At 41.6% G+C, this 64,057-nt stretch overlaps 2 protein-coding genes across 4 annotated transcripts; one reads left to right on the top strand and one right to left on the bottom strand.

The window, feature by feature from the left end:
* Window positions 1-15,115: 15,115 nt before the first annotated feature.
* On the top strand, window positions 15,116-55,141 carry coro2ba (coronin, actin binding protein, 2Ba). Of its 2 annotated transcripts, none has more exons than XM_068571169.1 (12): window positions 15,116-15,348; window positions 39,944-40,144; window positions 46,223-46,339; window positions 47,014-47,163; window positions 47,851-48,015; window positions 49,764-49,880; window positions 49,984-50,088; window positions 50,872-50,968; window positions 51,085-51,197; window positions 51,975-52,065; window positions 52,924-53,063; window positions 53,702-55,141. In XM_068571169.1, the coding sequence occupies exons 1-12, from the start codon at window positions 15,334-15,336 to the stop codon at window positions 53,834-53,836; spliced, it is 1,446 nt and encodes a 481-aa protein (XP_068427270.1). In that variant the 5' UTR covers window positions 15,116-15,333; the 3' UTR covers window positions 53,837-55,141. The 2 variants fall into 2 exon arrangements, with proteins under 2 accessions (XP_068427270.1, XP_068427277.1); XM_068571176.1 differs by lacking the exon at window positions 15,116-15,348 and adding an exon at window positions 36,360-36,539.
* A 788-nt stretch (window positions 55,142-55,929) lies between these two features.
* On the bottom strand, window positions 55,930-62,119 carry anp32a (acidic (leucine-rich) nuclear phosphoprotein 32 family, member A). Of its 2 annotated transcripts, none has more exons than XM_068571188.1 (7): window positions 61,948-62,119; window positions 58,893-59,042; window positions 58,672-58,794; window positions 58,384-58,582; window positions 58,166-58,257; window positions 58,008-58,080; window positions 55,930-57,207 (listed from the first exon to the last, which is right to left on the bottom strand). In XM_068571188.1, exons 1-7 carry the CDS (start codon window positions 61,999-62,001, stop codon window positions 57,140-57,142), a joined length of 759 nt encoding a protein of 252 aa, XP_068427289.1. In that variant the 5' UTR covers window positions 62,002-62,119; the 3' UTR covers window positions 55,930-57,139. The 2 variants fall into 2 exon arrangements, with proteins under 2 accessions (XP_068427289.1, XP_068427298.1); XM_068571197.1 differs by having other exon boundaries at window positions 55,930-56,395.
* Between the last annotated feature and the right edge of the window lie 1,938 nt (window positions 62,120-64,057).

Here is a 64,057-nt window from a genome sequence, read left to right as displayed (position 1 = left end):
AGTACAGTCCCTGATCCTAAACCTGCTTATAATTAATGCTTTACAGTAGACCTTTGATTTAAAAGCCAAGCATACACAAAGGCTTTTCAGTTTGGTTGGGAACAGAGAAAAACATGTATCTCTTTACTGCTCTCAGATCTGACTCGTCTCTGAGGATGGACTTGTCCAAAAGTACATCTGAAGCACCAAAACAAGACTGTTCACCTTTTGACTCAAAACGATGAACCACCTGGGATTCAGAATCTCAGACATGGGTGTGAAGGCTCCATCATCTACTGACACTGAGAGCTCCACATGCAGTCTTTATGCTCACAGTCCCATATCCTGTCAGTTCTCTGACCTAATGTATTTCTTGGAAGTCGTTCTTTAAACATTCAACTGTACATGCTGAAGCTTATTGCCCATGGAGATGTTACTTTCCACAAATCACAGCCAAGTAATGCAGGGGCAGGATGAAACAATGAATGGTTTTTAAAGCAACAGAGCACACACTCAAAGTCCTCCAAGGCGCTTTTTGAAACGTGCCGCTGTTCCAGCAGCTCGTTTTTGGCCGAGTGTCGTCGGCTGTGAGGACGGCATGGGAGAGATCACTGCACGGTTCCAGCCAGTAGCTCTGCAGAAAGCATTAACCTGGAGAAAGTGATGGGAGGTCATCTGCAGGAAGCTCTCTGTCAAGCATTATATGCTGCGGGATACGTGAACCAAACAAGACTCCATCCATTATCCAAATAGGAAATGGTTTGACAGATTCAGCATTTCTGTATTCTGATGTATTTTCACCACTGTCAACATGAAAATAGGCGAAATAGGCAAGCTTAGCGTATTTACTGCCCCTCAACGGCTCTCCACATTCTGATTAAATTAAGTATTTGAGTAAATCTAATTCATTTCCATTCATGCAAATGCTGTTTAAAAACAGCCAAACAAGCCGTCTTAAAAATGTAAGAGCATGCAACGTCAAATTGTATCCTTGACTATTATGGTTACAGATTTAAACCCGGATCTTTCGTTCCACCAAATGTATTAAATCATCTTTTAGGAATGAGAGGCGATGGTCTACCAATGTTGAAGCAATGCAAATCAAAGCAAAGCGAGCGGATTTGAAAGAGGAGAACTGGAGTGACAGAGTGCAGGCCAAGAGGAATTCAGTGGTCTTTCAGGCTGTCATGCAGAAATAATTTTACATTACAGAGTATCTTGGAAACCTTCTCGCTGTTACTGGATCCACCCATAAGCAAAGTTATACTTTGATGAGTAAATAAACAAAACCAAGATATCTTTCTGTGTGTGTTAGTTAAACTGAAACCATCTTTTATGTGCTTGTTCTGGATTTGTTCTGTGGATGTTTCCTCAAGATGGCATTTAGAATAAACAGTCTATCAGACACGTAAACTCAACCTGAGATCTACTGTTTGGTTTTAAGCTTCAAAGACTGTCCAACTGGAAATATGTAAAACATCCCACACATCATTATGTAAAAGTCACTGAGGTATCTTTGGGCACTGCGTATTTTATGCGGCGCTTCTGTTAATTTGGGGGGTAAATAAGCAAAAGCTGGCAAGAAAATAGACAACCAACTCCCATCATTTATTTTCTTTTCCCATTTATTCCTTTCATGGTCATGAAGAGCTGAAGCCTGTCTCGCGTGACAGACAAAGCGGAAAGTTACCACAAACATGTCAAACAGGCCTGGCACAGAGAGGCGGGCACAATTCATGGCTTCACGGCAATGTCTCCAGCATCCAGAGCTCAGATAAATATTATCTCCCGTTCCAACTTTGTAATTTTAACTTTATATAGAATTTGAGAATTTCCTCCGTCATTATCTTTCTGTGGTTAATTGTGTGAGGCTGCATTTAGGGAACATTAACCTTTTAACCAACATCAATAAATGTTGCTGTGAATCACAATACAGTAATTTTGAGCGGGAATACACCATTATCCGTTTTAACATTATTTTCAACACAGATGTTAGGTTCAACTCTCACGCAGACAGAGGGGAAACAACATTGTTATACCCTCCGTTGTGTTACACAAAAGACGACAGTAGACAGTAACGTTGTGTGCCGATGGACACTTGCTTCTCTCGACACAATTTTGGAGCTACAACATTTCTGACCAGAATCCACTTCGACTTCAGCAACAGCAAGGTAACGAAGCTCATTATTATTCCTTCATATTTCCTTTTTGCCAGGCATTTTGCAAATGTACATGAAATACAGACAGCATATCTTCTCAAGGAAAGTTATCGTGTAATGCTACACGACTTTAAGAGGAAAGTAGGGACACACTTTACAAAATATAGTATTTGCTCATTAAATTGTGATATAAAACATTTGGATTCATGACATTTGGAACCAGGATGTCACAACAGGTCAGACTTTTACACAGCACAACATGTATTTTTCTGAGCTAACGCTAAATGGTGAAGCAGACTGCAACAGCTGGTATAAAGTTGGACACATTGTTACTATCTTAACCCGTGTCCAAGTCTAATCTGACCCATTTACAACTTTAATCAATCATGAATTTTGTGTTTTACAACGGATTGCCTCAAGACCTTATGACACACACACACATGTTCGCAGCCCCATACATAAAGTTGTACACATTTCAAACGTCAAACAAAAAAGCAAGTGTTTGTTACGGGAACCATCTCTTTCCTGCTTCATGTGCCCATCCCTCCACGTGAACCACACCTTCCAGACTGAACAATGCTTATCTTTTCACTTTCCCCCTAAATACACCTGTATTTGACCGGGAACATCAAAGTATGGGTTTCTCTCATCTCTCTACTCATAAATATGGTACTATTGTCTGTTTATTTAGTGTCCAAGGCTCGTCATGCTTTTTGTAAGATCCCAGACAAAACACAACATTGGCTGACAATGTCAGTAGTAGAAACATATTGTGGTATTTCTAATCGGTAACCAGTGTCTCTCTGTCCTTCCTCTGCAGGAAAGAGGACTCCTGCTCAGGGAAAAAGAAGACTCCGGTTCAGGAAGAGACTCCAGTTCAGGGAGAAGACGACCGCCCAGGGAGAGGTTTCCAGTTCAATACAGAAACAATAAAGTCAGTCATGAACATTTTATCGTTTAAAATTGTACTTTTTTCAGTAAAAATTGTTTTTATACATTTCCCCCTTGACCTGAATATTTTATTGCTTCCAGTACTTGAATTTTACTGTCAAATTACTTTAAAACATGTTTTAATTGTCATAGTACATTTAAAATGTTGTATGTTCAAGAATACCATAAAAACAAATATAAAGAAAACAAAATGTTAAATTTTTATTTAAAATGATAAAACATTAAAATAAATGCCTTTTGTTGAAGAAAAACTGCATTTTAAAAGCTGTAAAATTCTATACCAACATTATTAATTATCAATGTCCTTTAAAAAAGAAAGAAAAAAAGACTGAATCAAATTGTCCTGTGAAATTGAAACAGACTGCGGTTAGGCTTTTCAAAGTGCTTTGCAATTTGCCTCTTATTCACTCACACACCAATGACAGCAAGTTACCACGCGAGGCACTGGCCTGACCGTCGGAACAATTTGGGGTTCAACGGCCAAAGAAAACTTGAATATCTGGACAGGAGTAAGAAGGAATCAGACCAGCAACCCTGTTATTAGTGGCTCTACCTACTGAGCCATAGCCGCTTTGTGTGAAAGTCTTTTTTTTAAAATTATATTTAAGATAATAAGACAATAAGATTTAACTATATCTTAGTAATTGGAAATTTGCCAGGTGGAAGAAAACTCCAAATGTATGTCAATGTTCATTCTGCTCGATGAATATGTTTTCCAAAACTTAATCCATTAAAACTTTATCAGCTGGTAATGACATACATATATTAATGCATCCGTAAGCACCACTGATCAATATTTTGTAAAATACATTAGCTAAAATAGCAAATATGTTTTTGTCACCTTTAACTTTCCTGCCGTCACGGTTCTCGTCAGGAACTTAATGTAATGAATCTCAACTTATTGGAAAGAACTTTTTTTTCTTCTCTCGATTTAACATTAAAAGTCTCGTGGTGTCCAAAACACAAACGTCGCCACAATACTTATGCTGTTGACAGTTTAGCTGAAGAAGAAAAACTTTGGCTGAAGGATCTACAGCACTGTCTTATTAGCCACTTCAGAGTTTGTTCAGGGATTTTAAATTCATCAGTCTCAGAGGACCTCTACTCAGTGTTTCTGAGATTTGGCTTGCTACTGGACTGCAGACTTCTGGTGCTGCTGGATCCACCGTGGAGGTCCAAATCAATTTAGAAGTTTTAAAGGGGAACGATCATCCCGGGAACCATGACTAAAAGTGGCTCACAGAAATGCGTTTTAGCCAATAGTCAGCCATCCTCCGTAGCACACTATTTAGCTCTGTTTTGTTTGTTACCACGCATCCACAAAGGATAAAACAAGCACTCACAATCACATCATTACTTTAATGCCTCTGAAAGGTATCAATAGACGGTATAATTAAAAAGAATGTACAAAGAGCCACATACAGAGAATGAGAGGACTTAATGTTTCTGTCTGAGCTCGAGTGAGTCATTCTAACTTTTCCAGATCTCTGGCAGCACGTTGTGCAGGTTGAGTTGTGCCAGTAGCAATAGTGGGAAATAAACTAATGTGGAAACTAAAGCCACACGCCATAAGATGGATGACATCGGAACGCCGCAAAGCTCACACATCCAGAATCGGAGCGAGGCCTTGTCTCTCGACACCCGGCTTAAACACAAAGCCTTGCTGGCCATGTGAATTGGCTTCCATGGACATATACTGATGTGCGATATGTCAGGAGGGATTACGTCCTTATAATTGATAGGATATAGTACCGAGTGTGAGACAGACATGTACATATAATATGCAATCAGCACTTATACAAACTGCATTCTTGAAGTTGTGTTACTCTCCGGGGCAAACATACATTTTGAAAATGAATTACGGTTATACTCACCACATTATATCCACTAAAGCAACGCACAACTCTAAAGTCATCATACGGAGGCAGATGTCATAACGTCTTGCGGTCTCACATACGCGTCTGCCTCCGTCATGTCTTTATCATGTCTTTATCAAGGTAGAGAACACACACTCCTGTTTCATTTAGTTTGCGTTCACATTCATTGCGAGACAGATGGAAAAATTGTACCAGGCTTTTTTTTCCTCTTGGATCTCAAAAGGAAAACCAAACTGTCTATAATTTTCTGCTTGTAATTATTAGGTTTCACGAAGCTTATACCCAATTGTCTGTTGCAGGTCGACCACTCAAACACCAAGTTAAGTCCCTCTCACAGACTTTTTAAATGCAATCCTTATGACAACACATCAACGCTTAACGCGACACATCTTGTGGTGTGGTGTTTCCAAAGGGAAAGTCTACGTGCGATGGTATTTTATGTTGTTTTACACCCGGGCAGCTACTGTTCCAGCGAGAGTTTAAACCATCCGTTTATTTTCGTACCAGGCTTGGCAGTTTGTTTGCTCAGTAGAAGACAGATTCAGTTTCTCTAACTATGATTGTATTTTTCAAAGAGCTATTTAATTTGGCGAGCAGAAGGTGTCTACCCTAAATGGTTTCTAATCCAGCCTGCGCTGCACATTGCATTCAAAAGCATCTGCCAAGTACGGAGTAAAGGCCTCTCGGGGAGCACCACCTGCATTCATTGCTTAGGTTGAGATAAAAAACAATTATGTAAATATTAAAATATGATGACCTCAGCATAAATAAAACCGTTCTCCTGCATTGATAGAAACTGAGGTAAAACATATTTTTCATACTAGATAAAAATGGGACAATCATCAGATTAAAACACCAAATTACTGTTTAAAGCAGTGTATCTTCTGGACAAAAGTGTATTTCCAAGATAGCAGTTATCATTTAATTAGGGTTCAGCAACACTTTGAAAGGGACCGGCGTGAACGTTGGGTGAAATATTTTGGACAAACCATGCCACCTTCAGGGACATTTGAACAGGCTAAGATTGCACTCAATGATTTGACGTCACGTCATGGGCTATAAACGTCTGAAAATGAGCCATGGGAAATGGAAAAAGAAAATGGCACAGCAACCTTAACGAAACCCACCAATATATATAGCCGGTCGGTGCCCCATTATTCTGCCAAACAGCTGGTGTCCAGGAATGAGATATTTAGCTGGAAATACCAACTCAGACTTTTTCCAACAACCCCTACTGCTCTGTGATTTACAGTAAGAGCATGGCCCGGTTCCAGGAGCCGGGTCCAGAGCTGCATAGGGTGCCTGCATGCTGAGGGTCTTTCCTCGGCCACGCTCAGGTAAATATAGATGGCAGCTGGAACACCCCGCTGTTCAATTACGCCATTTATGAGCACTGAGTCCGTTTTGCACCTGAAGACTGCTGGCTACAAAAGTTCCCAAAGGGTTTCGGCTGCTTTTACATCACTGGTCAGGAGCCTTTAGATGTCTTGAGAACATCACTTTTCTCATCATTTACAGTTCATCAGCCTCTCCATGCCTGTCTAGTCAGAGAAACTAAACATGGATGGCAAAGGAGTTTGCTTTAAGAAACTTTTAGACCAATTCAATTTGTAGTTTTGGTCTTCAACCCAGAAATAAATGACGGCCTTTCACCAAATGAATGTGGTTGTATTGTCTCTCAGAGCATCAAATACTCGTTCCTAACGCCAGCTGTTTCCACACAGACGTGACTGCGCACATGAGCTAGTAGCTGCGACTTGATGGAGCATTAGAAAGGGATTCCTACACAACCTCATTAGGCAAAGCAGATTGCAGATGGACTGTTTCCTTTTTTCTCCCTCGTGGTTATTGAACAACAGATTCTTCAAACCACTGTGTGTGTTCATTTCTTGCTTGTCAAGCTGAAGCAAGCGTAAACCCTCGTCTAAACTGTTTTAAATGTTTGTTTTAGTCAGATACTAAAAGAATCTTACATTTTGAAAAAGAGTCTCAGGAAAATATGAAATCAGAATGAATACATCACAAAATGCATATACAAAGTAAAGTATTTCAGAATGACATCATTATCTTTGAGTTTTTTAACTATAATCTTGATACTTATGTCCTGCAGAAATTGCATCTAAATTGCTTCATGTCATAATAAATTGAGGCAAAGGCCCAGACCGAACCACACTGTGTCACTTGTTCCATGTGCCACCGGTTTGAGGCGGCTGGCACTCATCAGACCTTGTGAGTCTGATTACCTGCTCAATCAAAAACAATCAGGATGGAAGTTGAAATGCGATTAGTCCCTCGCAGTTAGGATCAAAGCTACAGACCAGGAAACAGAAGGCGTCAAAGAGCAGACTGACAATTACAAACTTATGACAAATCCCTGTGTTTTTTAAAGATCAGAGAGAACCACCCCGGAGGTAGTTCAGATTCTGTCAGAAATTTTGCGCTTCCATGCAACTGACCTGCCTTTTTGACCCGCAAATGTAGACTAACATCATTCAAGAGTCATTGTTTTTACTTTTGGCAGCACACTGGAAGGGACGCAGACTTCTACTGAGAGGTTCAAGAGCATTCCACTGCTTTTATGATAAGCCGTGGCCTGTTAGTGCTGAGCCTGGGTGTTAAAAACTTCAGTCTGGCCAACAAGCTGTGTAAGCAACGACGGGGGCTGCACTAATTGAAGAAAGAGTGTCGGACTTAGCGCTGGACTAGGAGCTATCCTCGCCGTTCTGGTTGCTTTTGAGACAGGAAGACCACACAACCACATCCAGTCTGATCGAAGAAGAAAGAAAGACAAATATTTCCTTAATTGTTGTGTGTTTGTACTGATGAAGGACAGAGAGAGTGGACGCAAATGGGACTGACGACTTTTAGTCCAAGTAATGGTTGCAATATCAAACAAAAAATCTTCCTGTAAAGGTATTTCACTAAAGGAATGATTTCAAATCATGGGTGATTATTTTAAAAATGCACATTTGTCTTTGTTTCATGCCTTTTTACTAAAATTTGTTGAATGTCTGAATTATCTGAGGAATCAATACCTGCCTTCAGCACCTTTATAGCACAGAAAAGTCATACAATATTAGTCAGAAATGTGTATGGTGCCAGTTTGGTAACCTAAATAGAAACCAAATGTACATAAAGGAACTTCATATTTATTAGTGTGGACAGAGCTGACCAAAGTAATATTTAAATGTACAGTGTCTGCCAAACTGACTCATTCAGTTCAGTGAGGGATCATCTGAGAATAACACATTTTGAAGGTGTTTTCCCCTTGCTTACTGACTTTCATGAGAGACAAATATGTGGTATTTATGAAGAGAAAAAGTGAGCTAGAATAAGGTAGCAGTTTTTGCTTCTTTGTCTCTCATGTCACACAATGAAATAACATTTGTATCAGACCTGAACGAAGCACAAGTGGTGAAAATTATGTTTTCCTGCTGCTATGATTCCAGTATTTTCCCCCCAGTATTTTAGTACTATTTGATTGCAACGGTCTGCTTAACTGCTTCCACATGTTCAGCCTTTGTACTGCTGTCATTGACTTTATGCGAGTGTGTTGTTTTCCAGACTCTGTGTGTGGTGAATGTGTATAAGAGAGAGAGAGAGGGGAAAAGAGACAAATGCGTTGTGACAAAGAGAGAGAGAGGAATAAAGAAAGAATGTATATGTGTGTCCGGTTAATCAGTCTGGATCTTTTTTTCCAGAAAGGAGAGACATAAATCATCCTACATCACTGATGTATCTCCCTCCTTAAAACTTCTTATTTACATTGCCTGGTGCCTTCATAAAACAAGGTTACCGAAGTAATTTTAAACAACCAACAAACTATTTTTCATCAATTATACCAGCATTAAGTTCAAAAGCATCCCTCCTTGACACTGACATGAATCATGGTCTGAGGGCTTGGGAGGGATGGGGACCTTTTCCCATCAGAGGACTCCATAAAACTGCTCCGAATGATCGGCAGGTGAATAAATAGAGCAAATAAGAGGCTCCGTGAAGGGACACGTAGCTGGAGAGGAGACTTGGTAGAAGCCGACAAGACAAGGCGATACCTTGTGCGCTGACTGCATAAACTGTGGAATTGTCTAGTCGCGGGTGAGCTACGCATCACCTCCACAAAGAGGCGCACGCTGATGAGGACTCCGCAGTGTGATTAAAACCTCAATCATTCCCACTTGCTCCCTATTTCTGTCGACCTCTCTCAGCTGCTTTGCTCGCCTCTTTCCATTTCTTAACGTTAACTTCTTCTTCTTCTTCTTCACTTTGCTTCAGATAGAGGAAGTGGTTTGTGTGCAGATTGCGGCTGGCTGGAACACAGCGCTGTGCGCTGGGGAAGCCGAAATTTGAGCCCACGTGCATTAAATGTTCCACTAGAGCAACAATTTTTTGCGAGGGGAAATCATGCGGTGGGCCAGTGTTAAAGGCTCCGAGGGGGGCAAGGGGAGGCTCAGTCAGGGTAGGAAGGAACGAGAGAGCTGGGGGTCGTAATGGGGGGAACCAGGACTCTGAAAAAGAACTGGGCAATTCTGGTGGTTGAGTTGGTTTGAGTGCATGTCATAAAAATCTGGATTTAAAATACGACCACATACCTTTGGCATATTGTTTCTTCTTCTTCTTCTTCTTCTTCTTCTTCTTCTTCTTCTTCGAAACAGAAATACAGAAATTTGTTAGAGAGCAGAAGAGTATGTGCAGTAACGGTTGGAGTGTTTCAGGACACAGAAACACAGCACCTCCTGTGGATCGGCCTTAACCCCAGCACACATTTTTCCGTGTTAAATTTGAATTCAAGGCCCAGAAGAGGGCTGGTTGTGAAAGTTTGTGTGCTGTGGAGTTGTTGCGAGGCACATTACTAGTTTACAGATTTGTAGTTGCAGCTCATAAAAAGCAGCTCTAAGAACAGCCGAGGAGGGTAGTCGCTGACTCTGGATTGAATCTCAATAAACTTTTATCGTCACACTTGTCATATACATATCGTAGCACGCAATTAAATGTAGCCTCTGCAATTAACTCATCCTAGTATTAGGAACAGTGGGCAGCTCTTGGACGACATCTGTTCTGGTGCCTTGCTCAAAGAGGCCTCAGCAGGGCCCAGGGGGCGAACCTCCACACTCCAGACTTGGCCGGTGGGCTTTCTGAGATGCTGCATGGGATGTTTGAGCCCCGTGTGTCAGCTTCACCTCAAGCATAAAATTGTTTCTACGTTGACATTTTTTAAATTGCCGATGCACGCAGCCTTTCGTCTGCAAGATTAGTCATCGCGTGACTGATCGTATAATCTGGGTTTTAAATGGTGAGTCAGCTGAAGGGCCAAAGGGGTCCCGACAGCAGCCTTCTGATATCTGGTGGTCTATTAGTCATATTGAGTCTGTTGAACAATGGATTAATACATCCGATTAATCTGTTTAGTCTTTTGGTAAATAATCTTCTGAGCAAACAGATTAAATAATGATTCACAGAATAATGCTGCATACTTCACTGAGTGAAAATTAATCATGAGGGATTCTACTAAGCACTGATATGCATAAACAGGATAAATACAACAATGAAGGGAATCCATATATATATATATATATATATATATATATATATATATATATATATATGCTAATATATATATGCTAATATTTTTATGAAACCATTAAAGGGTTTATCACCTGAGGAAAGCTCACAAACTGCATTCTAGTTCATGTAGAATTAATAGGATAAGTTCTCAAGCAGGTTAAGAGCACATTAATCCCTTTGACAAGCTTAAAAAATGTACGACCAGAAGCATGAATCTATATTAGCACCTGTATTAATTTTCGCAACGTGTGTCCACACTATACAAGGGGATGGATATAAAGGGGCTTCAATTGGCTGTTAGGTGCTTAACATTTGTAGTAAATGATGAAGGTAAGTAAATGTCTCCATTTCACGCAATGAAGGTCTCTGTTGAAAATGTCTTGAAAGCAATACATCATTACATCGCCAAGTCAGCAGTGTTTTGACAGCTTTCATACACAGACGATAAGCAGCTCTGCGTTGTAGCCCCGTGGACTCTTGTTTGTTTGGGAAAGTTTGTCAAAGCTGCTTGAGAAGTGAGAGATAACGACACGTAATCTTAATTAATCTTGTAGGGATTTGGCAAGATGACAAATCCATATTTCAAAGCCTGGCTCAGCGTATTGAGCCTCATTTTGCAGAAGCAAAATCTCTTAAAACTAATTCAGAGTCTGGTGGCCAAATACTTTTAACTAAAACCGGCTAAATTCGCAATTCAGAGCATTAATATGGCAGCAAACAATGATTTGCTATGTAAACTGGAGTAGCTAATGGCTACCTACCTGAGCAGAGCATTAAGTCTCTTCGTGTGTGTGTGTGTGTGTGTGTGTGTGTGTGACTTCCTGGCTAGCCAGCAGCTGCTGCTCTGCTCTCATATGGAGGTTACCCTCACTACACCGTCATCACACAGGTGTTCTCCCCAGGTAAACGCTGTTAGCGCTGTCGACACTATTCATGCCTGTGAGCCGCTATCGTTGCTACATGTGGGGGGAGGGCCGCCATCTCTGTGTGGGACACTTGAAGGGGAGGATTCCCGCCTACCTGATGATGACTAATTACTCTCACCTGTGTCGTTGGCGCGGAAGATCTCACCGGAACAAAAAAGAGAGACTGAGCAGTTTTTATTCCATTGCTGTGGCTCTTTGATTGGAGGATGTTTCTCTCGACTATTAGTGCTGCCGACAGTGAGATGGGTCCGTTTTTGTGTAAGTAAAGGTGGCTGGATTCCTCCTTTTAGGTAGAGAAAAAACAGAGACTGAGTGACCTCGTCTGTGAACCCCATTCAGTAAGTGGTAATGCCCTACTGACTGGGCTTGTCAGGGGCTCATTAATGAGTTTTTAATTCCTCAAATCATGTTTTTTTTTTTTCAAATTAAAAATGCATTTAGGTAATAAGTAGTGTTGATGGATTCAGATTCTAATCTCGACATTTGAGAGTATCTCAGTGTAATTTAGTTATAAAAATATGGATCGCGACTGCCCTCTACTGGTTGAAACATGGCTGTTTAATTTAGCCGTTGAACTGATCTGGAGCCAAGTGACGTAATTCAGCTAATTTACATGTTAAAGCCCAGCAGTTATGGTCTGTAATGGCTATGAAATTAGAAAGCTTTCTGGCGAACTACCCACCCCTTAAATGAGTATAATTGATGGACTTAAATGCTTGCACCCTGGTCGCATCTTCGGAAAACACATTGCCATCCCTAGTTTGAGATAATTAGTCATTAACATTGATTGACCAGATGTTATAAGGTTCTGGTGCTGCATGATGCTATGCTGGTGATGGAAAATGGGGTTTGGTTGTGAAGGCAGTGAGGGTATCAGTATTTATTTATTCATTTTTAAATGATCATCCATTTAAAATAGCTATTTAATAAATATACAATTCAAGTCTACGTTCATAAACTGAATTTTATTTATATATATATATATATATATATATATATATATATATATATATATATTCCATATTAATTCGGACACTAATGGTCACAGCGCTGTGTATTACATCTTTTTTTTTCTTTTTTACCAAAAATGCTTTGCTCTGGTCGGGGCACTCGGCAGAAATAATATTTTCACAATACATTACTGAAAAGAGGTTTAAACCACTGATCTAAGGGGCCACTCTGACTCCCTTGTGGTAGAAACGGTTCAGACTCAAGTGGACCTCCTGATTGCTGTGCAGTTTGATTATAGACCTCATTTCACTGCAGACATTTGAACAAATTACCATAGAAACATACATTTAAACAAAGATGAATAACGGCTTAACTCCACTTAAAGAAGGTCCCGACAGTATACTGTTTCACTGGAATAGCTTATTGGGACATTGATATAGTTATCAATTCATCTGTAGGGCCTGCAGTGCAAAGGTTTTATTGTACTGTGCATTTAATACGGTGTGTGCAGTACATTATTTCTCCCATGGTGTGTGTGTGTGCAGAGTTTATCCTTATTCACTTTGTGATGTTGTAGAGTGACTGACTGCCTGTAAGGGGTTAACTCTGTGGAGGCCTTTTTTGCTTTGGGGTGTCCAGTTGTAGTTTTATGCTTCTAACAAGTGTTACAAATATGTCTTCCAAAAATCTTGACAACCTAAAGGATTTTTTTAAATGCCTAACCGCATGGATGTATTAATATGACTTCACCACATGATGGCAGCAAAGCATTAAACATGGTGGATTCCCCCAAGTTACAGAGTCTGAATTCCATAATTGACTGGCACTGAAAGTAATCATGGATTTAAAACATACTGATGTTTATTACAGTGACTGGGTCCTGTATTTTCCAGCTCCACCTGGTGGATGAGGTCTGTTCGTCCTGCTCCTTTTGTATCATGTAAATTGGACAGATGTCATACTTCCAACAATGGGACAGTGCTATCAAACTCCTGCAGGTTAAATACATGACCAAGCAACTTCTGTTCTCCTAATTAAAATGTCAAACTACATGACGTTTGTTTTAATAAGTCTTGGATTGTCAATGCACCCATTAAGCACAACCTGCCATAGTAGTAGTTTAGCTTTTGTATGTCATACCTGCACAACTAAGCGCCATCATGGCCCAACTTTGATAGGACAGTATTCAGATATTTTCTCATACAGCTTGTGGAGACCCTCACCCATGCACACAGACACAGGAAATGCCATTGTTCTGGATAGGAAACGCTGTGTGTGGAGCCCTTAACATTGCACTTCTAAAGACCGACATGAAAGAGCGGAGTTACCCCTGAGTGACAATTTGTGTAGGTGTGATAAAACCACAGTGAGACAGAACCATAATGCTCAGCCTGCAGTGGAGAACCGCTATCATGTCATTCAGTATGGATCCCCTCTGTCCTCATGACCTTCACTCCAGCACATGCAGACGCGGATGCACAAAACAAAGCCGGTATTGTGGGTTGCAGCCACTGGAGAAGAGTCTCTCACCGCTATGGGAAGTCAAGCCATGGTAACTAAGTTGGAATCTTGGCTGTCTCTATCGGCCCTCTATTTTACACGATTAGTATGACAAAGATGTGTTACTCTTTTGAGAGTGGCTGGGTGCCTTTGTGTTTCTGCTCGTGTCCTTTCTCCCCTTGTGGGATTAAATACTTCATTAGGATTTAAGATTTAAAGCAACATTTCAATTTACGATTTAGAAAGCGGTTCGGACGTACAACATGTGCTCAACTGCAGTTTGCCTTCGCACAATGAGCCGCGATGCATCACAACGGAGCAAATGTGTGCTAAATCAAATCCAACTGGTTCATTGCAATCAATTGTGTTCCACTCATTTGTGAAATGAAAAAGCTTTAATATCAGATTTTTATTCAAATTTCACTTGGAGGCATTGATTTAAACGGCAGAATGCGGTTGAATTATATCATATTATAATGTGATTGCACTCGCGAGACAAAATCAATAAGATTGATTGCCCTAGTTCATGGTTAGACTGAAGGTTACACACAGAGATTGGATGAAGGGTGAGGAGATGAACAGTCAAAGAGTGTCCTCACAAGTACAGCTTTACTACTTTTACCCTGTGTGTATTATGTGTCCACGTTTATGAGCCTACCTCTATAATATGTCCACTCCTAGAAATAACCAGACTCAGTGTAGTCTGGACTGCAAAAATTTCAAACGCTCTTGTCTCCTCCCATCATCCACTGTCACACTCGCACACCCACAGCCACACACACACACACACGTATACACACCAGATGACGTGCGGCTAGCTTCGTGCCTAAGCAGCAGACTGCGACACAGCGTCCAACTCCTCTCTCTCTCTCTCTCTCTCTCTCTCTCTCTCTCTCTCTCTCTCTCTCTCTCTCTCTCTCTCTCTCTCTCTCTCTCTCTCTGCAGTCCTGTCCCAGGCAGCACTGCTGCCGCCTCCTCCTGCAGCCCTGCCTGACTGCTCATCAATAAGCTGTATTAGCCCATCACTAATCATATTGCGGGAGAGTGAGAGAGCAGGACCGTCAGACTTTGTGTGCATCGTCAGCGTGTGTGTGTGTGTGTGTGTATATGTGTGTGTGTGTGTACGCGCAGTTGGGGAGGGAGGGGTGTATCCTAGCGGGGAGCTTTTCCCTGTTGTAGTAACCAACCGCACACCGGCTGCCAGCCATTACTTCACTGCAGCAGCAATCAGCCCTCTCGTACTTAGTGAGCCAGACACACCAACCTGTCTGTCCCCTCCTCTTTTCTCTCTCTCTCTCTCTCTCACTCTCTCTGCATATTCAGCAGAGCTTTGCCCTCCTCTCCTCCTCATCACTCTGCCTCTCCTGCGGCGCTGGTTGCTCTTTGCTTGAAGGGGACACTGGCCTGCTCCTCACCCACTGATTCTGCATGACTGTCACAAAGGTAAGACCGCTCCGGATGGAACTGCAACTTCCAGGACGTCACAAGTGATTTTGGTCTCGGGGGTTTGATTGCACGGCGAAGGTTATTGGAGGTGTCATTCCTGTGTTTATCAGTGGGTGGAAAAAACGGGTTTGAGTAGGGTTTGGAGTCGCCTGAGGATGTATGTTAATGTGTGTCACGCAGTCTGGGGATGAGAGCAGGATCAACTTCTGTCATTGCACTATGTAATCTGCATTATTACAAGCCGGCAACAATTCATTCTGGGTTGAAGGACTTGATTTGTCCAGTTTCTGTGGAGGAGGTATATAAACTTTATTTAGCTGGAGATGAATGAAATGCCTGGTGTTTGACAACAGTTTCTTTTAGGTGCTGTGATTTTTGTAGACGACCTTCTTTCAAGCTTCGTTATCAGCTGAGAGGATCATTTGGAAGGTTTTGATTGATTTCCTTTCATTTCTCTCTACATAAGAGCTGCTTTGCAGGTTGCATCATTTGTTTGCTAGCAGTAAAGGTTATCACCTCGAGCCTGACGGTGGCTTTGACAAATAGTGATTCATAAGACTGATTAACAGAAATATTCTGCCGGACAGTGGAGTTTCAAGTACTTCACCAGGAAATATAACTTGAGGATTTCAGATGTTGTCAGTGTGTGTGCTTCAGTCATATTACTGGCTTTTCCTTGGATTGTACCTCATTATGTCAATCATCAAAAGAATAATGTAATAAGTGTTCAAACTCTCGCATTATGGTGACTCAGCCCCCCATTAAGGGAATTAAGTGTGTTCCCACAAGACAAAGTGGGTGTTGGGGTCAGGCGTGTAGCAGTATTGTGCTTCTGGAAGTAAATCCAAGTCAATGAAGTGTCCTCAAGTGACGACAACAAATATGTGTGTGTATTTTAGCAGTGTCAAGCTGATCTTACAGGAGGCGCGTCAGCGTCAGCCTGCTCGGTTGACTGTTAAGTGTGTATTGGTGTTTGCGGTCTGTGATTAACACTGCAGCAGCCGCTTGAATCCTCTTTATCAATTAACAGAGGGAGAGCGACGACAAAGAAAGACGGGAGAAACAGGAAGACACACACAGAGGAAATTAGCACACCTACTCCCATGTAGAGAATTAACCTGGACCGAAATAGATGACCCACTGTCACCACAGGACAATGGCCTATTTACTCCCGTTTACTGTCGCACACCTGCGAGTTCCACGCAAACGTCCTGTTAATGCAGAACGGCACGGTTTGTGTTTCCAGCCTGAAATACAAATTCACAGACGATTGCTTTCCAAGTACAAATTTTGCCTGCCTGTGTGTGTGTGTGTGTGTATGTGTGTGTGTGTGTGTGTGTGTATGTGTGTGTGTAAGAGCTTGTGTGGGAGGTGAGTGTGCTGCTGCGTAGGTGGACGTTCCCCACTACGAGAACTGGAAGAGGAAAAGGTCAGGTGCTCATGTGTTGGCACCGAGCCAAACTTGAATCTGACTGTAGACACGGCCAAAGGCTTTGCAGAGAATTTTAATGACTACACACAGATTATTATTTATTTTTTTTGTCTTTGCCTGGATTTTGATTTCCTACCTGCAATTATGGAATGGAAATGAGGTGAGGAGGAGGAGGAGGAGGAAGGAGTGAAGGGAAAAAAACGTCCTTTGTTTAAAAAAAAAAAAAGAGAGCATGTTACGGTGTAGTACCTAACAGATAATGGATGTGTGGGAGCAGAGAGAGAAAGCGTTGAGGGAGCTGTTTTTCATAGCTTTGCCTGCCAACAGCAGAGAAGTCACCTTGGGAGGGAAACGGGACAGAGCGTCTGTGCTGACGGGGCTAAACGGCCTTCTACCCCTCAGCACACTGATACACACCGACAACGCCATGCGACGCCTGTTAGCGTCACAATATAGATTTACTATGATGTGCAACTGAGGCAAAGACATTGATGCATTTAGCACAAGCTTGACATATTGTCTCTTTAAATGAGTCAAAATGTGCATGTCATGTTAGCTCGTGAGCGCCAGCTCTTAAACTAAACAACAGACCTACAGAAATATCTGCATTTATTGTAGTTATGCCTCCTGGATTATCTCCTCAGACCGATTAGCACCACCATGTCGATAAGGTGAAGTGTCTGTTCCCTTTCAGTAAGTTACAAGCTGTTTTTGTTGTCAAACATGAGGTGTCTATATGAAAATTACATACCAAAATAATCAGTATACATCAGTACATTTAGTGAAAAACAATGACAATATGCAGATGGTAATGTTGGAGATTGTTTTGGAGATGTTGGTTTATTTTTTTGTTCCTGACGTTGAACATTTTCACAGACTATTTTATTTAAAATCAAAAGTGTTGATGCTTTTACAATGTAATTTTTCTAAACGCCTGTGTGCTCCGTTTCTGTAAAATAAGCATTCTCACCTTGCCCATGACACATCTGTATTTACACATTCATGAAGATACATTAGTAGTTATTTGTGTATTGTTTTTTTGCTAATGCCCACACAATAATTTTTCCAGAGCAGACGTACTGAAACATCACCAGCTGTGTGATCACAGTGGGGATGGACGCCAACCTCACGGGCGTAAGCTGATGGTGGAAGTGACCGGCCGTTGTTTGAAATTGTGGTTCCCAAAGTGTGCGACATCTTCAAACATATCTAAACAGAAGAAGCAGAAATAGTGCAAGCGATGGAGCTTAAAGGACTGAATCTTAGCTTCTGATGGTTGTATGTGAAGCACTTCGAATTGCCTTGTTGAAATGTGCTACACACATAAACTTGCCTTGCCTCTAACAAAACTAAAAGTACGCTGACCACTCCCTTTGAATGCTTGTGAAGGGGGGAAGTTGTTGTCCTTCCCTGTGTGCAGGTTACAGGATCATACATGTGCGATGCGGCTCATCTCTGGTACACACAACAGGACAAGTAACTGACCTGCAGGTTGTGCTCTCTCTCTCTCTCTCTCTCTCTCTCCACTCACACCAGAGACTGTGCACTAAACCAGGCTCACATGTCCCATGAACACGGCTGCTACTCTATTTTTGTATTAGAAACTAAATTTAACTTTAAAGAAATAAAAGAAGTTAAACCTGTTGCTGTATTCAATTGTATTATTTTTGTGTTTTTAGGTTAAGTTGTATATTTGTCAAACTGCAGATCAGCAGTTTACTTTTATTTGGAGTGATTAGAAATGGCCTATATTGTTTACATTTATATTTATTCAATATGAAATCTGAAATTGTTAAAAGGATAAGCAAACGTATTTCTTTTTGAAGGTGTGCCGTGGTCTAAAAAAAAGTTTAGGAACCACTGGTGTAAGATGTGGAGTCTCAAAATGTCATTAAGAATGACAGCGTATGTATTTATTATTTACTGTGCCGGACACACGGAGTAAACTGAGAGAGGAACTACTTATTGCAGACAGAAAATAGGTCGGTGCTGTTTAAATCCACGTCCTTTGCGCTCCAACGTTACAAGCCTTACAGCACCGATTCCTCTTGAGAGGATCAGAAAGCTCTTTAGCTTTTTAACGTAGACGCTTCAATCTGTTGGCAATAACCTATTTTGGCCTGGAGCTTTATCTCATATGTTGCTACCAAATATCTCAATGCCTCAGATTAGACCTCATAATCTGATTGGTATACATGAGGGAGTGGGATGCATTCCCAAAGTGATATAGCAAACTGTAGGTTTATGATCAGAATCAACTTAATCGACAAGGACTGTTAACACGGCTGAAGACTTCCTAAGAAGATGGACGACGCAATACTTACAATATAGCAAGAAAAAAAATATTTGATAGAAATAATCACAAAAATGACTCAATATACTGACATCAAATGGGTAAATTCACATCAAAAGAAGATGCATCCCCAAATATTGTCTATTAAGCATAAATTAATCTGGAGGGACATACTGTATGTATGTGTATGTCTGTAGCAAATGAAAAAACATATAAACCTCCACGATAAACACAGCAAGGCCTCACAAACTTCCAACAGGCACCAACGTCATCAAGACATGTTAAATATACACGCCCCAAGAGGTAATTCCAGTCAAAACAAATGCACATAATTAGGTTATGTTTGTGGATGAACCTAACTTAATAAAGAAAGTTAATAAGACTGAAATAGATGATGTGATAGATGTGTAATGTGTTCTTCTTGTCTGCCTTTGATTAAAAAGTACATCACCGAGAGGCGGAAAGTAAACGGTAAAAGGAAGATGGGTACCAGAGAAAACAAAGGCCCTTGACTGATGTCACAGTTACATATTATGCATGTTCATCCCTGAAAACCCACAAATGATTACTGTATCTGAACTCATTCAGTATGTGTTGTCATTATTGCAATTATTGCATTATTTTGCAAGATAAATCTTCAAATTATCTCCGTTTTCTTCCATTGATTTCCATTGAAAATGTTCTTGCAGCACTAGAATCTTGCTAATCTGCAGAATCTTCATTCTTTAAATGCTTTGGCTGCGGCGTGAAGATAAGTATTGAATGAAAGAACAAAGAACGACATGTCTTTCTTGATCGAGGTGCTTCGTGCTGCGTGCAACATGCTGCTTTTCGCCGTGTAGCAGAAAAGTGCTAACACAGCTAGCACATCAGGGCCCAGCACGGGATTATCATCTCTATAACTAGACACTGTTCATTTCATTTGTGATTGCGTGTGTGTCTGTGTGTGTGCGAGGCTGGCTCGGAGGGCAGAAATGTGAGTTGGCAGACACATGATGTGTAGGTGGGTGGATAACCTCCATTACTACTAAAACAGCACAGCGTTAGAAGATCTAGAGATGTCAGCAAAAGGACAAACCTGCTGTCTTTCGACCTGAAACTGTGTGACCGTGGGTCTGAATCCTCAATCCTGTTCGTCTTCATGCCGTTTACAGGAGATAAAAGTAGCAAAAACCAGCTCACACAGTAGAATCTACTCCAGTTTGATCAATAAAAGACCACTTGTGTCCTGCAGCTACGCAGGGGGCGAAAGAGGCGAGCTCATAGCATTGATCGTTGCCCTGAGTTACCTTCCTGCCGGTTTTAGTTTGGCTCAGTCCACAGGGCTCGGGGGAGAGGCATAAATAGCCTCAGCGGGATTTCCCTGACACTGACCTCTCCAGAAGGCCGAGGTCACTCGACCTCCGGCCAGAGTCGTCGCTGGAAATAAAAGCGCAGGCGGACTGAACCCTGTTTTTATATTCAAACCAATTTCTGAGCATCCAGGAAAACTATTTAACTGTGCCATGGAGCAGAACAGCAAGCTGCTGGCATAGAACAAGTTGAACAGATTATTTGGACTGTCCCCTTGAATACGCCTTTGATTTGAAAGCAGCGATCTGCACGGCAACCCCCCCGAAAATGGTCCAGTTGTTTCTGGTTGGATACCACAGAAAGAGCAGCGTGCCAAAGGCCGAGGAGGGGGCTGAGGAGGAAGAGAACGGAGGGACGCTGAGGGCCCGAGATGAGGAGGAGGAGGAGGACCGGCTTCTGGAGTACCCCTTTATGCTCCTTTAGAAACCAGCAGAAATGCTCCCCAGTTTACACAAAAGGGAGTTTGTGTGTTGATAAATGATCATCTGCTCTCAGAGGACGTCTATGTGTACTTATGTGTGTGTTTGTATATACTTCAGAGGACCCTTTATGACTATATTCATTTTCTGGCTTATAGCTCCAACCGTGACCTTCTGCACTGAGCTGCTAACCTCGCCCTAATCCCAATTAAATTCAGCCCTTAAACTAAAAGCCTAAGCCCTCAAATAAGATTTTGCAAATGCTTTTACCCAATTAGGACCCATCTCCCGAATGAACACACAAAAAGGTCAGGCTTGATTTGAACCGATGAAGAGCATGCTACTGTCAGAAACAGGTTATCTTTTTGTTTGTTTTGTGGCTTTTTTAATCAAAACTCCGCACATGTGTCTGAGGTTTGCCCCATTGCACATTTAAAAGCCCAGACGAGTGCTGTAAAGGCTCTCTATTTGCTCCAAAGTCTTGATTCCATAGGTCTAAAACTCAGCCCTCTCAAAGATAAAAGCACAACAACACACACACACACACACACACACACACACACACACACTTCCCTCCTAAAGCTTTATATTTAACCATGCTGACGTGAAATCTATATAATTAAAAGTAGCATTCCAGCTGTGTTAAGTGTGTTTGCAATTACATATCTGCAAACACCCCAATTATGAAGGAGGCCCACTCTGCTCCGATATCAGGCGCACACATGCGGTTGGAAACACGCCTGAAAGACATTTTCAGGAGTGTTTACGGTTCGGCTCCTGCTGTCGACCGTAAGGCCGTTGAGCAGAAAACGATTCTCGATACGTTTCAAGATATGGACGCTCCGACAAATGTGCTTCTTCAATGATTTTATTTGCCCAATCAAGATTTGCTGTAGAAAGGCCGTGCACGTTTACGCACACTAATCCAAGCACAGCCACACTCAAGCGCTCTGAAATTCTTTACTCGGGGCACCTCGCCCACCATAAATCTTAAGTGAGTCTGACTTGGACCACTGGCCATTCGTCAAGTTCACTGTTTCCCTGCACGCTCTCTCTCTCTCTCACACACACACACACACACACACACACAGACAGACAGACGCATTAAGAGCTAGATCGCCAACCTAGCAACCCGAAACCTGCCATTCCTGGAGCAGAAAATACACAACAGTTTAGCAGATTAGGAATTCCAAATCCAGAATTCAACTTTTTTTGGTTTCTTGGATTCACTGAAAATGTCGCAGATAAAAGAACGGGCATTAACACGGGCGAGAGCAAGCGTGTGTGCGTGTGTGTGTGTGTGTGTGTGTGTGTGTGTGTGTGTGTGCATGAAGAGGGTTGGGGGGGGGCAGACAAAAAGTGTGAGAAAAAGGAAGAAAGTTGTGAGAGCCACAGAGAAGCATTCACCACAGGAAGACATTCAGATCTCATGAGCTCATTGCCTGTCAGAAAGCTTCCTATACCAGTGTGTGTGAGTGTGTGTGTGTGTGTGTGTGTGTGTGTGTGTGAGAGTGTGTGTGTGTGAGAGAGAGACCGTCTGTAAAAACTGTACTTTTCAAAATCTTTGTGAAAAGCCCGTTTCCAAGAGCGTTGGGAAACTCTTCATTCCACGTGTCACTGCATAACTCATTCTTCACTGTAAACGCGTTCACAAAGTTCAAACTCTCACAGAAAAGAAGTGACTTTCTCACCAAAGTATAGGACTTGGATTCGTTGCGGGAAAAAAAAGTGCACAGGGGGAAGCTTCGTTGTGGCTTTTGTTGGATAGAAGTGTTCATTTTTGGATTCCCCTTTTGGGAGGTCGCTGAAACGAACGAGGAGGCAAGAATGTGAAATTATTTATGAATATCCTCCAACGGAAATAAAGATCCAGGGGAGAGTGACCATTACCAGCATCCCCTTTCCCCTCCAGCTGAGATTAGGTGCACATCCCATGGAATGTGTGTGTGTGTGTGTGTGTCTGTTTGACTCACGCTGTGGGGACAAACATATGTTAATACAGTCATATTGTGATATATTCCCCATAAATTAAAGTTAAGGTTTGAGCTCAATCTCCAGGAAAGTCAATGTAATGTCCTCTAACGCGGTGGAAACCCGACTGTGTGTGTCTGTGTGTAGTCTGCACAATCAGGACAAAGGATGTACTTCCTGTTTGTAAGGCAGTAAGTGCATTGAGACAGGTGCATGTTTTACTTTGTGTATGTGTGTATGATTGTGTGTAAGAGGATGTGTGGTGAAAAGCATTTTGTACACTGATGCCTGAACTCCCCAATTTTTGTTATTTTTAAATGTCAAATAATCTGTACGGAGGATTCATCAGTGTTTTTGTTGCTGTTATATGCAATTTTTTTCCAAAAAGTACCGCTTTTGTCATTTTTCCTTGTGTAGCATCAAAGGAGCTACAACTGCATTTCATTGAGCAACATAGTTTTGCAGAATGACAATAAATTAAAGATGCCCATCTGCTCAAAAGAAATTTCAGTTTCAGCCCAAAAATGAATTTGCATTCAAAGCTTATTTTTTTCTTACCCCCACTTGCACTACGATTTAGTGTGAATTAAATCAAACGCTGCGATTAGCCTCTTCCTTTCTCGTATTCATCCTTTCTTTCTTATTCTCGATCTCTAATTTGTTCTTCTGTCCTTTTGGCCTTTTTATGTGGAGCAATCTGTCTAACTTGGTCTTTATTTTCCCTCCCTGGGGTCCTAAAACTCCTGTGGCCATAACAACCCAGTTGCACAAGAGGCTCTCTTGTCAGATAGCCTCACATTGAAATAGATCGAATGGCCTGCAGCAGCTGCAAGGATGTTATTCATATCAGGAAACACAACGTTATACTGGCGTTCCTATTATATTGTCCATCCCATTTATATCAAGGAGGAGCGGCTAAATACCAGAAACTGCGACTGCTCTAATGTTTCTTTTCATATCCGACTGGTGTGGTGATGTTGCCGTGGTCAATGAATTGAGCACAACATTGTTGTAACGGATAGGAATACTGGCCGTAAGACTAATCCCCAGAAACCAACCGTCCTTTTTTTAATTGTCACTTTGACTCTTCTGGTTTAAATTGTTCAGTTTAGTGAACAGTAGCACCGAGGAAGGGAATGCACCGTGTATTTATATTGAGTGTCACTGGTGAAGCTGCAGCGGTCCATCGACTCAGCGGGCCGCTGCAGTGAGGACCAGGGGGTCCGATTCCTCACGGGAAGAGTGGCGGTCTGGTTGGGAGACTTGATGAAGTGTCATTTCATCCCACATCACTCCCACGTTACCGGGCCCGGAGGCTGACAATACATATGACGATGTATACGTGTTTTAATGTCTTGCTTATGACTTGTGATCACTTCCTGGTGCAATATCCATTAAGTTTAAGTGTGTTCCAGTACTTTCATACACATTTTTTACTCCATTAGTTGCTGATGTAATCCTGTAATTTCCCCACTGAGGGACTAATAAAGGATTATCTTATTTTATCTTATTGCGCAACGTCATCTCACATCCAAGACTCGGTCAACGTTGACGACGCCTCGTGTTTTCGTGATTTGTTTATTTCTTCTCACGCGGTCAGGTTGTCGGCTGTGACGTCTCGCTGGTCACTCACGGCTACAGGAAGCACGAGACATCGCATTTGGACACACAGACTACGAATGTTCATATCTGTGGGCATTATTGTGTCGGTAGAACTGGATTCGGCACAGACTGAGACGCTCGAGAGACGAGTGAACGTAAGAGAGCAACGAGTGGGGAGCGGGGCAACGAGTGAGGGCACATCCACTAAGGATGATACTACCACCCACCCTCTCTCGCTCTCTCACACACACACACACACACATAGACATCCACATGGGTGTTCATCAGGGTCAGATTCAGATCTGTATTTCGCCTACGGGCACTGATAGCAGTGTAAATATAGACATCAGTCTCTCGGCAGCTGAAATTGTATTTCCTTTCCTCGTGTTCTTTCTTTCTTACTGCATGCCTCTATTCAATCTCCGTTTGTGTGTGACATTTTTATTATAACCATTCGGCAAGCGGCGCTACGATCTCAATGCTGCAAAAAAGAAAATTAGATACACAACAACAACACGTATAAAAGCGTCTTTTAAAGCTAATTCGTCTTGGTGGTCGATGCTGAGCATTTGAAAGGTACTTTGTTTTTGTCCTGCTGAGCTTTTTGTGGTCGGATTCTTCCTCCGGAGTTTTTTTTTTGCCACATACTTTTTTCTTATGAGGAATGTAAAAATGTCAGCCGGTCCTCATATTTGGAGAATCTGTTCTTAATGTGTGGCTTTCCATTGCCGTCCCTATGGTAACACAGTGGGTATGCCTGTCTGTCTAAAGAGAAAACAGTCCGACAAGAGACGAGAAACAAAGAGCCTTTACAAAATTAAAATTCATACTTCTCCAGTCGTGTCGAGCGTGAGCTGTATTCTCTGCTACTTGTGGAATGATGAACATTTGTCATTGCTATTCATGGAGCTTTTACTACATTGTTTTATGGCAACAATGGAACATATTCATCATCTTATTTAAAAAAGATGATGAATTAACATGCGTGAGGCTACTTTACAAGGGTTGTGTCGAGCCACTGCACATTCCTTTCTCTAGAAAGCTACTTCAACCTGCTTTCTTACTTAGTTTGACAGTGAGAGAAAAGAGAGAAATGGTTGACTCTACGTGGCTCTCAACATGGCAGCAAACGACGCTAACGGCACGAACAGTGTAAAAAAACGACAAAGATGCTGACAATGTGCGCCTTAGGGTGAATCGGGATTATTTTATTGCTCTGAATCCCAACTTTTTGTAACGTTGTATTGAATTTGTGTTCGTTCGGGAGATCGAAACACTTCGGATCAGAGGACAACAAATCCCATTACCGAGGGGGAATCCTGCGGACGACACATTATCGTACGGAGACCTACTCTATGCATTTCTCAGTGTGTTATTGTTTACTGGACGGATTCACCAGCTGAAAGTCAGCTGCGTCTGCATTCCTGCTCTGCTGCTGCACCGTGGGTGGCGACTGCAGCTGAGAGGGTTTGCTGGTCGATGCTGATGTGCCAAGTTCATTTATTTATACAGAGGGTTCGTGGAAAGAGATGAAGTAGAACGATTTGGATCCTAAATCCCACGTAAAAAACGTACATAATGGCCAGAAAAACAACTGTTTTATGACCGATTGTGTAAAGTTATGCAACTAAACGTTAGTTTAGGGAATACAAAAAGTAAAGCATTATTGAAGTAGATTTTTGCCATCAATATTGAATACAACAACTCCAACAAGGATTGTTAGTAATGCCGATCCCTCATTCTGAGCTTCCAGCTCTGTTTGGTTTTGACTTGTGGCTGGTGAAGAAAAGCCAAATATTTAAGATGCTAAAAAGAAAGGAAAACGTATACTCCAATAAACCCATGTTGTTCTTTTTCGGTGACGGTATGTGGTAACACATCATATCCAAGATCACATCTTTTCCTGAACAATTGTAAATATGAAGCGAAATTTTGTTGACGGCCTAAAGAAAAATCTTCCACAAAGACTAATTAAGTTAAACAGTAGTTGACCAGAATCCTGAAGAATCATCGAATAATCTGCCAGACAAGTATTTTGGTTATTTTCCTGCAAAGTCTATCCGCTCCTCGTGTCAGCAGTCAGCCTGGCAATGCTCTGGATCCTGAAGAATGGGAGCTGTGGTCCCTTCCTCACTATGAAAAAAAGAGGCAAAAAGACATTATAAGCTCATAAGCTCTTGTGGTTTCGAGTGGAAAGGTGCTGAGGATAGGAGCAAAGAAAGGAAATACAGCAGGTTGCAGCGTTAGACAGAAAGGGAAGCTTTAATGTTAATCTTTATTTTAAGTCGGCAAATATATCTGTTACACAGCCCTTATCTTTCTGCGGCTCCAGAGCTGTGCTAGGTGATGCAGGTATCCCTCGATTGGGAACCATATCCCACTGTAGAACTACCGGTGTTTTGGACTGGAGGATAAATGTAAAAGGGAGCCACTGTGTCTTCATGACATCACAGAAGGATAGTGGATGAAACAACCAGGAGAGATGGCATGAAACTGGTGGGAGGCTTAACTACTGCGTGGACAGGCCTGCCTGGGATTTGAAATGTATTTCCCAAAATAAATTTCTTGGCAAGCCACCTATTTGGCTGTATTATTTTTTTTTGCATCTTGTGCAGAAGTCTTGTAGTTGCTTGTTATGGTATTTGGTTGGATAATGATGACTTCAATAATGTAATTCAGTGCAGCACATATGAGTTGTTATGATGTTAAGAAGATAGGAAAGACGTTCACGTGTGTCATGTATTTGTATTTTTGTTGGTTCATTTTTATTTTAACGATAACTCAAACAATATGGGGTCTGTGCGTATGACATAACTTAATGCTGCTTGTGAGCAGCACACATGTCACGTTGCATTTTCACAGGATCTGTCTCACTCTGATTTCTGACATGTTTTTCCCAGGCCATGCCGCTGCTAATCAGTTACGGTAAGATAGGATAGGACTGTATTCATACAAATGGAAATTGTTGTGCAGCCGTTGCAGTACACAGTGGAAAAAGAGTGCAAATATGAAATATCCATGACGGTGATAATAAGAGATTCTATTTAAATGTACTGAACATAACTTTATGCCACTTCATACCCATATAAAAAGCTCAAGAAAGCTCATTGGTGAGAAGACATGTTTAGTCTGTTTGAAAATGTAAGTCATATTCTCATATTCACACAAAATATTTGTTGAAAGGACAACCTCATCATACAGATGAGCTCTTAGTATGTCTAATAACTGTGTACTCTGACTTGCGACGTCACTGATCCGTTTTACAAGATTACCACCTCGCCCAACCAAACCACTGTAATACACGGGAAGGAGAGTGGTAAAGATTAAACCATAAGCTAAAGTATTACTCTGGAAGTGAGCAGACCCAGCAGGGAGTAGATGGTGCCAATAACGAATCCCTTCTGGAATGACAGCCAAAATTAAATATTAGTCCCCATAGAGGATGAAGTGAAATGAGGTCTTGTGTATTAACCCTCTGGGCCCTGCTTATAAGACACATACCCACGTTTTACATTTAAAAAATCCAGAACAATCTCAGCCCTTTATATAATGTGGCACCATTGTTATGAGGCAAAAGTGTAAAGAGAAAGAGATTTTCTTGAGTGTTCATTGGTCTGTTTCTTTAACAAAATGTCGACAGACATACGAATTGACAAATCACAGCGAGGGATTTCGTGTGACGAGTACTTTTTTTTTGCACTGCGTCCCGTGACACGCCAATGCAGCTATCTCTCTGAGTGAGTTGCGTAAGATTTTGACGGAGGAAGGCAGCGAAAGCAGGAAGTCTACTGTTCACGGCAGAAGTCGAACTATATTTCTGGGATGTTTTATCGCGAAGATATGAATATTTATAAAACGTAAACGGCGTCAGCAGGTTCGAAAGTGTTGAAGCTGCCTTTTCAAACTGGGACACGTAGGTCTCCTGTACTATAGGAGTCCAATTGACAGGCTAGCAAATAATCAGATCAATGCAACAGACTGGAAAGATGTGCATGAGTGACCAGTGACGGATATCCAACGTATTGCTAGCGAGACAAACGCTGTGCTGCCATGCGAGAGGCCTGCTCTTACATAAACTTTCTAATAAATGGGGAGAAATATAATAAGCATATGGATGGAGAACGACAACAGCAGTAGCACTGCAGTCCTGTGGTTAGGTTTCTCGGGGTGAGCTCATCAACAGAGTGGCTCCTCGGAAATAGGTCAAATTCACAACACATTAACCTTCACCCACAGATGGGAACACTGTCATTTCAAATGTTGCTTTACAAGCTCATACATGTGTGCAAAGGCCATTACTGTTGCCTGCGTCTCTTTTTCTTTCCCTACTGTGTGTGTGTGTGTGCACATGTTGAGGAGGTATGGCTTTTTCTTCTTCTTCTTTTTATTGAAACAGAAAGCTGAGAGACAATATTGAAGAGACGCTGTATAAAATGATCCCAGATGTGCAGGAGTGGTAGTTTTAAACGCCACTCCCTCTACAATACACAGCACACAATCGTCATCTTCCCACATGAGCTGCGCCGGCTTGATTTCTATACCATAATTGTGGTTTAACCCGCTTACTGCGGTAGAAAAACCCATTAGAAGTCTTTCGTCAGAACCGCCGCTCTGGATAAACGGGAACATCTGGAGTTTCCCTGCCCCCACTTTAAACCTGGCAAAGGTGCCAACGTTTGTCTCTCGCAGATTTGCCCTCCTTTCTATCCGGCCTATGATAATAAGCTGCGACATGTGACATCATTCATTTGTGTTGAAGAACCAACAGAAGGAGAACGGTCCTGTGGCCCAATTAGCTCTCTTATCGCAGGAAGAAGCTTTATCTTGGTTATTGCTTTGTTGCTGTCCTCTCTGGCCGCTGAATTTCTCCTTACCTTTGCCAAATGATGTAATTAATTCATAATATAGAGCACAAGTACACTCTGCATTTCGTAGAACCTGCAGTTATTCCTCCCTCCTTCAATGTGAATCAACTACTAGTCCATTAAATTGTGAGTAACTATAAAGAGATTACAGAGAACTGACCTGGTGCTCTAATATGACATTGACATGTATGAGGTTCCTGTACAAGGACATTCGTTATCTCATTGCCCCGGGTAACTACATCAGACAAATGGCTCTATAATACTCTTCCGCCACTGGTATCCGGAATCTGCACCTTCTGTCCGTCAGTTAATCGATACTCATGGTCCGTAGCGAGATGTCTTAAACACGACTGGACAGACCGGAGAGGAGTTGGCTGTGAAAATTCAAGGTCACCAAATGATGATCCCTCAAGTTTCTGGTGAATCCCTGTTTGTTTGCGAAGTACCAGCAGTATGTTGACAAATGACCACCTGTACACAATAAAAACTATTTTAATCTAGAAAACAGGCCGTGAAATTTTCTCATTCACGCTCCTCAGAGGATGAAATCCTTCAAGGCCGGATTCTCAACTTCATGTTGCACTGCTCTTGTGCCACAATGTTAACACAGTGTACTGTATCTCATATTGTTTTGGGGGATTTTTTTTTAAAAATGTGCTGCTCACAATGAGATAAACCCATTCATTGTCTGCTCGTATCACGCTCTGAACAAACTTTATATTTTCATTCCCACCGTCCAGACAATAAAAAAATGTCCATGCGGTCAGAAACATTACAGCTTCTAGCAACCACCAGGCTTTAGACTGTGACTTACTTGTGTGTGTGTGTGTGTGTGTGTATGTGTGTGTGTGTGTGTGTGTGTGTGTGTATATATATATATATAATCAACATACTTTTGTTTTGTAAGTGTATTTTTTTTGTATCAAGTTGGCAAACTTTTGTCATTTTCAATTGAGTTGATGATTACTTGATCTTTCTGATTCTTGCTTCTTGGATTCATTATCATATTCATTCATGTCTTTCCCATCAGGATATCACATAAATGATAGGAAGATCAGTCTTCTCGCAGCACAAGTCCTCGTTGCCAAGGTTCAGTCGGCCACTGTCTGGAACGAAGGAGTCCTTGGCCAGGCAGATGGTCTGGCACTCAGCTTGGCCACCTTCCCTGTCTAGGTTTCGCTTTTTCACGCTCATCCATCCAATCAATCCTACGAAGGGAGACAAAATGAGAGAAAGAGAGAGAGAGAGAGAGAACATAGCGGAAAGAGGAAGTAGACAAGTGATAGATCGAGGCGGTAGAGATACCAAATGGGTGTTCGGTCCATCTGGTCATTGACACAGTTGAGCCGGATCGACCGCAACGTTACTTGTGCTGCTGATGTAATGTGAAGCAACTCAGTGACACATTGTCACAACGCTGTCAATGAAAATGACACAATTGTGGGTTTCACAAGGGTCACAAACACTGGTCCCTGAGTAAAAGTCCTTCATCTATTTGAGCCAACGAATAGATAGGTACTACCTTTGAGCGGCTAATAATGACGCAATGTCGAAACATCGGGCAGCTAACCTTTTCAATCATTCCATGTTGTATCTTCTGGTTAGGATTTCTATTAGGGGTAATAAGACATTTTACATTGTCAGTCACAGTCAAAGTTCAGCTTCTAATCAAACCGAGAGTTAAAGTTTGATCACCTGATATCCGATGAAGGAACAGAGGCACCATCATCTCTCTTACCGAGACACAAGCACACCTCAGCAGTTTTTGGACTACAGGAACTTTTTCATTGTTCATACAAATCCCATTTTTATGCCTGAAGAATTAGGAACAATCCTGGTTCTTTGCCTTTTCATTTTTACCCAAACAAATAGAAAGCCCTTGAAGGTATTTCGTGCTAAGAGGAGCTCCCAAATGGGCAGTTCCTCTCAGGAAATGCCAGGAACGGTTTGGTTAGAATAAGCCGAGACAGAGCTACTGTTCGTATTTGACTCCCAAGAGGTAATTATGATGCCAGTCAACGTGCCACCTCAGCAGTCACCTTGAAGCTTTGGAGTGCAATATCTTAACAGATCCGAAATCATAACTGACAGAAATGTTTCTGTGGTCTTACATCAATGATTGATTTTAATAATCTGAGTGCTCTTGCGTCTTTGGCTCGGTGGCATTTGGCTTTTTCAATTTGAAACACAGCCAAAGGGATTTTATTTCAGCGCTGATGCGATTTGTGTATTATGATGACATATGACATAAATCAACTTTCTTTAGTATTGCTTCTCCAAAAGGTCTGCAAGCGTTCTCCTGAAGCCCAATTTCAATCATCGTTAGATAATATCTCTGCTCAGACCGATGTCCAACGTGTATAGAATGGAAACTGTGGTTGAAGTTGTGTTTTTAAACTGCAACAAAATCAAATGAGTACAGCTTTTGCTCCTGTCTTAAAAGTCAACTTTGATATAAAAGTATAATCTGCAGGTACGAGGATGTGATAAATTACAGCTCACTGGCATTACATCTGAGGAAATGGCTGTCAGGATGAAAACAAAATAAAGATGAAGCTTAAATGCTTCTTGGAAGTGTACTTATTGATTTCTTTCCATAATTTTGATGCTTCAATTGGCAGTTTTTAGAGACTGAAATATCAATACATTTATCTCCAGACGGTTTCCTCTGGCTCAGAGCGATGTGTGCCAGGTGGTCTGACAGAGGGGAGTTAATCTCTGTCTGGTAAAAAGAAAAAAAAATCCTGCTCCTCCTCTCTGTGTGCTTTGTTCCTTTGTGTCTTTCAATATTTAATAATTATCTGGGTGTCTTCCCCCTGCACTGTCCTCTTCTCTCTTCTTCTCTCGTCTTCTTCTTCACCTTGAGTCCCTTATTCTCACGTTATCTCTGTTTCTCTTTTGTCACTGTGTCTCATATATCCTCTTTTGTGTCTTTGTTTCCTCTGGACTTTTCCTTCACCTTGAATCGACAACCCCCCACTGTCGTTCGGGGTGCGAGAATCAGCTCCCATTATTATGCTCCAAAAAGCATGTCAGAAAACTCCTGGGGGGGGGAAGGAAAGGAAAGCACAGGGGAGATTATTTATTTAGACCACCCTTCTGCTTTTAAAAGGCTGACCTTTTGAAGTGGAATTGGAAATAAACGTGTGTGTATTGTGTGTGTTTGAGAGAAGGATGAAGAAAATACTTTTTGTGCATATAATCGCTGGATGATAACACTGTCGTCATCAACATCTTTTGACACCACAGGACGATGGATGGATTCCAGGACACCCACTCCTCCATGCTTGTGCTCTGAAAAGTGCAAAGTGCCCTTCAGTTGGGTGTCTGGGTTTCCTGTGCTTGAGTAGTGTGCTCTTTGCAACATTACTGCTGCTTAATGGGGCTGGCGAAAGGCCTAAGAGCGGCCATTAGCTGAGCTTCTGCATCTCCTGTCATTATCGCTGAGTAATACCCGAGCATCACGAACGCATGCACCAAAACTCACTACAGCTGTACAGTCTGTATAACAAGACTACAGCCATGCTAGCTGCTGCCCTGTGCCACTTTGAGCCCTAACAAGGCTCCCAATGGCGACGGCTCACAGCTAACAGGGATAGCAGAGCAAACAACGCTAACAGTGCTGACCTAGCTAACGGTGTTCACATTAAACCGGAGCCGGTAGGCGGGTGCTACGCTTCTGCTGTATGAGAGCAGAGCGGCGGCCATGAGTTAACGATCCTAAAGATTCCTACATTAGAAATGCTGAGGGATTAAGGTTACATAATATATTTTACATTTCTACTATGCTAACTCAGTGGTCATTCTGAAGCTTTCTGCATTGATTTCAGAAATGGCAGACACACAATATTAAGTGTTCAGTGACCTGACGCTGTGGCAGGTGAGGGAAAAACATTTTCAGGACGTAGTCAGAAGGTCAACATCAGATTGACGGACAGATTGACATAACATATGAAGTGCTGAGGTCACAAATGGAGCTCAGTATGCTGTTAGCATATGTCTATCTGCGACAGGCTAAATCTACAGCAGATTGAGCTTTTTGTTATCATATTATATTTTAAAAAACTAAATGAAGAACCCTTACACATCTACATGTGGTAGTTGCAATGGCACAACTACTATGGGGCGGAAAGGCTGACAAAAACAGGAAGATTTTGCCCTTTTGTCGGCTTACTTTAATGTGCGTGTTTCTTAATTGTTTGAAAAATTACAAAACTTCTACCATGGACAGTAATGGGCCCGATAATGGAGACTGAGTGAGTTCCAGGAGCTCATGGGAGCTCTCTTTTTAACTGATTCAAATGAATGCGGGCTCAAAAAAAAAAAAGGATTACCTTTCCAACATTCTTGAACTGGCCATCTGGAAAATCCGACAACAATCCAGATGGACCGATTCACTTCGGAGCAGGTGTGTTGAATCTATTCCGTTCCTTAATGCTTTACTCCATTTGCCGCTCGCTCGCAGCTGCTATCGCCGGCAGAGTTGGCTGAGCCTTCGGTTCACTTCTGTGTGTTTGTGACGCTGCAAGCAAACATTGCATGCATGGCTGTCGGCATCAGGCTTTATGCAGTCTGCACTTTCAGCTCATTGTCATATGAAGGAAGATTTGGGCTTTTGGACTTTTGCTTCATGGAAACTTGTAAATGTGCAATGAGGAGCTAACTTCTCCGGCATTGACTGACAACAGCTGCCGGTCATTGTTGCCGACTGCAGACTTGAATTTGATTTGCCTTTTATATCAGGTCACAAGCTACAAATCAAGAAAAACAGATGGTATAAATCCCCCCAAAAACAAATAACTTGTTAGATATCTAATTAAACATATAAATATGGGCTATAATAATATATACTCCCTATGTACAACCTCTAAACACAACTCAAACATTAAATAGGGCTTATGGGAAATTGTGTTTGTTAAAACAAATGTTTTCAAAACAATATTGTCCTTCTCTAAACTGGCCAGTGAAACATTCGCCATAGCTTTGTTTAAGGATTCAAGGCAGAATTTTTTGTTTTCTTGGCGATCTTCACCGCCCACAAAAGCATTTTATTAACACAATTGTCCCATCAGGCATTGCCATAGTAGTCTTGAAAATATCCCAGCGCTTTCAGCCAAGCTGTGGCACTTCCTGTGTGAGCTCCAACTTCACGCTGAGAGAACATTTGGGTAAAAAGAACCAATAGGATATCTCGCTTTTTGTGATATTTTACGCCTCACAGAGATGGGAAGTCATCGTAAATGACTGTACAGTGTCGCTGCAATGGAGGAGGAAGGAAAAGACAGATTCTGACACGGACACTATGTCTGAGCGACAAGACATGCAGTCGCCCTGCGGATTTCCCTTTTGTATCTATTCAATGTGAGCTCAGATGGCCCTACTTCCTCATTTGGCACCAACATTGAGGAAATCTTGATTGGAATAGTTTGACCCATTGGTGATGTTTGAATAGCTTTTTATGGTTCATAATGAGTCAGTAAGCCGCCATTTACTGCGTATGGTTTGAGAAGAGAAAGGACGCTGGTCTGCAGCTGGGATGCAACTTGATGTTTTCATGGTTAATAATGGCTTTATGGTTTGTTGCAGTTTGACAGCTAGTTTTATATTTTATGTCTTATATTATTGTTTTTACCCCAGACACAAATATGTGCTGTTTTTGAGATATTGCAAAGAGGTTTATCGCCCCAAAGAGAGAGGAGGAAAGAGAACGATTGAGTGTGCAGAGAGCAGCAGCAATGTCTTGAAGCAAGACGTAAAACAAAAACAAAAAAACCTCAATAAACACACTCTACTCTCTAGAGTGGTCTGCCTTGAAGCTACGAACACAACAGTAAATGTATACTGCTGCAAACACACAACACATGGTCAGACACACGTGTACAACACATGGAAAAGACACACACACACACACACACACACTCCGAGGCAAAGAGGTCGAGGAACACCACCTTCACGTTGGACCTGCAGGGCTCCACCTACATTTCAAAGACACCGACAACCATCAGGGGATGCAATTTTCACCGTAACACCTGCCTCACGTGCATCGATCTGACCTGAGGTCGTTTCAGTAGTGAAGGAGGAACGACTCCAGTTTGTCATTCACACAATTATCTATTGTTGGTAATGCTTCATTGCTGAATAAATTGTTGATCATATATATATATATATATATATATATATATATATATATATATATATATATATATATATATATATATATTGTTATATTTACTCTGACCCAGAGAGGGTGCTTTGAGACTGGGACAGCAGGATGAAGTAATTGATCGTGAATAATAGAACATGAAATAACATGTGAGACAATGTGAAGGCTTTACCTCCCCTATAAATATATGAAATAGCTATATTTATGATCACTTTAGTTCAGAGCTAAGTACATCATTACATACTCGGGGTAAAAGTGATCTGCCTACTTTTATAATATTAAGATTAAAGAATGGGAGGATTTGTGTTTTTTCATTGAACTAATGTTACTGAAAAACTGACTCAAAGACGTGATCATGAATTCATAAAATAGCTACAGCACATAGGCCTCATGTGTCAAATACACATACGGAAGAGTAGCTGGCTTTGAGGCAGCTGTAGGTTGTGCAACTCCTTCTTTGGAAGATGTCTTCGACATTCCTTGTCGATAAATGTGTCGAGTTTTACATTTCTTTATTTGAAAACGTCACCATGTTGCCTTTGGCCCTGCTGCCGTTACTAACAAGGTCAACTGTTGGAGACGTTCCTTCTGGGTTCCACCTTTTCTACGCAGAAATCCGGTTTCATACCTGCGGGGTTGAAAGATTAGAGATACGGGAATGAAACACTGCTGGTGGTGCTGGGAATCAACCCAGAAGGGCCTTGAGATACCAAACAAGCGGTGTGTGGGAGAGGAACGAGGATGAATGGCTACTACCGGCTGGAGCACGAACTGTGGCAGAGACAGACAGAGACAGAGGGCCGGCTGAGTGGCAGGATGGGAGAGGAGGGTAAGAGGAGGAAAGGGGGGGGGGGGGAGTGCGAGCCCTCCAGCTATCAGTACCAGTAGGAGGAGAAGAGAGAGTTTAAAGAGGAGGGGGGAGGACAAACATGAGAGAGAAGGAGGTAGAGCAGACACAGGCTGCCTGCTTGGATTGTAAAGGGTAGAAAGAAGGGAGGAGATCCTGGCGGCTGGTTTAGAAAGGAAGGTGGATGTTTGCAGAAGGCCGCGGCAACACTGTGACTTTAGTGTCACTATGGACACTGGCAAGGTAAGGGCACATCTTCAGGGTCATTACGAGGGCATTAGTGTGGTGTACAGACACATCATGGATGTTATGCTTGTTTCATTTGAATCTAATTTGCCATACAACTTTTTTTCTCTGGTAAAAAGATGCAAAAATAGTAATAAAATTGTGTGCAGAGCTAAGAACCCTCCCAACGCACAAGTCTTGTGATCTGTCACTTTTTCCTCTGAGTTGTTGTGGTTTTGTGTACTGCGTGTGTGGAGTGTGTGTGTGTGTGTGTGTGTGTGCTATTGCTGCAAACCCTCGTGAGATAAGAAAGACACAGATGCACACAGATATGCTCTCTGTGCCAAACCCTCGGTGACCAATGAATGAGTCTCCTCTTCCCCTCTCCTCGAACCGTCCCTCAGGCCACTTTCTGCTGCTCTTCTGTTCTACATTAATTCTTTAACAAGCTGCTTTTATGCTGCTCGGACAGACACGGCTTCAGAGCAGTCGGTCTGTGTTGGACTGGAATGACGAGGAGATGTTTATAGAATTACAACTAACGGTTCTTCACGTGTGTCCGTGTTGCTTGTTTTGTCTGACCAGCGGGCTAAAACACAACTATATTAAACAACATTATAGAACACACATCATTTTAATTTTGCAGCTTAACTTGTTGGAGTTCATTCAAACTACTTTGGGATTGATTCATTCCACATATTTTCTTTATTTAGACATTATTTTATTGTACTTTTGTTCCTATAATTTGACAACACAACAGGCACCTCAGGTCTGTTTTAGGTAGACAGATATAGGACCAGCATGCACCTGGGAGGGTCTGTGCTTCTTCTTTTTTTTTTTTTTTTACCAGAGCAAGAGACGCAGGAGGAGCCATTATGTCTTTGTTTGTGTCTTAGATGAATAAACCAAAAGAAAACAGAAACGTCTGCATTACCAGTGGACATGTCGTGTCTGCGTACATTTCATTCATGAGGTGCATCATTCGCCTTTTGGTTTTAAGTTTGCTTGTCTTAGATTCTGGACAAATAGCAAGTTAAATCTATTCCAACACATCCTATTTCATAGATGTTTGAAAAAAAGTCTTCATCTGAACTACTAGCTAAATGTTGTGGATGTAAAGGTCCAGTATTTCCTAAAGTGGAGGAGCAAAAGAGCAGAAAATGATTATCTTGCCTCCTTAAATGATTGAGTCACAGTTTCAGCACCATGTGTAAAACACAGGAGAACTGCTGTGACACTGTGAAAGCAGCGTGAAAGCTGCTGTGGGTCACGTGTGAGTGGAGGCCGATGCGATCGCCCACGCTGGAGCATGCTGGATGCCATTCCTCCAGTGTGGTTTGAGACGGAGAGGGACGGGGAAAGACAATGGCAGCCGCACGGTCTGAGGATGTTTCTATTTGCATGTGTACGCCACGCCCACCAGTTCCCCTCCACGGCCCAAGAACAATACTGAATAGAGGATAGCCTGATGTCATCCGGCACTGCTGCTACTCATCTGACAAGAATCGTAAATCCTGCCCCGCCGGATCCTGTTGTTGAACCGATGTCGTCCACCCAATAGTGTCACTGGAATTTATTCTCACAAACGGATCCGGAGATTTCTCAGACCGCTGCCGGCCACATTCATCAGCGAGACATGACGCCAACGTCTGTCCTCGAGGGGTCAAAGGGCGTTTTTGATGTCCACTTCCTGTGTCTGAGTCAACCTTTGAGTCTGAGCGCAGAGCCAGCTCACGCCAAAGCGGAGGAAGAGCTCCATCAAGGCGTTTTTGTGGTGGAGTGACAAGCGAAAGAAGCGTCTCGAGACGTCTCTTTTGGTGTGTGGAGTGACCGCGAACAAAGTCTTCTGGCGCACATGATCCATGTGAGCCCAAATACAGTGAGGGAGAACGGGGCATACTTCAAAATAACACAGCTGCCTTTTTTTGTGGTTAAGTTATTGGGAAAAATATATTAACTTTTGCTTGTCCTCCTTAAACAACACAGTTTTCACCCAGTTCTCACTCTGCGTGACACCACATGATGAATTTGGACCATTTCCCACAACTGTACGTGTGACAGTTATCATGTCTGCACAGAAGGGACAGCCCGCCCTGCAACGGTGGATTTGGTGGAAGGGAATTTGACATTTTAGGTTTCATGAATTCTGTGTGTTATCATCCTCATGTCAAGTTACAACCAATACTTAAAGAAAATAAATACATGACGATGATAAAAAGTTATGTGATGTTGCCACAGCTGGGCTAAATGTTCTCCTCGTGCCTTCACGCGACATCAGAAGACGCTACACTTCTGTTACACCGGACTCACTGAATCAGAGGTTTGTCCTCTGAAGGACACACAGTACATTTATCAGAGTACATGTTACTCCAATTGAGATAAAAATATATTTTACAAAAGATAATATTTGGTCCCAGTAAAATCTACTGTTGCCTCAGAGTTGATAATTCAGAGTATGCTGTACTCTATTCAGTGTTTATATTTAACTCTACATGCTGATCATTTACTAGAATGCTCGAATTTGATTTAATTCTATTGAGAATTATATGTATTTAAATTAAAAGTCTGTATAAAATGTGATGCAAATCTATATAGATTAGGATTCAACTCCGTTCAGCTAAACCTTCCCATAAACCATCAGCTCGTTACAGCATAGCAAAGTTTTATGGTGGTGGAAACAGAATTTAAGGAACTGTAGTGGACGTGGTCACAATGTTTTACTCCAATAGATTTTATTCTGAATATTTGCTCCTATTCTACTGGCTACGGCTTGTAATTATATGTAATTATATTACTAGTTTAGAGGAAAATAATAGTAACTATATACGCCCCCGGTTTTTCTGTGTATCTGTAGTATAACCATAATACATTTAATGTACAAAAAATACTGATTCTGGAGGTCAAATCCAGGTCAAAGCTGTTATCCTTTATTGAAGAAATGAAACTATGTGTTGGACATGTTTTGATATTGGTTTTCTGCAGTTGCACAAAACGAGCGATACGTCACAGTTAGCTGGGGAGAAATTGTGATGGGCATTCCTGACATTTTATTCAAAACAATGAGACCCATTTATTAATAATGAAAAGGATTTTTAGTCGTAAGACGTAAACATGAAATGCAATGCTTCTCAAAATGAACACATTGACTGGGCAAGAAGTATTTGTCACCTTGTTTGCCACTTGAAACTAAACTGGAAGCTGAATCTTATCTCAACAAGCTTAGATGAGTCTGACTCCGAGGCAGTCCAGAAAATAATTTGGCTTATTTCACACATTGCTTTACAAAACAATACTTAGCAGACATGTTTGTCTCTGCACCTGCTTCCTCATAGCTCATATCCTTGGAAAGGAAGCGGTCTATCTGGATATTCTGTCAAATAACAATCCACTAATACTCATGTGTTTGCGTGCGTCTTCCTCAGATGTCATGGCGTCCGAACTACCGAAGCTCCAAGTATCGAAATGTCTACGGGAAGGTGGGCAACCGGGAGCACTGCTTCGACGGCTTCCCCATCACCAAGAACGTCCACGACAACCACTTCTGCGCCGTCAACTCCAAGTTCCTGGCGGTCGTCACCGAGAGCGCCGGCGGAGGCGCTTTCATTGTGATACCTGTATCCCAGGTAACGCACCCCCGCCACGCTCGTGATTTGCTGTTTGTTGTCATCGCGACCGGGGTCAAAGGGCAATGGGGTCTTCCCGCCTCTTCGGAGAGCCCTGAGGTTGTTTTCCCACTCGACTGTTCAATTCAGTGTCGGCGGAAGAGGTGTGATGCTTTTCTATTGTGTGTTAAAATGCTCAACGCAGAGTGTTTGTATTAAAAATGTGTGTTATGTTCAGTTAACAATCACAGATTGAGTGACTCACTGAGAGTCAAAGCGTTATACTGTATATTTGTTGAAGGTTTAGACCAGATTACTGTTGTTTCAGCGCAGTTAGATCGGAAATTTAAAAAGAGTTGTAATACAAATTCACCACAGACCCTCCCTGCCTTTCTATTGGATGCCAGCCTTAAAAACTCCGGCCAGAATTTGAAGCCAAAGTTGTAACAGGGGTAGATTTGCCAATAAAAGTATTTCCTATAAACAAGACAAAAGACCGCTGTTGAAAATTAAAGCGTGGCATATTTGTTCTCACTAGAGGAAAAACGGGAATGGATTTGTTTTTATTCCACATTCAGTGGATACATTTTTGCTTTACTGCCTTTGCTGGATTATTCATTACACAACAGTGCAGATTTTAATATGGAAGATAAGCCTCACAGTCGCACATTTTAAAGGCATTATGTAGATAGTCGAGTGATTAATCTTTTCGCACGTTGGTGGAGAGTAATATGTCCAAGAACTGCATTTAACTGAGTATGTGCTGTACGTGCTCACATTTAATGTGGCGTCGATATAAAGAGTGTAGAATAGTTTTCTAAATGTGTCCTGTCTCTTTAAGAGCGACTCTGCCAAGGTACAAAGTTGGCAGGGTCCAGCTGTCATCAGGCAGAAGAAGTATCCAGTAAGCCCAGCAGTGATGTTGTGTGAGGCGGGGAGACCTCGGCTTCATACTTTACATCTTCACTAGTGTTCATAGAGGAAGACGTATACGACCGGCTCTGCGTGGAGAGCTCCAGGAACGAGTCCTGAAACCCAGAAAGGATCCCAGCACTTTGACACTTCTGGTTCCCTCGTCTCAAAGTCAATGGGTTCTTGTTCGGATGCCTAAAATAAAGACTTCAAGCTTAAGAAATGTTGACGATATAAACCACATCAGTAAACACACTTCTTGTGAGTTGTTTTTTAAAAGGCGGTTGCCAACAAGCAGCTAAATGAAACTGAAAAAAAAACGGCATCAAGGTGACTCGTCCGCCTTGTAATTTATAGCATGACGTTAGCTGTGTACTTTTCACTTTGATAAATTGTGTTTACACTTTCGAAATTATAAAAGTTATGTTCATTTTGTGAAGATTATCTTGCCGAACCAAACGAGTCAGATTGCATCAGAGCTTATTTTCTGAAATAGTCCTAAATCCAAACTCCAAATCCCATTGGTTTATCGTCCCTGGAGCACGTAGCTGGTTTGAAGTGCTGCAGAACGAACGCGTGTCATGATCTCTGTCCACTGTTGCCATCCTTTTATATCCATCAAAGTGCATAGCAAGTCTTCACTTCATTGCTTGATACCTTTCAGAAATGAATTAAAGCAAACAGTGTTTTTTCATTTTGTCCACCAACACTGCTTTTCCTTCAGATGGGGCTTTTAAAATTGGTGAGGCGGCAGGTGATACTCAGAGGTCTCCAGGCGCTCTTTGTTTATGAAAGTCACTTTGTTTTGAGCCTTTGAGCGAGCAGAAGAGCCGCACAGCATCATAGGATTAGTAATGCTTGCTGGCAGAATGTTGATTCATAGCGCTCGCAAAGATAGAAAGAGAAAGTCGCGTTGGCTGGTTTCACTACTAGGTTAATAAATAATGACAATAATTACATTGTTTAAATGGTATAGTGTCGTTTAATTTTAATAGAGGACTTACATAGAAATACATTAAGAGATAATGGGGTCAATTGCAGAAACACTCGAGTCATGAAGAGGAAAGCCTTTTGTTTTGGAATATTCACGTACAGGGAATATAAAGAGAAGCACTGATATTAATAATGGTTTTATTCACCAAACTCTCTTTGCTGACTGTGGAAAGAGGATTATCTTAATGTCAACTGGGTGTTTTTATGAATTCATCTGAAGAAAGTGAAAATATTCTGCACTAAAAAAACAAGAAAATGAAGTGTTTGTGTTTAATGGCATCTTCTGATGATATGGTTAAAAACACACATACTGCACATTATCACAGTAACTAGTCATTTCTAAAGTGGTATTTTGCCTTCTGTGCAATGACTTTATCCATAACTTTAATATCATATAAAGGCCCGACCTTGATCGATTTCCTCCTCGTCAAAGCGTTGCACTTTCGCATTTCCTCTGGTTTCTGCTGAGTTGGCGAGTTCAGAAAAGGCATGGCTCATATTCACAGACGGCAGCTTCTGTGGGAGGATGGCTGCTGTTTCATGCACTTTTCTCCTGTCATCCTCCGGTTTTCAGATGAGTTTACTTTGTGAGGCTCCAAATGTTGCCTATTTTAGGACATGTGTCATTTTTTTAGGCTAAAAGAGTGTTAAGTCGTTTTTGGGAAACAAATAATAAATATATATGGGGTTTGAATTCGAGCCACAGCTCTTTGCTGTATGTCGTCCCTTTTCCTCACTGTCACGATTAAAGAAATGGAGAAAGAAAGCCTCAAGCATAATCTTTAAAAAAAAATCCAATAAAACTCATCAATAAGCTCCAAACACTGAAATGTAATGGCACACAATACAACATATATACAGTTGTGGAGGGAAAAGTGTATCAAAAGCAAACGCGGAATCAATGAATAAGATCAAATCTTGTAAGGTACGCAGAGTGATTCTTGAATCACTTACTGTCTTTACTTGAATCTAAATCAATAGCTGTCTGCCCCGTGTAGTGGATGTTATCATCAGAGGTGTTACCACCGTCTGTGTTCGTGAGTTTGATACGATATGAGCAGGTCCACAACGAGGGTGAAGAGATGAGCACAAAGGGAGGAAATCCTTCCGCTCCACTAGAAATACAAACTAATCAGTGAAGGGTTTGGCTAATGACAAGGTGTGAGAACGACTGACATATATACGCTGACAGCTGGCGAGACGGCCATATGGCTGCCCCCCCCCCCCCCAGACACACACACACACACACACACACACACACACACACACCCACGAGACAGTTTCACTAGCTAGTAAGGAAGGACTACCGCTGGCACCACCTGGCACACACTCTCGCCCAGAAATCGACACATGAGGTCACACACACCTCTTCATCGCGCCAGACAAAGAAGGAGAGCTCACTGGGTGCGGTCCTCTTTACATCGCTGCTGTTTTATGAACCTTTTGTCTCCATTTTTAAGTTGGTAGTGTTTTTCCAGCACAAAATACCAAATACATTTTGGTTTCAGCTTCTCAACTGTGAGGATTTCCTGCGTTTCTTTGTCTTTTGTGATTGTAAAATATCACATTTAAATATATGTAGACCTAGATGATAATATGACTTTCACTTTTTTGTGATATTTTATAGTCCAAACGACCAATAATCAGCATATGAATCAACAATAAAAATAATCATTAATATTAAATACCTTCAATGAACTCCCTGCAGTTTATTTTAACTTCTGGTTGTGGGTCCCAGGCCTTCATGTAATCTCTTACATGTCAATTCTTAAGGCACATATGTAGAGTAATTTCCTGTCTATATGTTTTAACGGCATTTATAAAAAGGGAATTTCCAACATACTATGAACAAGGACGTTATTTAGCTCCAGTTTATTTAGAACAGTTAAATTAAAATATCACTTTGAGGTGATTAGAAGCAACTGGAGCAGTCAAACAGTGATGGACCATCCTGCTGGTGCAGACTACATGAACAGGCATTGGAAAAATTAGCATGTGATGAACTGAACAAGCATGACTCAGCATGTTCTTTCTCCTGTGAACAGTGAAGTGAATTCATTAGAAGGAAGCAGTGACAATGACAGCAGGATACATAAAAGACCCAAATTGCTAATCCTCGACTTGTATTATTGAATCCTCATTAGTTGTTAATTCCCTCCTGTTCAATTCATTTGTTCGTATGATTGCATCTTATGGCCAGATGGAGTCATAGAAAGCTGCTGTCAGAAGAGGATGAACTGTTACTGTAACCATGGAATCGCCTCGTTAATGCGGATTTATTAAGGAATTATAGATCGACAGGAGTTGGTGGCAATCCCAGTGTGGTGCTTGTGGCGTACCTGGCCTGCACATCTGTGTTCGTCTGAGGAAATGAGCTGCAGAAAGACAACGAGGCCCGACGTAAATCTGTCTCGTTCCTAGCCGCCATCCAGACTAACGTCAGCAATCTCTATTTCGTTCATATTCATCTTATTTGTATTCTTTGCGTGAGATAGTTTATATTTTACATTTATCATGCTCAGGATTGTTTCTGACTTCCTCTCATGAGTGGTTCCCAACAGACATTATTTATTTGCAGGTAATTAATTCCACCTTAATGAGGAGTCTCTTGAGTCACATGTTGTTAATGCTTTGCGGCCATTTTGAATCTGCCCAGTCACTGTTGGAGTTATAGCAAAGAGGAATGAGTCATCATAAATTAGCATCAGCCTGGCTTGTCCTTCCTCCCTTCCTGAAATCTTTACATCTGTGCGTAGACTTCAATGCTCTCTCTCGGTTATGGTTGTGTTTATGAATCATTCGTCACACTGTCTCCTCTTGAGTTAGTGTCCCACTCCCCTGTTGGCAGTCATTGCTCTCTCTTGGTTTTGGCTCGTGTTCCTCGTCTTGTTAGCAAAGACTTCAGGATCTTTGGCAAGCATTTTCCATGAGCAGACTTCCTGCTGGCTGCTTTTTAATTTTTGTTACATTCAAAACGTATTTATTGATCTGCTCTCTGTTCGTGAATGTGTTAATATATGATGTACCTGTTACATTGGTTGCAAATATTACATTGATGAGAATGTGCTAGCTATTAGCTATAAGCTAGCTACTTGTCAGCGAGGTGTGAGGAGCAACCTAATATTAATAAATATGGCTCAACACCAAATAATTTTAACCCAAAGCCTTGCTGGAGATGTGTGTATTTCACCATTTTGCCTCCTGCTGTTATTAAAATATTATTTATTGTTTTTAGTTTGCACAAAGAGCACAAAGGGAGTTAGGAAGTGCATTTATTTTTAATTTTCTCTTTGAGGATTAAGGTGCAAAGATGCTGCTAATAACATTTAACTATATATATATATATATATATATATATATATATATATATATATATATATATATATATATATATATATATATAGTTTTACAGTAGACTTCGTTAAGGCTTGCTAAAGCATCTGGAGTCAATCTTCAGGGTTCAGTGAGGACAGTTCATTTAAACATGCAGGATTTCATGACCCGACGCTCCGAAACAAATCTCTGTGGAAATGAAAAAAAAGAGGTCAGTGGATTTAAGTGACATAAAACATTCATGACAACATGACCGACATTGAGAGCTTTCTGCCGCCTGTTGTTATGAGCCACTGCCCCACTGTGGACCATGCGGGTTATTGCAATAACACTGAAGGGCCTCAGACGTCCCCGTTCAATAAGCAGCTCTGTTTTGTTTTTTATTATGTCGTCCCACTGATGTGATTCATCTTTTATTACATTATGTTGGTCTTTCATGTTCACGTGAATAAAAGAAAAGAATATCTTTGTTCAGTAATGTTCTGAAAAGATAATTAGAGAGTTATTATTTGTGTTCATGAACAAACAATTTAATAAATGTCTTTTTCTTATACTTTTTTATCACTGCTTGTTAGGTCTCGGGAAGGACTATTTTCATTTATTTTCTATTAGTTTACTTTTGTGTATGTTAAGGCACTATACCGGTGTCTTTTATGCACTTCTATGTGCAATATAAAATAAACACACCCTACTTACATCTATTTTAATACAATTCCCATTACCATTATTTCATATATTTATTATATGGGTCACAATCCAATAGATGTTAATGTACGCTGATATTTGTCTTTATTTCACCTACATGCCAAAACAGAAAAAATTACAGTAAATGTAAAATAACATTCTGTCGCTGTGTTTCAGTCCGGTCGCCTGGACTCTCATTACCCGAAGGTGTGCGGCCACCAGGGAAACGTTCTGGATATCAAGTGGAATCCCTTCTTTGAAAACATCATAGCATCCTGCTCGGAGGACACCTCGGTGAGTTACCCACTTTCTTTTATTTCTACGCCTCAGGGTGAGGATATCGTAAGAAGACGTGAGTTTGTGAGACCCCACCGGCCCCGACGCCAAAGAGCTCCTCGCGTCATGATGACCAGAGAGCCTCTGACTCACAGAGTTTGTACTGGACACACGCTTGTGAGTGGATGTTGTCTGGCAGCTGCTCTGGTTGTTGTTGTTGTTGTTGTTGTGAACCACGGTCCTGAAAATGGCAATAGGACGGCTGTGAAATGCTTTTGAGCAACCGACAAATCCAGCAGCGGTTCAGGAACTGACTGCGCACTCGTAATCTCAGATAAACTACGAACCTGCGCACCTGTTACAGTACTAGTGAGCGCGGTGAAGCCGCAGTGGCACAGCGTCCTGTGTCGTACTTTCACTTGTTGAAGCATAATCGCCTGCAGCTCATAGCCGTAATCCAGTCTAATCCTGATGCAATGGGCTGCATTGATTCCATGTGCTATTTTTTGATCAGCAGGATCGCTCGCTGTGTCATGCTGAGTGCAGATTATCACGTTAAATAGAAGATGAAAAACGCCTCTGACAAAAGCATTATACCCAGGTCTATAAAAGTGTGTGTGTGTGTGTGTGTGTTCTCCTTCTGATGATGAGGCGCCTTGTATTCCTTTACATTTACTGTGTGTACGTGGCAGGTGCGAGTATGGGAGATCCCAGAGGGCGGTCTGAGGCGCAACATGACGGAGGCGGTGCTGGAGCTGTACGGCCACAGCAGACGGGTGGGTGTGATCGAGTGGCACCCCACCAGCAGCGGCATCCTCTTCAGCGCTGGCTACGACTACAAGGTACCGCGTCAGTAACATGCCAGCGCAACAAGCTCAAATCAACACAATAAACACCGACAGCACAGGGATTTAACTAACACGAAAGCAGGTTAAAGGTCATATTCCCTCTGAGATATTCAATTACTTTTAGATGTGTTCAATGAGGCATTTCAGGAATTCCTTTGTAATGTTTTGTCATGTTTTTTTATGTGTTGGATTAATCAGTTAGTTGATCTACAACAATCAAATCAAACTGTTTTTAGTTGATACATTTTTAAGGTATTATTTGATGCTTCTATTTTATGGTTCTTCATTCTATATTATTATATATTTCTGGGTTTTTGGTCAGATAAAACATCAACGTCTAAAGATGATATGCGCTTACAAATTTGTGGTTGGCATTGTTGCTATTTTCTGTCATTTTATAGGCTAATAGGTCAACCGAAACACAAACAGACAGGTTAATCCATAATGGAAGATGAGCATTTGTTGCAGCTCTGTGTATCGACATTCCCTCAACAGACCTGTATTACTAGATAAAAGCTTTCCAAAGAACATAGGTGAGACATTTAGGCTCTTAATTCACTTGTTTTCACTGGTTATCAGCACACCAAAACAGTCAAATTCAAAAAGCTCACATCACATCACTGGTTCACGCACTGCAGCCGACTCACAGCTGCACCCGAAACAACCCAACTTCCCCTTCAGATCCTGATCTGGAACCTGGAGATCGGCGAGCCGGTGAAAATGATCGACTGCCACACGGACGTCATCCTCAGCATGTCCTTCAACACGGACGGCAGCCTGCTGGCCACCAGCTGCAAGGACAAGAAGCTGCGTGTCATTGAGCCGCGCTCCGGAGCCGTCCTTCAGGTCAGCGGGACGGCTGCTGCTTTAACGTGCCCGCACTTTGAGAGGAGAGAAATGTTGTATTAAATCAGTGGTTCTCAAACTGTGGGGCGCGACCCTCTAGTGGGGTGCGGAGGTATTACAGGTGGGGCGCGGGGGAAGATGCAGATTCTTAAAAAAAAATATATATATATATATATATTTTTAAGAATCCCTTGTTAATCCCACAGTGGGGGAATTATTTTCTGCATTTTACCCATCATCCTTAGTATTTAAGGAGCTTTGAGCTGCTGTGAAGCTCTGGAGCTTCAGTGTCTTGCTCAAGGACACTTCAACATGAAACTATGGGGAGGAAACATGAATCCAACCGGCTTCTTTGGTCATCTTTTTGCCAAATATGAGGGTTTTTTTGCACATATATAACTTTATTTGCATTGTTTTAACAAAGGTGATTGTGAATGTTATTAGTTTTTGTCAGATGGAGCAATCTGGTTTACTTGAAAGGGATTTTAATTTTTTTAAATCTATTAATTAAAAAAGTACGGACGGAGGAGTCTCAAAAAGTTGGACCATTTTGTTCCAATGTTGTCGGGGGGCCCGAACATTATGCTTCCTCTAAAGTGGGGCGTGACAGAAAAGGTTTGAGAACCACTGAGTTAAATGATCCTTGTCTGGCCTCGTTATATACACTGTATCAATTTTTAATAATAATGGTGATGTGTTTCACCTCTAACGAACCTCTTATCACGTGGTTGTAAAAGTGTAGTGTCCACACATTAGTAGCAGACAAGTTCTGTTTTTCATTGTTTTTTTTCAAAACGTAATGCAGCAAACTGTGAAACTTGACACATTTCGGCGAGCCGCTGTCTCTGTTTCAACACGACAATTCCTCCACTCACACAGTGAGGTCCATTTAGAGGAAACATTGACACATTGGGCATTAACTGGATCGACGAACATCCGCCCTTCAGCCTCACGAATGCTTGTGTGGCCGAATGGGAGCGGCGCTCTGCAGCCAGGTGGCAAAACCATCGCAGCGAGCCTGAAACCAGAGGAGCGGCAGATTGACGCTGATGGTTCAGGGTTGAGATGTTTAACAACCACATATATTTTGCTCAGGTGACACATTTTGTCCGTGACGTCTCTTTGGTTCTTGAGCCCCTCGAATGGAAAGAAAGAGAGAAATTGTGGCTCCATGCAAACACAAATTGAGTTTTTAAAAGCCAAAGATTTGATTTATTTCTATCTATTGAATTTATGTTTTATTAATTTCAAGAATATTCACTGCTCTTAATTAAAACAAAAGGATGCAGCTGGTCCACACTACTTCTAAAGCACTTAAGGTTTGACCTTAGGGATCTTGCCACCCGATCAGCATGAAATGGTTTCATTGGAGTCATGTGCACCAACTGGAGGCAGCAGGACGAGTACAATATCGGAAGAAAAAGGGCCAAATCGTAAAAATGCTCTATACCTGAAATACCGATTTACTTTCGACTCCAAACCAAAGCGTGTTAGCTGTTGTATGTTTACTATAAAAACTGTATGGAATCATACAAATCTTACTGCATGCCATTAAAATATTGATGGGTCTCTTAAGCATAAACCACCTTGGTGGTTCCCTGCTCTAAATAATTGTAAAAACATATTTTATCCTCAATCTGTATTGTCACAACAATATGATCGACAATAAATACTGACAATATAGACGAACAAACTGTCCTAGCAGGTGCATATGAAGCATTAATGCTCTGTCTTTGCCGCTCCACCAGCAAGCCAGTTGTAAGAACCATCGCGTGAACCGAGTGGTGTTCCTGGGCGACATGAAGCGACTGCTCACCACGGGGGTTTCACGCTGGAACACCCGGCAGATCGCTCTCTGGGATCAGGTCAGACAACACCTCCATATGGCTGCAAGTAATGCCAGCGTGGGCGGGGCTAGTGCATGTGAGTGTGTTTAATCCTAAGTGTGTGTGTGTGTGTTCTTCTCAGGAGGATTTGTCCATGCCAATTGTGGAGGAAGACATTGACGGCCTCTCAGGACTGTTGTTTCCCTTCTACGATGCCGACACACACATGTTGTACCTGGCAGGCAAGGTCAGCGCTGATCTGGAATATATCTCAGATTTATCACTTTCTTACCCACATTAAGGTTTTATTTGTTATGAATTTACCGGACAATGTAACAGGATAAAAGCAATTAGCGCAAATTTGGTCTGGCAAACACCAAATAAAGTAATAAAAGAACACATAGATACATAAAACAAAAGAGCATATATATATATATATATATATATATATATATATATATATATATATATATATACATAAACAGATAAAAGGCTTCGTTAGGAATCAGACACTAACTCACTGTCAACATCTATTTAAAGCCTTCCAGCTGTACAGGATGTGTATGTGGTGAATTTATAGGCCTGAGCTAACTGGACAACCGCCCCACAATGCATTGTGTCTCTTCAAACTGTGCAATGTTTTCCAAATTTCACACTTTGAAAAATCTTTAAACTATCCGCCATCTCCTTTAAGATGCAAAGTAGCACATTCCTCACACATTCCTGCGCCGACATGCTTAAACAGCAAGCCGCTCTACTGAGAAGTGCTGTGTGGCTTTCATTTTCATTCATATGCCTGTTCTGACCTGGTAGGGTAGATAGTTGCTCTGCAAGACATTCATTTTCACCGCTCTCGTCTTCCATACCCTTCCTTAATTTCAAACTAACTTCAGGGATTTTATAATTCTGGTAATCGTCACAAAGCACCAAATCAGATTGAACCGTACTTAAAACATTAGGAAGTCAAATGTAAAAGCTCAAGCTACCTCTTGAAATGTGCTGTAATAGACACATTGTGGTGCCTCGGCAGGGGGACGGCAACATCCGTTACTTTGAGATTACCACAGAGAAGCCGTACTTCCAATACCTGACGGAGTTCAGGTCCCCGACCCCACAGAAAGGCCTCGGTGAGTCATCAGTATCACATCGCATTTTTCTCGCGGCGTCGCTGTGACTTTGGATTGGCCGTGGATTCTGGGGGAAAAGCGCGGCATGTTGTCAAAGCTCTGTTCTCTGTCTGCAGGTGTGATGCCGAAGCACGGGCTGGACGTGGGAGCCTGCGAGGTGTACCGCTTCTACAAGCTCGTCACTCTGAAGGGTTTGATCGAGCCCGTTTCCATGATCGTCCCGAGGAGGGTGAGTGGGACGGAAATTTAAGGAATGAACCGATTCTACTACTGTCCCCTCATTATGAATAGTCTCTTCAACACGCCACGTGGATCCAGAGCCAGGATGTAGATTGTGTCTGATTGTAATCAACCTTTTCCTGGCAACACTTGAACATTATGATGGAAGATTTTCTCTGTTGATCTGCTAACGGAGGAATGGAATCTCTGAATGAAAATTGTCTTACGTCCGTTTATTCTTGCAAGAAGGAGAAGTATGCAACAGCCACTCAGAGCAGTCTGTGACACGAGCTTCAATGAAACAACAGTCGCAGCCCTCCTTTGTAAATGAAGAGTCACACCTTCAAGCCACGGTGAAACAAAGAAAACACCGAGTACTGGCCCATCTTTGACCTTTTGTCCCTTGATCCTTGAGATCAAAGAAGTCACAATTTCCCTCAGCCTGGGAAATCAAACCCCCATCAGTTCACGAACTACCCAATCTGTTTACGACCCCTTGATATGCATGAGTAAGGAAACGTCAACAGGCCTTTGTTCTCCTTTCCCCCCTACACCATTTGGTTCATCTCTGAGGAACATTTAAATCAGTTTAGACTCTATCTTCACGTAACATTTTAATACTATATTTTACCATTACAACATACAGTGTTCTGGCATGTAATAAGTAGAAACACTCGCCAATCAGAACAAGGACAGACGTCATTTATCTGAATGCCAACGGTTCTTGACACAGATTCCAGAGCTAATGCGTAAAATAATAATAGCTGTGGTGTTTCCTGGTTTACAGTCAGACACATACCAGGAGGACATCTACCCCATGACTGCAGGAACTGAACCTGCGCTGTCGGCAAGCGAATGGCTGAGCGGCGTGAACAGAGGTAAACGACACGTCGCACGGACGCCGGGTTGGTTTGACTCTCCTTCTGTGGTTGAGCAAACCTTTTTACAGAAGCCAAATATAAACCAATGGCAGGCAAAGATCTTAATCTTAATCTAATACCAGCATATAATCCTGCTTTTGGTATCGTGATGAGCTGGAAGTAATTTCTTAGGTATGACAAGTATTTGAAGATACTATAGAGGGATAATACATTGTTTTTTATATACATTTATGTCACCTAAAATGTCTGACCATGACTAAACATTTTCTCTGTGCAAAGTTTGTCACTAAAATGTCCCACGAGCTATTATTGTATGTTTTCTAATCCCTAAAGATGTGTCACTGCCAGTCACGAGCTAACGAAATCATGAACATGAATAAATAAAAGATGCTAACATGGTATTTATTTTATTTGATGTATTATATGGAAAATAATTGATGTGGGGAAACTATGTTAAACAAACTATTGACCACAGCAAAGTCTTTTTTTTTTTTACATAGTTTTACAATGTGTTCGATGGGGAACTAAAAGAAACAAAGCTACAGTAAAACATGGGGATGAAATACAGACACCTTCAAATACTCTTTTCTTTAAGTTAGTTTCTCATTGCCAACTCTTCACATGCTCTCACTAAACTAATGTATATCTTGTATTTTCCCCAATATGGTTAAAACTCCGACATATAATACCTTTTTTTAATCAAAATGATGCAACTTGAACTGGTCTCTGATTGTCAATTCATGGTGTCTTTAAATTAAAACATCAGCCAATTAAATAAGCATTAAATCCAGGAGATGATGGTATGTTTTCAGAAGGTGTATTTTCACATGTTTTTTGCTCACTTTTTGCAAACAGACCCAGTCTTAATATCCCTGAAGGAGGGTTACCAGCGACCAAACCAGTTAGTGTTCAAGGCCCCAGTGAAGGAAAAGAAGAGTATGGTGGTGAACGGGATCGACCTGCTGGAGAACGTTCCACCCAGGACAGAGAACGAGGTGTGTTAACAGCTAATGTACCTGCCATTACTCTCCCCTATTGTTCCTCTATTAAAGTATTTAATAAAACTTAAGAGTAATTTAGAGTACAGTTGCTAGGGAGGAGTCGGAGCATTACAACTAACTCCGAACATATCAGCTGTGTTTAATGTTTGATTGAGTGATCACAACCCAGAGTTGGCGAACAGCTCGTCCAGACCGCGAGTGTGTCAGACGTGTCTTTCACTCGCGCGTCTCACACAACAGATACACTTTCATGCCGATGTCAGCACCCGCTCTGTGCAAATATTAGGCAGTTTGGTGCAGCAGTATGCGAGATTAGACGCGGACAGACACAGAGACGCACACATACACGATATCGGTAGCAATAGCGGCTGTGATATCGATAGCATTGATTGCAATGCATATTAACCAGCGTCGTTCTGTTTCTTGGACGGTTTTCGCCTATTGTCCCAATAAAGAGGAACTTTCACAGCTTATGGGGATCCACATTCAATAAACAAAAAGACAAATGAGGCGCACGCGAGCTGCACTGAAAGGGATCGATTGATTGGGTCGATGTAGTCGATTGGATGGGTGAAGATTCTCCAAATGTAATGCTTGAATTTTGAAGTGTATTCTTCTTTTTCTTCCGGTAGCTCCTGCGGATGTTCTTCCGGCAGCAGGATGAATTGCGGCGGCTAAAGGAGGAGCTGACCACCAAGGACGTGCGAATACGCCAGCTGGAGCTGGAGCTCAACAACCTGAAGAACGTTAGCCCCAACAACGTCTGACCTCTCAGCCTCCTGGACTGGCAAAGCTGCTTCCTTTGCCCCCCCGACCCTCAATTCTGACCTCCAACAAGCTTCTGAGCCCTCCTACGCCTCTTTTTTAATATATCATAACTTCATTCCTGCTGCCCTGCATAGTGTACACAATAATATGACGAGTGTTGGATAATGTCTTAACTGGTGCAATTACTGGAATATTGTTAATATTGACAAGTATTGATTGAGTAATGGAGACAAGGCGGCGTTCATGGATCAAACATGAAATCGATGGCAGGAAAGATTTAAAATCCATTTAGTGTGATATCTAGTTTTACGACACTCTCAAGTGTTGCGTAGTTTCCGCCAGACCTCCTGAGAGTTCGTCTCACTGTGCCTACCCTATCATTCACGTGGAAATACCTTGATCACAGCCCCTACTTCCTCCCGTAATGACCAAACCACCATCTAATCCTCTTCTCTTTTTTTTGCTGAGGCAAAACGAGAGGATAAAAAGAGCGTCACCGGCTCCCATTTTCCTTCCACAAGGCCTTAGACCCTGCTGCAGCGAGCTGCAACGCCATTTCAAAATGGCTGACGTGTGAGATACTTTTACCAGCGATAGACGAGACAAGCTTTTTTTTTGCAGACATGGATCATGTTTTTCCACAGAACTGCTTATCCTGTAGCTTCTTTTCTCACTTACAGGTGCTGCTGGTTATTAATTTGACTTCACAAAACTGACATAGCTACCCCCGAGGGCAGCCTTTCCTCTGCAGGAGCATGGATAGTTCATTCACTTACAAGTCTTTTATTGTTTATTTAAATATTGGGAAAGCAGATGGGGAGACACGGATCCACTCATGTAACCAGATTATTGTCTCACGGGAAGCTTTGCCGGCTCATTTTGAGGATTGGGGCATAATGTATATTTACTTTTTATTTATTTGTCGCATTTTACCTTTTTAGCTAATAACAATGTACATTTGTTAATCCCATTGTTTTTTCGTATGATGTGGCTGCGCAAGTAATGATTGTGACGCTTGATAGATTTTGCTGAATGTTTCCGATTGAAATGGTGCAAGAGTTGTGTGAAGCTGTACCTTTGACGGTATTAGTTCGTTTGACTCCAACATAACTTCAGATAAGGTATACAAATATAATCTTGCCTCTTCCTAACAGTGCAGAAAACTGCAATAGTAACCATCCTTTTACATTTAAAACTAAGTATGCCACTATTAGTGAGATGTGTTTAATTGTAGATGTGTCATTTTGATCTCGAGCCTCCAGGTCATCTGCCTCTCCTCCACCAACAGACTGCAGTTTAAATCACTCTGTTTTTTGTTTTTTTTTACCATTTAACAGGGTTTTTTCCCCCTTTCAGTCTAGAATTCACAAGAAGCAGACACTGGTTTCACATGTTATGCCAGCCAGGTTCAAGCCGTTATCAAGAAAAAAATTCCATGTCTTTTTAATCCGATACTGTTCGCGAATGGACTAAGAAATGGAAAAGATTAATCTGCTGCATGAACAGAAAGAATTGAGTTTTAGAGCAAGTCAAAAGTTGAGGTTAAGAAACAAATCTACTGACACAATGATGGTAAATGCGTATGTTTTTTGCAGTAAGAGTTAAAGGCTACAGTGAAAGTAGACGGTGGGAAGCGGATCTACAAGCGATGGATCAGCTGCAGTGGACAGACAGGAAAGGTTGGAGTTGTGTCATGTCAGGACTTCTCATGTAGGTGTACTGAGGAATAAAAACCAACCGGTAGATCTTTGGGAAGGTAGGACAAGTGGACAAAAGGTTGTTAAAATAACTGAAACCCTCTCGTGGTTGAAGGAATGTTTAGTTTTGGCTGAGACGATAGTAACATGGCGGTTCCTCCCAATTTGTTTGGCACCAATTAAACTTCATTGGAAGCAAGTAAACCCTTGTAATTGATACGTTTGGCCCTTGGTAGTACTTTGAATCTTGTTTAAATTGGGGTAAAAAGTACCACGTCTCAAAAATGCATCCCAGATCAGCTTCCCATCACCATTAATACCAAAAGACTGAAAACTTGAATCTTGTATACACTTCTCCATTTGACATTGAAGGACCACAAACTTCAAAACGTATATTTTTAAAAAAAAAAGAAAGAAGGGATTTATTGATGTGAATGGGAGAGAAAAAGAAACAATTTGGTTGATGACAGTGGATTTAACAGAGTGTGAAAAATCACTGAGGTAGGCCAATTTGACCAGTACATAATAATAGTGAGAGTCCAAATAACCGACCGTTTCCCAGAGTTTACACTTTGAAACAATACATTTTCAATGCACATGAGTTGCGGTTGTGACCTCCCATTTATAATCAAGTACTTCTCTACAACACCGCCACGAATTCAAACATTGCCGCCTGTGTGCCACAGAAAGGAACATGGAAAAAAAAAAAAAAAGCTATGATGAGTTCTGAAGTTGAAAATCTTTCTTTATGGAAAGATTATGCATACAAAGTTATGTTCAAATTACAAGAAAATTTCACACTGCGTATTTTAGATAAAGCAGCATACATATTTAATATCTTATTACAATTCATAGTTTCACCTCAAGTTGTCTGTTCAATGTCTGCCGTCAGAGAATACAAAAAAATAGATTTGGTCATTATTTACAAGAACACGTAATTTCCGAACTATCAAAGCTGAGGGTTTAAGGAGGAGGAGGAGCAGCTTTGACGAGGGCAGACATTTTTTTTGCTATGATTTAAAAATATGCCCTGCAAAGGGTCACACTGTGCATGTTCAGACAGAAGTTTCACACCAGGACAGCAGAGAGTATTGGCGTACTGGTGACACTACAAATGCATAACTTACATAAAAATACAATGCAAAAATAAGTTTAAGACGAGGAGAGGATAGCCATACATAAAATCCAGTAGTTTACTTTAAAATGTATTTGACATGCACTCTTTTTTTGTTTCATTTTGTTTTTTTCTTTTGAAGGGGGGGCTCTTTTAAAATACATAAGCCATCAGAAATTGGTCTTACACAAACAAGTGAGAAAAGAAAACAAACATCTTCTTAAAAAGGTTTATCTTTGCCATTATTTGATATTATAAAATTGGAGTCCACAAAGCCGTTAAAAGTGGACAGTAAAGACTGGAACATGGGAGCATCAAAAAAGGTACAGAAATTTAACTTATTTCCCCAGACAACCCCGTCTACCTGACTGGCCGATAACAAAAACCACTCCTACTGCAATATGAAACTGGGGGTAAAATACAAGGGGTTGTTGGGAAGTGACGGGGAGTACAAGTTTAAAACAGTTCACGACTTAGCTTCCAGAGGACCCTCAATCGTCTTCATCCTCCTCCCCTTCTTCATCCAGCTCCCGTTTTCTCTTCTGGCCTTGCGCTTCTTCTAGGAAAGAGGAGTTTAAATGTTTTTTTTTAAAAAATAGACACAAACGGCAGAAGCAAATAAAGGTTTCCGGTTTGACTTTCAGGTTCTCGCGGCACGATGACAGAAATGCTCGATCAAACTGCACGCCATTTTTCACATTACAAGTCAAATTGACATTTCTTTGTGATGGACAATAAAGATTTTCTGAATCCGCCGAGTCTGAGACAAAATGAATGAATCTTAAAAATCGTTCTATTCTCTAATCCAGTGATTTTCACCAGCGTGCCGTGAGAGAGAGTCAGGTGTGTTGTGGAAAAAATGTCCAATTTTACTTAATCGGTCCAAAATTATATTTAGTTGCCGCGAATAATGTGCCATTGTTGAGCGTCTGAGCCTGCAATATAGTGGCTGGCCTCGTAATTAAATACTCTTTCATACCAGTAGATAGCGCAATAATTACCTAGCATATGCTATATTAACAACTTAGCATATGCTATATTATGCTACAATAGGACATTTTGTAACTTTTTTTTGTTATTGGTGTGACTCAAGATTTTTTTATTGTAGAAAATGTGCCGCGGCTCAAAAAAAGGTTGAAAAACACTGCTCTCATCTCCCACAATGCAATGCGCAAAGAAAACTAATTAATCTGCCATTTTTGTTGGGCCTCAACACACACAATACATTTTGGCGAGTAACACTGAAGGTAGAAAACTGTATGCCATTGCAATAAGTACATCATTAATGTCATATACATTGAGCATGTAGTATGAAATTAGGAGACAGCTTCTCCCAATTTCAGCCACCATTTTACTCACCTTCATCGTCGTCATCCTCGTCCTCATCGTCATCGTCAACCTCCTTGTCATTCAGATCTTCCTCCTCTTCCTCCTTTTTTAGAAAGAGACAAGACAAAATTAGTCTCATTATTTCAAGTGCATATCTCATTTAAAGTGCAAATCTCATGAGTTCTCACCTCTCCACTGAGGTCCTCCTCTTCATTCTCCTCTTCGTCGTCCTCTCCCTCTTCTCCTGGTGCTGCGTCTTCTTCATCATCCTCCTCATCATCTACATGTTGTTGAAACCAGTTAGCTGTTTAAAAAAGTAGCCAAACGTCCAAACGCCAACGACGGCGACGTCAAGCGCTGCTCGGAAGAACACGTCACAGTACGCGAAAGCCTTAAAAAAACTCACCGTCTTCATCGTCCTCGTCATCATCCAAGCCCTCGTTGTAGACCTCGGCATCAGAGTCTGGCGCCTCTTTGTCGTCTTTGTCGTAGCCGTCCAGGTACGTGAGCTGGGGGAGAAGGTTGAAGACGTTGTCTCGGTACTCGTTCAGGTTCGTCACCTCGCAGTTGAACAGGTCTAGGCTTTTCAGGGTCGCCAATTCTTTCTGCCGAAAGAAAAATGAAGAGTGATGAATAACAACAGCCAGTCGCTTTATATTTTGTGTGCCCGGCAGTACTTTTTCGTTCGACTTACCAATGGTTCTATTGTGCTGAGGTCTTTAATCTTGTTGCCACTGAGGTTGAGATGTGTGAGTTTGGGGCATTTCGCTGCCAGAACTTCCAGCCCCCCTGAGATCCTGTTATCGCTGAGTTCAAGCTGTTGGTCAATTAAAAACACAGTTGAAATATGCAAAACCTTGAAGCTGCAAGACACAGACTGGTTTTGTGCTGAAAGAAAGGGAAAAAAACACCCACCTTTTTGAGTTTATTTAGCCTGGGCAGGTCGGCCACTGTTGAGAGTCCGACATTGATTGTGCTGAGGAACTCCAGCTCCTCAAACTCGTCCGTGAGACCCTCGATCTTTCCCTCATTTGAGCGGCAGTTGTCTAGAACAAGTTCTTTGACCTGCAGGACAAATGCATCCGGTCAGCATTTGTTACAAAAACACAGACAGACAAACAGAGTGCAAAAAAATATGATGAGTACGTGTTTGCTTTCCATCTGGATAGAAATTTAACATGAAGTTTAAGCTGTTTCAAGGTTAAAACTCTTTTGATAATAGTTTTATGTTTTGTTGGATTTGGGAGGGATGCACTTAGAATTTGGATGACCTGTAGCGCCGAGTCCTTCTCAAGTTGAATGTGACGACTTTCCTTGTAAGTCGCTTTGGACAAAAACGACTGAAATAAATATACTGTAAAAATGTCGAGCAGTATTTGGCAGTCTAAATTTATTGTGTTTCAGCTTTTGGGAAGTGCATTTCCAGACTAGATGTCTTAATTTCAAATGTTGATTAATGTCTTAATTTAAGAAGAAAGCTAACAAAGGATGATTTACGCTCTTCAACCGTAAAACCTTATCGTCAGTCAAAGTGGCTTATTGCCTGTACACTATTTAGTACTTATACTTCACTTAAATATCACCATGTTGTCACTTTAAATTTCTACTTTATTCAGAGGGAGATATATACTTTTTACGTCAATAAGTGACCACTATATTTTCTTTTCAGTTTGAATTAGTTTTTCCTAAAAGAAAAACCCAACTGTTCAGGAGTCGGTGAATATCTTTTTTTATATGGTAGTTAAAGTAAATTTAGCTGATAATGAACTTTTAAAGCAGGACTTGTAACACAATTGTAAACAAGTATTACTACCGTGTTGTATTGTTGTTTTTTTTACTGAAGTATGGAGCTATATTTCTACCAGTGGTCGAATGTAATTAAGCAGGCAACATTTACCCAAGTACAGTACTTAAGTATAATTGTGAGGAACCTTTACATTACTCAAGTTATTTATTAACAACAGACATTGTTTGAATTTGCTTTCGGTTAATTAAAATTAGCCCTAAAGTTACCAGCTGCAACATCAAAGTAATGCACACAATAATAACTGCAGTCCAGTCATATTGATTTTAGGAAATTGCCCCTTTTCTGCATAATGTATACTGGTACATTTAAGTAGATTTTAAGTCTAATACTTTTGCACTTTTATGCAAGTATCGTTTTTAATGCAAGACTAATAAAACACTGGCGTGTGTATTTTTACATCAGTAAAACGATCTGATGTAAGGGCAACTGATGATTTCATAAAACTGGACTCCACTGTAATAAAAAAATAACAAATGAACACAAATGTTGGTCGGCCTGTTAAACAGGTTAACAGTTATTCCGCCATCATATCACACAGTAGGCTTCATGCTCATAGATTAAAATTTGACTCGGCGCATTGATATGTAATTAGACGGATATGCGGTCACAGGTGTGCTGTTATCGGATATGTGACACGTGACTGAGCCAATCAACGCTGAGAACCGGAACTATTAGCACCCTCCCCTCCCCCTATCACACACACACACACACGCACACACACGCACCTCTAGTTATTGCGATACATCGGCTCCAAATAAATAGTACAAAATATTTTTGCCCCTTTTTATTTTTTAAAGAACCGCGCGACAGTTTGTATGCGTGTTATTTAACTGCTCCTCGAGTTAAACCCTCATATAAGACGCGTGCGACTGTCTCAGAGCGATTAGTCAAGACTAGTCGGAGGCAGAAACAGACCTACGAGTCGTGCACAGGGTCATTTGTGAGTAGGAGGGGCAGCCGAGGCAGATTAGATAGCTGCCAGGCAAACGTTACATTGTTGCGTCCGCTAAACAGTTGCCGAATGGAGTCGAAGGCGCGTGTAGACTTCTGTTAAGAAGAAGGTATGATGACTCGTTCGTCGTTGTGTGTCGAATGAAGCGGGATATTCGGTGTTGTTTCGGATTGCCTTTGTTTCGCGGTAAAATGGCGGCTTGTCCTAGTTCTCGAAAACTAGAGCAACAACGCGGCTCTTGAGGGTTTGTTTTCGTTATGGCTGCTGGTTCCCGTCGTCGTCGAGGGGTGGGGGCAACGACAAAAAAAAGCACACACACAACGCAACAAAAGAGTCTCCACAAAACGTCGGAGTTAAAACACCCAGCAGTTAAATAAACTACGCGGGCGTGTTGCGCGTGTCCTCGCTCGGCCTTGCTGGCCGGGAACGGACCACGCTGACGGCGCTCTTTCTTTCGGCCATCGGTGTGGCTCCGGTTGGCGGCTCCGCGGTGGGGCTGCAGGCTAACCATCGAGAGATGCTCAACGTTTAAATGCACTTCTTGCAGATATAAAAACACACTCCACGCCGGACGGGTCGAGACCCCATTTAGCTGTGTTTGTGCGTGCGTGTATGTGTGTGGGGGGGGTGGGACGCAGTTGTAAGGCGACGAAATTCGAGGCTGTGATCTGTACGCATCGTTGATAATGTCATGACTTTGAGTGTCCGCATCCTTAACGCGCCGAGTGCACGGCTTAAGACATTTTAAAGTGAATGCGTTTCCCCCAGCCAAAGCATGCAGGCGGCACATCAAACGGCGAGTACGTTACAAGAACACAGGATGGAGGGGGTTTAAACACGGAGGGGAAAAAGGGGGCTCGTGCGTGGATCAAAAGTTACAAATATGGCTCATCGTATCGCTTTTTCTTGTTTCTACCGCTGGCATGAAAGGATGTGGTGCATTTCTTAAACTGCACATCGAAGATGTGCACAAAAGTTCCACCCGCGTTCCTGCAGCAGCAGCAGCCGCCGCCGACCGTAAACATGTTCGCCAAAGCAACAATGTGACCCGACGTCTCCATCCTCTTTTTTTTTTTTAAACTTGCCAATAAACTTTATATCCCCCCCCGCCACACACACACGCACAGCACCCAACACACGCCAAGACATCACACGGAAGATTCTCCATTAGCTGAGTGAAACATCACCAGCGAGACGTGCAGCCAACTTACATCTGACGGAGTGCGGTTCCGCAACTCCAGGTGAATTCTTTTCTTCATGTCCATCCTCGGTCGGCGCAGCACTCGGTACGATACACACTTTAAAAAAAATAATTATTACTGCAAATGCAACTACCACCTCCAGAACAGCCTGCTGTTGTTCATTCAAACTTGATCCGCTCGGTGGGCGGGATCACGTCTCGGGATTGTCGTCACCGCCGACCAATGGCACGAGCCGAATCGAGAGGGAACGGATTTACAGACAGGCGGGCCAATGAAGACGCCCTTCTACAACTGGGTGGGGTTTTGTTGTCGAAGTTTGGTTGTTTTGTTAACTTAAGTTTACGCGGCTGATGCGACGCTTTGATGATTTACACTGGATACATGAGAGGGTGGGAGAGGGATGCCACATGTTTGTGGATGTATAATAATCACTATTAAACATCCATTACACGCGAGGCCTTGTTTTAAAGCTGGTCTTTTTTTAAAATAATTGGATGTGTATATTCTGTCGGAATACATTACACACAATTTCCCTATTTATGTCCCTATCATCACACAATAAAAAACAATTGAATAAGAACGTTTAATTACACAAATTAAATGTTCAAAACTGAACCATGAAACAGAAGAAAAAAAGAAATCCATCCTTTTTTTCTGTTTGTTTTCTGGAAAAGAGCTGATAACATTAGAGAATGGAACCAACATGGATTAGATTTCTATTATATTAGCTATAACAAAGAGGCATCTGGATATTTAATTTCCTAAGTTGGATCAATTTGATTTAGTGCTGATTTACTCTTAAAATATAGAACAACTTATTTCTACAATGGCCTTCATAACACCAGCTGAATCACTGCTTCATTACAGACTTAAATGGAATATTTAATTATTCAAGGTATCACATATGAGCCTATACAAATTCACACATACATACTTCACTGTCCCCTAGACATTAGAACATAAACATAAAATCATTCATTTATGTATAATACATTGAGTGGGTCGGCACCAAAATATGTTCACATAAAAATAAAATAAGTATTCATTAAAATAGAGTGAAATAACAGTACACCCATAGCTGGTAGATGTCTGAATCATAAAGGAGAATATATTTTTATTTAAATATTTTAGAATAAGCCGTCTTAAGATGTTATATACAATTCAACACTCATATTTCACTTTTTAACCATTCATCTGGGCAGTCAGACCTCCACTGAAGATGCACTTTGTCAGCGTTCCTCTCCTCAGTGAGCGCTGTGGCTGAGTTCCTCCACAAGGGGGCAGCAGAGCCACCAGTCTGGAGCCAGTGGCCATTGCTACCGTCTTTAAATTGCCTTTTTTTTAAAACTTGAACTCTTTAATACAAATGTACAAAATAAAAATAAAAACATGAGTATAGGTTAACGAGGAGAGGCTCTCATCACAGTTGCTGGATAGTGACGCCTCAGGCGTCCCCGAAGCAAATTAAAAAAACCTAAATGTGAAGAGAAAACGAAAAAACCTGAATGGAGCATTTGTCTAGCCAGATAGAAATACATGCCAATGGTTATCTAAAGGGAGGAGTGTCTGGCTCCTTGTCCATGTAACTTTATTACTGTGACAAATAACACGCGTGCTCATGATGAGGAGACATGAGTAACTGCCAATAACGGCGTTATTGCTGCCTCCGTCTCCCTCCAGCCGCCGAGGCAATCTGCCAGACAGCCGCCTTTCCCCCCTCCGCTTCACACAGCAGCCTTTTGTACACATTAACTCCCTGCTTTACTCCATTAGTGTCAAACAAGCCACATTAGAAAAGAGGCACACTTGCATCACGGTTAATGAGGCTAACTTTTCCATGTATTATTAATCTGGTGTAAAACATTGTTGATAGATAATGAATGCAATGCAGAGGAGCTGCTTAATGTGTCTGTGCCACCGAAATGATACTCATCTATTAAAATGACGAGCTAACATAAATCCTGAACACACACCGACATTGAGAATGCAAGCCGTTTCAGTTTTACCTCTTACAATCCAGTTGCTATGTGTTTTTTTTTATTACCTGTAAATAGCTTTGAATGTCATGTGATTTAGTCTGAAAGCATCACATAAAAACTGTGCGTCAGCTCTTCTTTCA

The sequence above is a fragment of the Clinocottus analis genome, unplaced genomic scaffold, assembly GCF_023055335.1.
Source record: "Clinocottus analis isolate CAN_PGR_092001 unplaced genomic scaffold, fCliAna1.0.p SCAF_1, whole genome shotgun sequence".
In the NCBI taxonomy this organism is placed as follows: domain Eukaryota; kingdom Metazoa; phylum Chordata; class Actinopteri; order Perciformes; family Cottidae; genus Clinocottus; species Clinocottus analis.
This window is presented reverse-complemented; position numbering and strand designations above follow the sequence as displayed.

Bases quoted from the DNA above. Each gene is read 5' to 3' on its own strand.
- coro2ba (XM_068571169.1), top strand. The intron at 47,164-47,850 runs GTACCGCGTCAG...CTTCCCCTTCAG, and splicing joins GCGCTGGCTACGACTACAAG to ATCCTGATCTGGAACCTGGA. The intron at 53,064-53,701 runs GTGTGTTAACAG...TTCTTCCGGTAG, and splicing joins CACCCAGGACAGAGAACGAG to CTCCTGCGGATGTTCTTCCG.
- anp32a (XM_068571197.1), bottom strand. From the start codon at position 62,001: ATGGACATGAAGAAAAGAATTCACCTGGAGTTGCGGAACCGCACTCCG. The intron at 58,795-58,892 runs GTGGGTGTTTTT...ATTGACCAACAG, and splicing joins GGCTAAATAAACTCAAAAAG to CTTGAACTCAGCGATAACAG. The intron at 58,258-58,383 runs GTGAGTTTTTTT...AACAACATGTAG, and splicing joins TGACGAGGACGATGAAGACG to ATGATGAGGAGGATGATGAA.